The sequence below is a fragment of the Cupressus sempervirens genome, chromosome 7 (genome assembly GCF_028749045.1).
Source record: "Cupressus sempervirens isolate cs-2001-9-10 chromosome 7, ASM2874904v1, whole genome shotgun sequence".
Lineage (NCBI taxonomy): Eukaryota > Viridiplantae > Streptophyta > Pinopsida > Cupressales > Cupressaceae > Cupressus > Cupressus sempervirens.
The window spans coordinates 817,887,940-817,960,028 of record NC_143124.1 but is presented as its reverse complement, the minus strand read 5'-3'; positions in this window follow the sequence as shown (position 1 = coordinate 817,960,028).

Sequence of the window (72,089 nt, the reverse complement as noted above, 5' to 3'; positions counted from 1 at the left end):
TAAATAAAATTATTATATTAAAATTTGGGGACATGAGAAATCCTCACTGCCCAAAGATTTGTCACCCTTAAGATATTTTCCATTAGACAAACTGCCAATAGCTACAGGGTCCCAAATCAAATGTGCAGGCAAGACAAGTGAAATGAAATCAACCCTCTACAACACCATATTTTTGTTAAACTTTCACTGCACCACTCATATTTAAGTCCAATCATATATACATAGATATATGTATTTTCAAACAAAGATGGTGCACAAAATCTCCATATTCGAGCAAGTAATATAGAGATGGAGTAGAGTGAGGGTTGAATCCCATCAAAAGGTCATTGGTCAAGTAGGGAAGATCTTTCACTTCTGAAATGGCAAACAACTAAGAATCCCAATAGGAATTCACAATACAAATAATAATAAAGAAAATTTCATACCAACTACTACCTATGTATCATGCTTAATTACCTTTCTGAGAAACTTTCTGAGGGTTAACAAAGATAGTTGACAGTCACATCTACCTATGAAAATAATTAAATTAAAATTGGTCCAAGATATACTAAATAAATTTAAACCACAAACACAAATAATATTAACTTGAGCCCCATATTAATTAATTAAAGTAACTAATTAAAGGTCATTTTTTATATTATTTAAATTTTAGGACAAGTCAATTAATTAAGTAAATTAAATTATTACATTAAAATTTGGGGACATGATAGATCCTCGCTTCCCAAATATTGCTCACCCTCAAGAAATTCATCATCAAACGAAACACCAAGAGCTCTAGGGTCCAAAATCAAACACACATACGAGACAAGTGAAATGACATCAATGTTCCACAACACCACATTATGACCAAACTTTCATTATGACATTTTGATATAAATATTATCATGTCTTGAGTTACTGGGATCCCAAACCAAATACACAAGTGAAATGAGTGAATTTTCATCAAACCTCCCTTGCACCACATTGTTGCTAAGCATCCATTGCATCACTCTCATATAAATATTCTCTCTTCCCAAGTCACCAAGACCCCAAACTTGAAATTCATCTTTGTAATCCATCATGATTGGCATTGGGCAAAAGACTTCATAATCAATCAACTATAAATATTGCTCCTACAAATAATCCTCAATTGAATATGCATCACTAAGAGACTGAACAAATACCGATAGAGCTTTTTTATTTTTAGGGTCACTAGTAGAACCCAAATTTCCATCAAGTTGATCATAGAGCATTGCTTCAATGATATTTGTGCAAGTACCTTCTTCTAGAATCATTTCCTTCATTTGGGACTCAAGTACCAAGTAGATTTTGTCTTTTTGGTAAATGATTTCCAACCACCTTGTATCTATCATCCTATACTTGACCATCCAATAATTGGCATGTAAAATTATTCTTGGAGAATTTGAGTAATAGTTGTGCCCTCCAATCAGCTTGAAACTGGGCCATAGTGTAATCCAAGTCCAACCTCTGCATTGTTCCAATAGGCTAGAAGAATCACCAGCTCTGATAGCATTGTAATGTTTTGATCTTATTTTTTGGCAAAGGTTCTAGGTTTGACAATTTCCCATGGTTAAATGTCACTTTTTATAGTCTACATAGTGGACACTAGAAGTCTGTATGGTAGGCAAAAGGGCAATGACAATGGTGAAGAAAAAATTAGTAGTATTTGGATACAGTATGATAGTGTTGGCCTATAGGTCACACAAGTTGGATATTGTATGCTGATGTATCTTAGTTGTATAGTGGTTTATGGGAGTCATACGGTGATGTTGAAACTATAATGCTCTGATCCTATTTGTTGGAGAAGTTTCTAGATTTGACAATTTCCCTTAGTGAAATGCCACTTTTTATAGTCTATGCAGTGGACACTAGAAGTCTATATGGTCTGTAAAAGGGAAATAAAAATGGTGAAGAAAAAATTAGTGTTATCTAGATATTGCATGATAGTGTTGGCCTAGAGACCATGTGGTTTGGATGTCATACAGTGATGTGTCTTAGTCGTACAATGGTTTTTGGGAGCCATACGATGATGTTAAAACATTCCGTATGATGCAAGTAGAAGGATCCATATGATTACAAATCTAATATTTCATTGATTTCATATGGTGTATGGGTGAAGGGTGGTAGGATGTAATCACTTTGCCAAGGAATTTGATGCATCCACACAAGATAAATCCCTAGCAATAACAATGATATTGTAGGTGATTGCACATAGAGAAATAATAATAGCACTTCAAATTTACCAAATATAGATGATAGATAAAATGCTAGTATAGATAATCACACATAGAATGTATATTCACAGACAAAGATGGCACTCTAGATGTGCAAGACCCAAAGTAAAGTAGAACACAATGAAATAGGGTGAGAGTTTAATGCCACTAAAAGTAGAATAGCCAAGTAGGGAAGATCTCTCACATCAGAAATGGCCAATAATACAAAACTCCAACAAGAATTCATAGTACAAAGAAATAATTCAAATCGAATAACAAATAATACCTACACTTTGTGCTTGAATACCCTTCAGAGGAACTCCTAAAGGTTTACATATATAGTTGACAAAAACACCTACAGAAACAATTGAAATAAAAATAGGTCTAAGATATACTAAATCAATTGAATCCACAAATAAAAATATTATTAACTTGGCCCCCATATTAATTAATTAAAGTAACTAATTGAAGGTCATTTTGTTATATTATTTAAAAGTTTGGACAAATTAATTAATTAATTTAATTTAATTATTACATAAAAATTTGGGGACATAACAAACAAGCTTTGCATTCTTCCAACAAGCTTGTAGAATCGCTAGCTTTGATACTAGTATAATGTTCCTTTCCAAAAATCACTAAGGGTGTACTTCTTTGTGTAGAAGTTCACCTTTGAACTCAATTTCTATAAGTTCTAGTGTATGTATATTGACAGAAGAGTGGAGGTCATACGGTAGAAACAAGATAGGTCATATGGTGAGAACACGATAGGGTTGAATACAATTAAGGGTGTAGCCATACGGTGTGGTGGGGGAGCTGTATGATATGTGTAGGATGTTGTATAATCAAGACCAAAGGTTGTATAGCAAGATGCTAGAGTGTTTGTATGATAGAATATAGAAGCCATATGATGGTCAAGATGGGAAGTATCTCTATCCATACGGTATGGGGTTGGTGATGTATGGCTTGGGAAGGTTGTATAGTGTAGGAAATGATGTATGCATTGGGTAGGTTGTATAACCATATGATAGCGGTAATGGTCCTCACAGTAATGGACTAGAGTCAAATGGTGAAGTCTAGGTGTTGTGTGGATGAGTATATAAGTCACAAAGGGTCGTCAGGGTGATGGGTTGAGCTACACTTTGGAAGGTAAGAACACAGTGCAAATCTTTGCTAAAAATTCAAACTAATACCAATACAAATATTTAAGTCCAATCATATATATATATATATATATATATGTATGTATGTATGTATGTATGTATTTTCAAATAAAGATAGTGTGTGGAATTGCCAAATCCAAGCAAGTAATATAGAGATAGAGTAGGGTGAGGGCTGAATCCCACCAAAACCAGACTAGCCAAGTAGGGAAGATCTTTCACTTTTGAAATGGAGAACAATAGAGAATCCCAAATGGAATTTAAAGTACAAAGAATAATAAACCAAATCACATACCAACTACAACCATCATGTCATGCTTAAATACTCTTCAGAGAAACTTTTTGAGGGTTTACAAAGATAGCCAACGGTCACACCTACCTACAGAAATAATTAAATAAAAATGGGTCTGAGATATACTAAATCAATCAGAACCACAAATATAAATATTATTAACTTGGGCCCCATATTAATTAATTAAAGTAACTAATTAAAGGTCATTTTGTTATATTATTTAAATTCTGGGACTAGTTAATTAATTAATTTAGTTTAAATATTACATCAAAGTTTGGGGAGATAACAATACATCATGGATGCGTGACATGATAGTTGTAAGGGATAAAATATAAGCAACTAGACTGGTGCAGGAGCACCTAACCCTCCATTCTCTAGAGCATCTATCATTTCAACTCTACATGAGTTCTACTCAAAGGAATAGGTAGAAATAATTTTCTAATAAGTCAAGCCTACTTGTAAGGCCTAGTGACCATTGGCATTTTATAAACCATAGGTTTTTGATTATGGTCATTAGGCACATCTTATTCATAGGATAAGATAGGTGTGTTCTTAGGCTTCTAAAACTATGTACTCGGCTAAGATTGGGAATCCTTTGTTAACTAAACCAACTTGGCATGGTCTTGGAGCTTGACATGGTCTGGGAGTTTGGTAGTGCTTTAGAATTTTTGGCATAGAATTTATGTAGGCTTTACATTTCTAAATAACTCATCTTAATTGACATTGTCTCCAAGCTTGGTTAACACTGAAATGCTCAACATCTATGGGGAACTATCTTCAACGACCAAGTAGGCTCAGCTAATACTAGCTACTCAAAAAGGATTACAATTTTTTGTTATGATTAATAAATATTCACCTAGTCACTCTTAATGGTTACAACCTTTGAAAATTAGTTGGATTATTTGTGAAAGGTCTTCAAATCTCCCTTCTAGGTGGGTGGAAGAAACAGACACATAGAATATGTAATTTTGCATTTTGAATCAAGAAAAGATCCCATTTTTCTTGTAAACATTGCGTTTCCATTATATACATATGGCTCATATGAATAAATAATTGATTTTTAATCTTTAACAATATAGTAGAATAATGCAATTGGTTTTGAGGGTTTGAAGTACTTTGCAACTAAAGTTACCTGAACATATTTCTTGAGTGCAGTAAAACCCTCCTTTTAGCGACTAGAGTTTTATGAATGATGCCCTAACTTGCATTCCGAATGTGGGAGTCCCATGACACTTAGTAAAATGTAAGTTAGGAGGATGTATAATATGGTCCCTAAAGAATTGGAGATAGAAAGTAAGGCAATCACTTTTGCTAGTGAGCCCTAGGCCAAACGTCTCCATGTGTTTGGTGCAGGACAACGAATGTTGAAGTGTTGAAGGAACTTGGGGGATGAACAAAACTAATATGAGGGTGGAAAATGATATCTAGGAGATCCCTACATTTTTACTATTTGGTGGCTTGACCTATCTAATCATCAATTTTGTGTTTCATTCACAAAACCAAGCTATTAGGCCAAAAAGGCAATTCTTCTATCTATGATCCTTGAGAACAAGATAGGCAGACCAAAACCACTAGTTTGAGTTGGATTAGTATTTTGGGACCTTTACACTCCCCTATAAACTTATAGGTTAACATTTCAAGCATAAACTGAGTATTGAGGTTTAGTACTAAAGACCTAGTCATTCTCTTTTGGTTGCCTAGCTTGTGATTTTGAGTAACTTTATATCAAAGGTGTAGAGGCCTCTCTTGACTCCATTTTGGGGCACTTGAAATGATCGAAGGCCACACCACACCATTTTTTCCTATTTAAGGGGGATCTTTTCATCATGTTCCTAACCACTCTAAAATATCAAATGGTCCAATAAAGAAAGGTATCAACTTAGAGCCTTTCCCATAATGGATCAAACTCTTATGTGGCCGCACTCTCAAGAAGACTCTATTTCCAACCATATACTCTTTATCTACCCTCTTTGGTTGTGCATATTTCTTCTATCTATCCTAAGCTTCTATAAGGAATTTTCTAATTAGTACCATGTGCTTCTCCATATCAATGACTAGCTAAGGTCATGTAAGGTGTACCATACAAGGCCCAATAGGGTTGCATGCCTATGGATGAATGATGCTTGTTATTATAAGAAAACTTGACAAGATGTAGATACTCCTCCCACTTAACCTAATAATCCAAGATATACATCTATATCATATCCTCCAACACTTTATTAATGCTCTTTATTTGTCCATCCATTTGAGGGTGATATGTTGTGCTAAAATTGGGCCTAGTGCCCATTGCTGCCCACAACTCTCTCCAAAAGGTTGATTTAAACAAGGAGTTTCTATCTAAATTGATCTTATGAGGAATTCCATGAAGTTTGAAAATGTTATGTAAGAAAAATTGTGCAAGTATTGGTGTTGTGAAGTGTTGGAATTAAAGATAGAGTAACTGAGAGGGGGGTGAATTAGTTACTACCAAAATTAAATCCAAAAATCCCTTAGATGTCTTAAGGATCTAGTTACTACTTGTACTTGGTAAACAATTTTTTTAACTCAGTAAATTAAACTATTACTTTCTTTTCAAGCATTCACGCATGTAATTGAAAATAAAGTGAACACAAGAGACACCAGATTTAATGTGGAAACCCAATATGGGAAAAACCACCAAGTAACTAGTCACCACTTTTTCACTCTTCTGAAGTGAGCCCTATTAGGAGACAATCCTATTAATGGTTACAATACACACTATTATGTGTGACTCTATTAGAGGATTTAATCATCCTATTAGGAGTGGCCTTGCTAGAGGTCTTTAGAACAATTCAACTAAACTATCACCTTGTTAGAGGATTTACAAAATGGATGTTAAACCAACTCTGTTAAGAGATTCGAAATCACTGCTACAATGGTTAGAAAGTAATAATGAATTGACCGAAAGAAGATGCAACTGAATTTTCTAGATACAAGTCTCTATTCAACATCATTAGATCCTCCTTGATCAAATATGGCTCTACTACTTCTCAATGATCTCTGATCATCCTTCAAATCTACTTCCACAACATTCATTCTTCATATCATATTAATTTCACATTCTTCCACACCATCTATTTTTGAATTCACAACTTGACTTCTTACTTATATCATTCAAGTTGTCAAGTCAACTCATTTACATATTACATTTACCAATAAACCATTCAATAGCCGGCTACAAATATTATTCTTAAACAAATAAACGTCCTTTACTGACCGACCCTACTTAGTAAATACTTCTTCCAAGAATTTCTAGAGTTAACCTTCTTGACTTGGTTAACATTACAATATCTTTAAATCTTTTGGCTGCTGAGTTTACTCAGTAAGAACTTCTTTTATCAAATTACTTTTGATGACTGAGTGAACTCGGTAAGAACTATTTCTATCATATTTTCTTCGATTATCGAGTGAGCTTAGTAAGAACTATTTCTGTCATATTTTCTTTGATTACTAAGTGAACTTATTAAGAACAAAATTTCTTTGATTACCTTGAAGGCTCGATAGCGAACTTTCTACTTGGTAGACACTACAAGCTATCTTTACTAACCTTTGGGGCTTGGTAAACACTGTCTATTGCCTTGCTGACCTTCTGAGCTCAGTAGACACTATCCTTTGCTATGTTGGCTTTTTCAATTTGATAGGCACTATCTGATGACTGATATGACATTTGTGTGACATCAAAGACAACACACAATTGAACAATTGTATCCAATAGTGAAGGTGGTACAAATGGGTGAAAAGTGGGAAACTTTGGTCAATGTGTCAACTATTACAATAAAGGCATCATGGAAAAAAGAAGAAATCAGGAAGGCCAACAATGAAGTCCATGGAGATATTATCCCACTTCCACTCAAGTATCTCATCTAGATGTAGGAATCCACCTGGAAAAGCATATTTTACCTTAACCCTCTAACACTCCAAGCATTTGAAACTAATATTGGCAATCATTAATACATGCCTAGCCAATGATAGAGCCATTTCAAATTGGCATGAAACTTCTTATCTTTTAGATGTCCCACATAGGGTACTCTATTATCCTTTAGAACAATGTACTCACATAGTTCACTGGTAGAAGGTACATGGATGTGTCCGTTATGGTGTAATAGTCCATCAGACTCCAATGAATAATTAAAAAATCTTTACTCAAGGGGTCTTTGAGAATGGACTAATTGACAAACCCCAATATAAAATCCATCATCTCACAACAAACACAAAATGTGCTCTCTAGTATATACTTGTAGTCATAGATGAAAGCTCATGCTGCCTCCTACTCAAGGCATCTACAACAAAATTATCATTTTTCTTGATATAATGTGCATCAAAATCATACTCGCATAAGAACTCCATCCATCTACTTTTTCTACCATTAAGGTTCTGTTGTGTGAATATACACTACAAGCTATGATGATCTAAATGAAGCTCAAAGTAGTGATCTAGAAGAAAGTGTTGAAAACAAACTAATAAAATTATGAGAATTTGTTTCAATCGTTGTTTTGTCACTAATGTCAAACCTGCTACTTGTTGGTAAGACAATTGCTTAGATTATTTGAGTAACTATCATTTGTTTGATTGATGAAGAGGATTTGAACAAATGAGATAAAATAAGTACCTAGAGGAAAGGTTGAGTTATAGTATGAAAAAGAAGTACAAAGATTAGCTAAGACAGTGATGTTGCAATGCATTGATTATCTACTTAAGATTCCAAAGGATGGATACGCTAATTAAGTTCAAAGAACAAGTAAAATGAATTGAGTCTAACAAGCTTAACAATCTGCATAATAGGTGTTGAGCAAAGTTAGTGCAAGCCAAGGAAAAAATCAGTTGGAGCCAACAAAAGTCAAAATTTAGTGTCTTCCAAGTGATTTGAAAGTGGATTATGAGAAACATAGTATGTGTTGAGCATCAGAAGCTAGTTAATGTCTAGTTTCAAGATTATGAGAAAGATTATGAATTGGATGAATCTAAGCTAACATATTTGAATTCTTGAATAGTGTGACCCATGTGGAAGATAAGCTTGATGATCTTGTGGCACATAATTCAAGATAAATTGTTTTGAGGTGAATTCAAAGAGGATTTAAGGAGAATTTTCTAGAAGAGAATAAAATGAAAAGAAGGGTAGATTCATTGAATCCTACCTAACCCTAAAATGGATGGTAGAAGTTGAACAACAAAAGATCTTAATTTTCTATTTGTAGAGATGACTGGTCAGAAGCAAAGGTTGTCATATGCGAGAAACTAATTAAGACAAGAGGTCTAAGGTATCACTTCATTTAGTGACCAAACATAAGATACTACGATTGGCTAGCAAAGAAAGAAGGCATAAGGGTATGGATGCTTGAAGGGTCAAAAAGCTATCAGAGCTAAGTGTGTGAAAGCCAAGTAGAATAGAGGACTGAAACAAAGATATGTAATATGCGAAGTAAGTTGTAAGTTGTTATTAGATCAAACCTTATTTTTACTTTCTAATCATTGCACCAGTCTAGGGTAAATCTTTTGGATTAAGGTTGACCTAATAGTCATTTGTAAATTCTTTACCAAGTGACATTCCAAGTGAATGATCTAAAGTCCTCTAACAAGGCTCACTCCTACCAAGGTGATTGCAATCCTCTAACCAGTCACATTTAATAGTGTGCATTATAACTTTTAACAAGGTTGGCCTTTCATAGGGAATTACTTGAGAATAGTGAGAATGAGTAGCATGTTATTGGTGGCTTTTCACAAATTGGGTTTCCGCATAAAATCATTGTGTCAAATGTATTATTAAATCTATTCTATTTCATGCTTACATTTCTCCAAAGTTGATTTGACAATAACCTGCAAGTTTAAGTGATTGTATGACCTAATGCATGTGTGATGAATATGTTTTATGGATATGGGTTCATTAAGTTTTGAAAAGTTTTATTTGTACATTTGGATATTGATAACTAATTCATACCCCTCTTATTTATTCTAAAGAATTCTAACAATTGGTTTTAGATCCATCTTCTTAAGAGGACTAGTTTAAAGGTACTAGAAGGAAAAAGATCAAGATGTCAAAATGAAAGGTACACAAGATTAATAGAGATAACTTTCCTACATGGAAAAGTTCAATGAAGCTACAACTAGGAGGTCTTGGAGATCATGCACTATATACCATCATCATAGAGCATGTTGATGCTATTGGAGCCCTAATTGTTGAAGATTTAAAAAAGAAGAAAGAACACAACCAGACAATGTTGGGGATTACCTCTGCCCTAAGCTATGCTGAGTTTGATGATATCAAGGGTTGTGATAGTGCAAAGAAAATGTGGGATGCTCTTCACACCATTTATGGAGGAGACACAAATATTCTAAGAGCTAAATTTGAAACTCTTAGAGGTAAGTTCAATGATCTGAGAATGCAAGAAGGTGAGAATGTTGCTCAATATTTCTCTAAGATAAAAGATATTGTTAATGCCATAAGAGGAGCTATTGGTAAGATAGATGATGAGATTGTACTAAGAATTTTTTTGAGAACATTACTACCTATCTATGCTATTAGAGTTTCTACAATACAAGAATTGTGATGTATACCAGGTTCTAATTTGATCCTTTAAGCTCTGGTAGGTAGGCTCACTATTTTTAACCTATTTAATTTTGATAACTTTAAATCTAACAATGTTGAATCTACTTTCAAAGCTAAGTTGTCATTGAAGTAATCTTATGAGAAGAAGAAGAAAAAGATAAAATATGTTTCCAATGATAGTGATATAGATGAGGAGGATGTACAACAACTTGAAGCACTACTAGCAAGAAGATTTCATAAAGGTGAATTAAAATTCAAAGATAAGTTACATATCATGTGTTTTAATTGTAATGAGGTTGATCATATTATTTCTAGATGTCCAAAGAAGAAGAGCTATAGAGGTGGAGACAAGTGCAAAAGTACAAGAGATGAGGACAACAAAGATTACAAAGACAAAGGTGAGAAGTCTTGCTACATTGTTGAAGAGGAAAATAAAGATGGATATGATGATCATGATTATGAAGTGGTGTATGTTGCAATGAAGGATGAATTTTATGACAATGAGGCAACTATACTAGTGCCTTATGAAAACAAAAATGGAAGATGGATCATTGACACTGGGTCTTCAAATCACATGATTGGAGATAAAAGTAATTTCATTACCTTGAATTATTATGATGGAAATAGTGTAAGGTTTAGTAATGATGCACCCTATTTGATAAAAGGAAAAGGTTCTATCAAACTCATAGAAAAGATTTTATGTGACAATGCTTATTACGTTGAAGGACTTAACTATAATTTGTTGAGTGTGTCACAACTAACTAGTTCAAGTTGTAAGGTTGAGTTTGAGAACAAGATTGCTAAGATATATGGTACTGATTGAAAACTAATGGGAAAAGGTGATCAAACTAGAGGTAATCTATTCTATCTTGATATGGATGATGTTACTTGTCTAGTTGTAGAATTTGATGATGTGTGGCTATGGCACAAGAGGTTATGTCATGTTAATTTTGATATCTTGGTTAGTATCAATAACATGAGAAGAGTAAGAGGTTTTCCTAAGTTGAAGAAACCTAACAATATAATTTGCAAATAGTGTCAGTTAAGCAAGATGACTAAGTCAATTTTTAAGAGTAAGACTCATACCTCTAAAAGAATTTTGAAGATTGTTCATATTGACTTGTGTGGACCACTTGATAAGTACATTATGTTTTTTGTTGATGATTATTCTAGGATGATGAAAATTATGTTTCTGAAATAGAAATCTGATGCTTTTCAAATGTTTAAGTGGTACTTAGCAAGAGTTGAGAATGAAACATGTAAGAGTATGAAATTATTGAGATCTGACAGAGGAGGAGAAATTACATCAAATGAGTTTTAGATGTTTTGTAATGACAAAGGAATCAAAAGATAGACATCTACCCCTAGAACCCCTCCATAAAATGGAATTACTAAAAGGAGGAATAGATCTATAATGGACTACATTAGGATACTCATGATGGAGAAAAATGTTGTTTGAAATACTAGAGAGAGGCTATAAGTATAGTTGTCTATACCTTGAATTTTGTGCAAGTCAAGAAAGGTGCTCATTCAACACCTTTTGAACTATGATATGGATACTCACCCAATGTAAAATATTTTAAGGTATTTGGAAGAAAGTGTTATATTCTCAAAGATTTCAAGAATGGAAAACTAGATGCAAAAGGTGAAGAAGGTATATTCCTTGGCTATTCCATAAGAAGTAAAGATTATAAAAGTTTAAATACAAACACTAAAAAAGTTGTGGAAAGTGAAAATGTGAAATTTGATGAATATACATAACTACATAAGGCTAAAGCTATGAAGGAACTAGAGGAATACAAATCATTTGTATACTTTTATCAAGATATACCTACTGATGAAGATTTTGTAAATCAAGTTACAAATCAACAAAAAGTTTTGGTGACTATTGAGTCACATACTATGAATGTTGAGTTACATTTACGAACTGAGCTATAATCAAATGTCAAGTTATAGAATGAATTTGAGGGACATTCTAATTCTAATATTAGTGTACATGAATTAGATATTGAACTACCTAATAGAGAATTACATAACAATTAAAAATTTGAGAGACCAAATAAAGAAAATAGGCTAAAACATACATTATCAAATTATGTCAAGAGACATCACCCCATTCCACAAATTATTAGAGGTAAAAATGCAAAACCAATGACAAGGAACAAGTTGAGAAATGATATATTTTTTCTTAGTATGCATGAACCTAAAACAATGAAATATGCCTTATAATATGTGGACTAGAGTAAAGCCATGAAAGAAGAGATTGAACATATTGAGAAAAATAAGACATGGACTCTAGTTCCTAAACTAGGAGATAAAAATGTGATTGGAACCAAGTCGATGTATAGAATAAAGTTAGATTAAAATAGTGAAGTCATGAGGAATAAAGCAAGATTAGTTTACAAGGGGTATGGACAAGAAGAAGGGATAGATTATGGAGAAACATTTGCTCCTATTGAAAGATTGGAATGAGTAAGAACTCTGCTTACTTACTCTACATACAAAGGTTTCAAAGTTTATAAAATAGAGATAAATCTACATTTTTGAATGGTGTATTAGAAGAAGAGGTTTATATAGAATAGCCAGAACAATTTGTTGATGCTAACAAAAAGAACATGGTATACAAACTGTTCGTATGATTTTTGGCATGAAAAATTTTCCTTTTTCGATGTATAAAAATCAGATTATAATCCATTAATGGTGAATAGGGTTTCTAATTTAATCATCCATTTGTTGGCCTTTGAAATTTTTTGTTAAAACACTATGTCTCATTCCTTTTAAAAATTTTGGGTGCAAAATCTTTTGAAAATGGAACTTGGGAAAATATTCTATTTTCTTTTTTATTTTTCCATGCCCCTCGGGTAGCATTTTCTCTCATTTTCCTCACCGTCCGATCTGGAAAGATCTATATTTATCTCTATCTTTCTATTAAAAGATGTGCACATTTTATTCATAGTGAAGTAGTGAGTACCAAAATTTTTAAAAGAATGAGACCATAAAATGAAGGGATGACAGTCGAGGATTTGTGTTGCAGCCAAATTTTAGTCCTATGCACCATGTTAGTACTATCAAGTAGGGAAAGGGACCCAGTAAAAAGTAGCTAGAAAATGGCACCAGAATAAAAGTTTTTTTGATGCCTCACTACCTCGCTATCAGAAGAAATAAGCATTTCACCGTTAGCAAAGTAGCGAGTAGTTGGTAAATCAAAAAGCACGATGATCTTCAAGTTTCTCGATAACTATAATTTTTCCAAGTGGCATGATGAGTAATAATTGCTATTGTTAGAAGCAGTTAAAAGGTGATGGTGATTTGATTGGTTTTTATTCTTTCGGGTCAAGTTTTGTTGAAATCATCAGAGCTCACTACCTTTCTATCAAAAAATTTTAGCATCTCGTCGTTAGCAACGTAGCGAGGCACCATGAAATGAACACATGGTGGGACCTCAAGCAACATGGAAAGGTGACTAAGATTAAAGAAAGGTTTGGCTTGTTGCTAGCAGTATAGAATTTCCTACGTCACCAGTGCCCCAGACCCATGCCCCATTCATAAAGCATATAAGGGATTTTGATTATTAGATCAAACTTGAACCAATAGTCCTCACTATCTCACTATGGAAAGTTGCAAGTTGTTTACTCTATGTGACATAGCGAGTATGGGACCCACCGATCTTCAGGGTACTTTGTGTAGTTTCTTTACCTTTGATTTGATCTTAGATCAACGGTCATCACTATCTCGCCATGAAGAGTTGCTTAGAGAATATGTATAGCGAGGTAGCGAATAAGGGCCGACCAATTTTCTTCTAAGCAATGTAGTAATGTGTCATCCACAAGATCAAGATCAAATCAATGGCTGTCACTACTTTGCTATGGCAAGGTGCTCGTTCTTTATGTATAGTGAAGTAGCAACTTGTCGACATGTGTCCTCAATCGTCAGTGGGTCCAGATGGAAATTCCATCAAGGAAGGAGCTATGTACATGGTTAGTTCTCATTAGATTGACTAGCCAACTTATCAAGTGGAATGCCAAGTTGTCTTTTTTTGCATCCCTTGATTGTAGGATTTTTAAAGATCAACGACACAAATTTAAATGTAGAAGGTGGTGCCAATTTTTGTATTAATTAGACATGAAAGTTTTGTGTGTGAGGAAAAATAGAGTATAATAAAGAAGATTTTCTCATTTCCACCTTACACGAACACAAATTTTGAGCCTTTCTGAGTAGAAGTAATTACTAAGAAGACCGTGCTGAAATTGGTAAGATTGTGAAACAACTAGTTCATGTAGAAATTGCAAAAATACAGAGAGAAGAAGAGTAGAATTCAGGTAAGTAGTTACACTATCATCTCTGTAAGTTTTTTCAATTCTACAAAGCATAATCCAAGATGCCTCTGAAGAAGGGATTTTCAAGTTAGGAAAATTATTTGGATGGAAATGTACATGATGATTTGCTTGAGTTACTTCTTGAGTCTATTGTTGAAATAATAGAAGTTAAGAAAGTTGACCTCATTAAACCCTAGGTTGAGGATAGGAGATGGAATGTTTGATAAGGGTAATTGGGTCTGAGATGCTCATACCTCACAAACTGGTTTACATTTTTTAAAGAAATGGTTTGCAGAGAGGAAACTATTTGCTCCACATGCCAATATATGAAATTTCAACCTAGGAAATGTTAGAATCTGAAAAGATTAACAATGTAGAAAACTAGTGAATATCTAAACTATGAATGCAAATGATACAAAATCAAAATAGCATCATAGAGTTAGTCTCCAAGAGAGTAATGCAAATGTTGGAAGAAAAATAGCATTAAGAGGATGCAAAAACAAGAGATGCAAATACAAGCTAGGTAACATGCTTATATAGGCTAGGAAGAGGGAGGAGGTGGCAACACCAACCAATGAGGAGCAACCATCTATCGGACTAAAGATAGCAAAGTATCTTCCCAAGATAGCTAATGGATGCTCACATGTAGGAAGGTGACACCTCACAACCATTCACCTAATAAGACATTCTTTATTAACCTAAGCGAGATTATTAAAAAGTGTAGGAAAAACCTAGCAAAATAGGAAAAATAAAAAACTACACTAACACCCCCCCCCCCCATAAGCGAAGCTTAGGTGGATGTAGAAATGGGTCCCAACAAGTCAAGCTTGATGAGGTACCCATGTACATAAGATTTCTCAAAAGAGAGAGAAAAGAGACCCCCCATAAAAATTCAGGACTCCGACTGAGAGGAAGAGGCCCCCCCAAAAGATGAAGCATCCTGCACCCCCAGCAAGGCTCGCAAATGAAGGAACTTGCTCTCAGTGAAGGGTTTGGTGAAGATATCAGCAACTTGCTCAAAAGTTGGACAATAGCAAAGGTCAATGACATGACCATGGATGAGCTCTCAGATGTAGTGCATGTGGACCTCTATGTGTTTGGTCTGTTGATGATGAACTAGATTTCATGAGATCTGAATGGCACTTTGGTTGTCACAAAATATGACTGATGGCCATCTGATTTGGGTATCAAACTCAGTGAGAAGATGTTGAATCCAAATGGCCTCAGTGGTGGCATTTATAGCCCCCCGATACTCAGCCTCAGTAGAAGACAGAGCAATAACAGACTGCTTTTTGCTCAACCAACAAACAGGACCTAACCCAAGTGAGAAGCTATGCCCTGAAGTAGACTTGTGATCCTCAAAATCACCTGCCCAATCTGAATCTGTGTAGCCCACCAAATCAAGCTCAATACCTACTGCGTAGTGAATCCCACAACTATGAGAACCCTAAATGTAGTGAAGGATCCACTTGGCTACTTTCCAGTGTAACTCATGGGGCTCCTACATGAATCAAGAGACCATGCCTACAGCATACGAGATGTTAGGTCACGTATGAGTTAGATAAATGAGACTCCCAACAAGTTGGCAGTACAAAGTGCCATCAACAAGTGGAGAAGAAAATTGAGCCTCAAGTTTGACTCCAGAAAGGAAGGGAGTCAGAGTAGGCTTACAGTCAACCATATGAAACCTCGAGAGTAAATCTAGAGCATACTTGGATTTTGTGATGGTGATCCCAGAAGGAGACTGAAGGATCTCAATCCTAAGAAAGTAATGCAACAAGCCCAAGTCATTCATCAAAAAACTATCTTGAAGGGCCACTTTGACATCCTTAATGGTGGGTGAAGAACATCCTGTGATTAGCAAGTCATCAACATACAAAACCAAAAATAGAAGTGAATCACCCTGTTGCAAAATGTACACATTAGGATCAGAATGGCACCGAGTGAACCCAATTGATAGAAGGAAGGAGTCCATCTTGGCATACCAGGCCCAAGGAGCCTATTTAAGGCCATAGAGAGACTTTCGAAGATGACACACAAGTGAAGAATCCTAAAGGAAGCCCTATGGCTGCTCCATGTAGATCTCCTCATGAAGGTCACCATGAAGAAAAACACTCTTCACATCCATCTGATGTACTTCCCAACGATTAGCTGCAACAATGGCAAGAACAATTTGAATGGAATTCATTCGGGCAACTGGCACAAAAGTCTCAGAGTAGTCAATCCCAGGAACCTGGGAGAATCCTTTGGTGACCAAGCAAGCCTTGTGTTTGTCAACTAACCTATCTACTGCAAATTTTGTCTAATAGATCCACTTACATCAAACAAGTTTTCTTCCTTTAGGAAGAGGGACAAGATCCCAAGTGTGGTTCCTCATCAAGGAACTATACTCTTCCTACATAGTTGTATCCCACTCAGAAATACCAGAAGCCTCATGAAAGGATTGCGGATCTGAGGTAGTAGCAATGAAGACATGTGGAGCATCCTGGAATAATGAATGAGTTTGCCTGGTGTCTGATGGATCCCCAACCCAATCACCTATAGACTGCAAGGTCTGTCTAGCCCAAAGTGGGCAAGAAGATGGAGAATCTAGAGGGGAATCATTAACCTCTGGATGCTAACTAGGAGAGGAAGGAGGTGAGTTCTCTGAATCACTTTCTGCATTAGAAGTAGAGGTAGAAGACTGTTCAGGTGAATCTAACTCATCAGAAGATTTGTCATGTATTCCAAGTGACTCTAATGTCAAGGTAGAAGGAATTGGAGAAGTGATAGAAAGTGAGCTTTAAGATCCCTCCTCAAACTGAACACTCCTCTCAATGAATAACTCATATGTAGTAGGGTGGAGCAACCGATAACCCTTCACACCATCAAGATAACCTACAAATATGCAAGGTTTGCTTTGCGGATCCAAGGTCTTACGTTTCTCTGTAGGAATGTGGGCCCATGTAGGGGAGCCAAAAACTTGAAAGTGCTTAACTGATGGTTTTCAACCGCTCCAAGCTTCAAAAGGAGTAACTCCCTTCAAGGCTCAGTGAGGAACACGATTTTGGATATAACAAGCACAGTTAATGGCTTCTGCAAAATACTGTGGTGCAAGAGATCTAGAGTGAATCATACAGTTTTCCATTTCCTTCAAGGATCTATTCTTCTATTCTACAACACCATTTTGCTGAGGATTGTATGGAACTGAATGCTGTAAATCAATCCCCTCTAAAGTGCAAAATCTTTCAAACCGATGGTTGACATACTCACCACCATTGTCTGTGTACAAAACCTTGATGGCTTTCCCAGATTGCTTTTCTACAAAATTTTTGATGTCATGAAAATGATCAAATACCTCTTACTTCTATTTGAGAAAGTACACCCATGTATATCGAGAAAGGTCATCAATGAATGTGAGGACATATCGGGCCCTACTGAAAGAAGGATGTTGAAATGGACCAGCCAAATCACTATGAACTAACTCTAGTATCTGTGAAGCTCTCCATGCCTTACTTTTGTTAAAATTTTCCTTAAGATGCTTACCAAGAATGCAACCTTGGCAAACACCTCCTAAGAATTGAACCGAAGGCAACCCTGTGACCATGCTCTGCTGGTTGAGCTGATGCAAATAGCGGAAGTTAAGATGGCCAAACCACTCATGCCATAATTTACTCACATCATTAGATTGAGTGAGCAAAATAGATGAAGGAGGATCAGGAACAAAGTGAGAAAATAGATAGAGTCATGACTGATGATCTGCTCTCCCAACTACAACTACAAAATCACCATGCAACTCACGTATCTCCACTGAATTAGGAGTGAACTCAACTCGCTTGCCTAAACCTGTGTGAGTGATTTGGTATATTGATAGGAGATTAGTTGATAATGAGGGTACATAAAGAACATCATGGAATGTGCCATCCCCCACATCAATAGACCCTCTCCCACACACCTCAATAGGAGTGTCATCACCCATCAAAATAGAAGGCATAGTACATGGCTCCAAGGATGCAAGTTCTTCCTTAGATGAAGCCATGTGGTGTGAAGCACCCAAATCAAGAACCCAAGTGGATGGTGAGGAAGCAACTGCAACAAGAGCTTTGCCCTTTCCTTTCCCCTTGTTATTTTCTTTTGCCTTGTTAGACTCTTCATTAGAACTTTGTTTGATAGACTCAGGAACACTAATATTATTCTTCTCAAGAATGTATGTCAAGTGATCAATTTGTTTCTTCAAACATTTATGTTCATCATGACCGGGTCTTTTACAATAGGAACATTTAACCTTTTCTTTCTTAGGCTAATTGCCCTTAGAGGATGAGGTATCAATAGTTGCTTTTGAAGCAATTGGTATCTGGTCCTTCTTTTACTCACTATTATTCTGTTTCTCATCCTTACTATTGTTGTTACTACTTTGTCCTTTTTTTTCTTTTGTGCCTTGGTTGGTTGCTAAGGCATATGACTTAGAGGACTTAAGAGTGCCCATCTAGATTATCTTGTCTTGTTCTCGAGTGAGATTGATAGAAAAATCATCTAGAGATGGCATGGTGAATTGAGTACCAAGTGCACCCTTAGTAGCATAGAAGGTAGAGACAAACACAAAATATTCTAAACTTAGCTTAGAGAAAATACTGAGAAATATTTGTTCATCTTTCTTTTCAATTCCACATTGTTTTAACTGCAACCTTAGTGATTTCAATTTGGTGAAGAAATCTTGGATTGTGTTGAAATTGTCTGGACTCAAACTAATTAATTCATTTTCCAACATAGGACCCCTCATTGAATCTTGTGTGCCAAATAATGTTTCTAGCTTTGTCCATACTTCATTTGGTGTATCCAAAGACTCAATGTGAAATAGCAAGTCAGGAGAAACAGACAAACACAATGTTCCATATGCCTCATCACATTTATTAAACCACTTAGGCTTGTCTTCATCTTTAGAAAGTTTAGTTTCAAGTCCCATAGTTATTCTATTTAATCTAGCTTTCCTTAAGTGAATTATCATGCGTGATTTCCACTCAAAGTAATTGTATGGAGTTAGGAAGGGCATATTTGTTTGATCCATGATGAAGAAATGCAAAGAAATGCTAAAAAGAAGAGAACCCAGCCACGACAATGTCCCCCCCCCCTGTTTACTCAATCAAAGAACCCCCCCCAAAGAAATATGATTTGGCACTTTATTTTAGTGCATTTACAACTACCACTAGAAAGAGATACTTAGCGGTCTTTATTTCAATGCATTACAAACCCTCATGAAGAGCATATGCTAAAAGTAAAACTTGGGCACAATAATCAAGGAAAAAATAGCACCACTGTGATCTACTCAAAAAATCATGCACTTTCAAAAAAAGAATCAGCTCAATACAAGGTCGTATGAGAAAGTTATGATCCTTCAAAGTTTCCAAAACGAGAACTGTGCACAGTCACGGCTGAGAATCTACAATTTTTGAAGAAGTCATGCATGAAAATCAAAAAACAACTCCACTAGTGGATAGAGCACAAAACAATAGCCAAGTTCATAACAAGAATCATCAAAATCAGAGTCTGTATGAGCAAGAACGAGACATTTGAAAACTGCATTCAAATCTACGACTGCCAATGGAGAGGGGTATGGATGTAGCTTTGCATGCTCGATTCTTAAAAATATACAACTTGCATGCAAAATCTAAAAGATACCCAGATGGTTTTTTGGGGCTACAAACAAAACCCAAAAAGAATTTTTCTTGTTGATGTACAGAAGATGTTGTTGTAGTGTAAATCAGACGCCTTTAATAGTAAAAAATGGCTCCAAAAATCAAAAAATGACCCTAGCAACCAAAATTTAACATGCAAATGCTGGATCAGCTTCTTAAGTCCATCAATGGCACGTTGGAACCTGCAAAACTGATTGAAAACTCCAAATATGCAAGTTGGTTGTCAGATTTGAGATTGAAACCCCAGAGAAAAACTATTTTTGTCAAAACTTTTCTGGTTCTCAGGATCATGCAAAGATGCAAGAGAAGAGCATACTTCATTTTTCAAAAAACTACAATAAAGTTTATTTCCCCCCCCCCGAATCTCTCAAATAAGAAAACTAAAATCTACTCTTGCACATAGAAAAGCTCTGATACCATGTTAGAATCTGAAAAGATTAACAACCCAGAAAACTAGTGCAAAGAGTAAATATCTAAACTATGAATGCAAATGATACAAAATCAAAATAGCATCATAGAGTTAGTCTCCAAGAGAGTAATGCAAATGCTGGAAGAAAAATAGTATTAAGTGGATGCAAAAACAAGAGATGCGAATACAAGCCAGGTAGCATGCTTATATAGGCTAGGAAGAGGGAGGAGGTGGCAACACCAACCAATGAGGAGCAACCATCTATCAGACTAAAGATAGAAAAGTATCTTCCCAAGATAGCTAATGGATGCTCACATGTAGGAAGGTGACACCTCACAACCATTCACCTAATAAGACATGCTTTATTAACCTAAGCGAGATTATTAAAAAGTGTAGGAAAAACCTAGCAAAATAGGAAAAATAAAAAACTACACTAACAGGAAAGCTAGTGGTCCCTAGCATTTTTATGGATTATGATCTCCTTGAGGCCATGACAAAGAATTATGATCAAGCCACTAGGGTAGCGAGAAGAGTAGATGGTGAAATTCTAATCACCATTAGTCTAAAAGAGATTAGGGAAGTTTTTCATTTGGGACCTCTCACTAGGTATCATGTGCCCATTAATTTGACAAATTTAGAAAAAAAATATATGTCTAAGAAGGATATAGTTAGACAAGGTGCACTAAAGGCCCACATTGGTAGAATTGGAACCCTACCAGCAATGACATCATCCTCTAAAGAACCTTTCAACAAAACATGCTTCAATACTAGGGCAATAGAGATATACAGGACCCTATGTAGATTTTTTAGAGAGGTTGAAGAAGATTTTATCCCTATGAGTTTCATGTATATGATTACTCAAATCTCCTCTTTCAGTGTGGAAATAATTTTTTATTTTGCTTCTTACTTGGCCGATGAGATTCACAGTAGATTGGTTGGGATTGCTAAGGGCAAGGTGGAGAAGGTTTGGGGCCATTACTGTCTATTGATGCATATGTTTTTGTTTAAGGGGGTTACATACTTTGGTAAAGAAATGGTTTTAAATAGAGAACAAGAAGGGGAAGCATTGCCAGTTCAGTTATGGAGTGCAAATATGACTAGGGAAGTAGAAAATGCTAGTTTTGTTAGATTCGATAGGTACTTCACCTCCAAACTGAGGTGCCTCATATTGAGTGACAATCCCAGGACCCCTAAGGCACTAATGCACCTTGTTAGGCCTATGGATAAACCCTATAATTTGAAGGTTTCACATAATTGAAGAGATATCATCGCATATTCAATTTGAATTGTTATCAGAATTTATGGATTCAAAGAGACACCCCATGTACTATCTTACCAGGTGCCCCTAAAGGTAGGAGTAGCTGAATTCTTGTGGTAGTTAGGAGGAGTAGAAGAAGCATTTTTGCACAAAAGGGGGATAGGATCAATTTTTCCCACTTGCATAGTAGCCCACCAGTTTGTGATAAGCAAGGAAGGATGTGTTTCCCTTTACAAATTTTTGGATCAATATAAGATGGCTATATCTCACCCTCATTTTTGTGATGCAAAGGGTTTCTTTAATTTGGCTCTTAGGCATAGGATCAAGCTTCATCTAGTTGAGCATGAATTTTATTTCCCTAAAGATGTAATAAGGAATGAGTACTCTTTGCAGGAGCAAGAGACAAAGGAAAAAAAATGGAGAGTCTATTCAAAAGTTTTGAATTTTATTAATTGTTTTGATGAAGATTATAGTCCTCTAAGTAATGTTGTAACTATTGCAGATAAATTTAATAAGCTTATGAATACATTCCTTGAAATAATGGAGGTAATGAATGAGAACAAGCAATATTTCATTAATTCTTTTCTAGATAAAGCTAAGGAAATAATGAGGAGATTGGGTTTCACTCCCAATATAGGAATAAGTCCATTAATTGTTCAAAGGAAGCCAGGATATACTATCATTCATAATTAAAAGCCCATAGTTGATAAAGGAAATTAGATAGTTGAATATACTAGTGTTGTTTTTGAAGAAAGGCCTCTTGAACCTTCTCCTAAGAGGAGAAAGATAATAAAGGAAGAGGAACATCAAGATGAGGGTTACTCACCTTCCCAAATCCCTATGAGAATTGAGGAGAGCAGCTCACTGATGTGCAGATTGAACAAATTGGATCACAAGGGGGGGTTTTGTTACCCAAGTAGAAATTGATGAAGTAAACCCCCAGGAGCCTCCTATGCCAAGTTTTGTGTTGATTGTAGTAGATTTCATGTGATGGGGACACAACCCAAGAATAGAATGGACACAAAAGAAGAAGGGAAATTGTATTAACTAAAAAATAAGCTATTACATTTAGTACAGAGAAAATAAACTTCAAAACATGCCCTAAGGGCTTACAATAGCATAAATGTGGAGATAATTTCTCCTATCAGTACCTCCTCTCAAACTCCACTCCGAACTGCCTTCTACAATGCTAGGAATCTCCTTAAATAGACCCTGGAGGGTTAAGGACTAGGAATACATTCTAGAAAGTGCTAGTAGGCATCCACCGACCAAATAGAAGGTTCCAGAAGCTGCATTAGAAGTTGACGCAAATCTAGAAGAATCCAAAAATGGTAACCGAACTTTCGGGAGGCATAACTTTTGAACCATAGCTCCGATTGATGAACCATTTACATTTTTGAAAAGCTCTCGAAGCACTCTATAGCCCTATGGACCAGCTCTACTTGTCCCCCATTTTTTGGCCCTTTTCAAGGTCATTTAATGCCCCTAACCTGACTTTGAAGCATTCTTAGAAGGTCTCCAAAACTTGAAAAACTGTAATAACTTTCAAATTGTGGGGTGTTTTGACCTGATTCTTTTTCTAGAATGTTCTAAATCATGATTACATTCATCTAGCCAATTCACACCTTCTAGTTTACCAAAATGATGGCCCAATTACATGCTCCTATTTTTTCAAGATTTTCTAGCACACTGATAGTGGAACTATGAGAGTTGGAACCTTTATTTGACCCAAATGGGTGTCCAAAAATGAAAACACATGAAATAGAAACTAAGTCCAAGTACATTTTTTTGGGTGACACAGGATTTCCCTTATACCTCTGGATGCTCCTGCATTAGATACCCAAGCTAGATTGAAAAGTGACCCTATTACTTTATGAATGGTAGAGGAAATCCCAAATGGGAAACCTCAGCTGCTGAAATCCAAGTTAAGTCCTCGATTGGTCTTCCTTTCCATTTGACCAAATACTCTTCATACTGCCTGTTTCTGGTACTCCTACCCACACGATGATCTAGAAAGTCTTCTATCTCCTCCTTCTTAGAAGCAGGAATTGGACATGGCTCTAACACCAGCTCCTCATCTGCACATCATCATGATACTCTGTTAAATCTACAATGTTGAAAATGGGAGAAATGTGAATACCATCTAGCAACTCCACCTCATATGCATTTCCTCAGTCATGTTTCTTCAAAAAATTTTAGGGGCCAAATTTCTTCATTTTTAGCTTGTTGTAAGTACCGTCTAGAAATATTTCCTTACGTAAGTGCACCATGACTAGATCCCCTACTTGGAATTCCTTATGTCTTCTCCTTTGATCAGCCCTAGCTTTATACTCTTGATTCATCTTTGTAATGTGTGCTTGAACCTCCTCATGTAGATGCTTGATATGTTTAGTAAATTCTTGCACTTCAGCACTTGTCCTCACCCCTTGCTCTATCTTCCTCAATTTTGGTGCAGTCCTTGGGCTATTCCCATATACAATTTGGAATGGTGATTTTCCAGTACTCCTATTTATAGAGTTATTGTAAGAAAACTCAGCTTGTGGTAGAATGAAATCCCATCCCTTGGGCTTATTCCCAACTAAACATCTCAGCAAATTGCCCAGACTTTTGTTTACCACTTCTATTTGGCCATCAGTTTGTGGGTGATGCGTGGAACTAAATTTCTAGTTAGTTCTTAACTTTTTCCATAATGTCCTCTAGAAATACGCCAAAAATTTAGTATCTCTGTGAGAAACTATGCTCCTTGGAAGACCATGTAGTCTTACCACCTCTTTGAAAAACAAGTCTGCAATATGGACAACATCATGAGTTTTATGGCATGGAATGAAATGTGCCATTTTGGAGAACCTATCAACCACCACGAATACTGAGTCATTACCCCTTTGTGTCCTTGGCAATCCAAAAACAAAATCCATACTTATGTCCTCCCATGGCCTTGATGGAACAAGAAATGGCTGATATAGGCCAGTATTGTGACTAAACCCCTTGGCAACTTGACAAACCTGGCAATTCTGTACAAACTTCTTCACATCCTGTGAAATTTGAGGCCAACACTAATGTTCTCTAAGAATGGCAATGGTCTTATCTCAACCAAAATGTCCTGCCATCCCTCCACTATGTTTCTCCTTAATCAGATTTTCCCTCATGGAACTCCTTGGAATGCACAATTGATTACCTTTGATCAACATGCCATCCTGAATCAAATAGTCTAACCACTTGGTTCTATCTACAGAAATAGGTTCTTTACAAGCTTTCCATGCTTTAGTAAAATTAGGATCCTTGGGGTAAAAATTCTTGAGTTCATCAAACCCAACTACTTTAACCTGCATTACTGTAAGCAACAACTGTCTCCTACTTAGTGCATCTGCAACCCTATTAGATTTTCCACTTCTATGCTTCAACACAAATGTATAACTCTACAAGAACTCTACCCACTTCATATGCCTATGATTCAATTAACCTTGGCTATTTAGGTACTGTAATGCCTGATGATCAGTATACAAAACAAATTCTGTTGGCAATAAATAATGCCTCCATTTCTTTAAGGCCTGAACTATTGCATAGAACTCTTGATCATAAGCATAATACTTCTTCTTTGCATCATTCAATTTTTCATTAAAATATGCAATAGGCTTACCTTCTTGGCTTAATACAGCCCCAATAGCATTGCCACTGGCATCACAATCCACCTGAAAAACTTTTCTAAAATCTAGAAGTGCCAACACAGGTTGTTCTGTTACCTTCTTCTTCAGCAATTCAAAACTTCTCGCAATTGCTGCAGTCCATTTGAACTCTTTTCTATCCCCTCTTATTGTATCAGTTAGGGGTGCACATATGCCACTAAAATTCTTAATAAACTTCCTATAAAAACTAACTAGACCATAAAATGATCTTACCTCAATAGCAGACCTTGGAGTGGGCCATTCCAAGATGGATTTTACCTTCTCTGGATCCATTTTTAGACCTTCGGGTGATATAACAAACCCAAAATAGACTAACTCCCTTTTTACAAAGATACACTTCTTTAGATTAATTAATAGTTTCTCTTCCCTTAGCCTTTCAAGGACACTATGAATATGCAGTAAATGTTCTTCCAAAGTTTTTCTAAAAATTAAAATATCATCCAAATAGACAATAACAAATTTTCTCAAGAACTTCTTAAGTACCTCATTCATGAGCCGCATGAAGGTGCTTAGGGCATTTGTCAATCCAAAGGGCATGACTAACCACTCATAAAGACCCTCCTTGGTCTTGAAGGCTATTTTCCACTCATCTCCTTGTTGAATCTGTATCTGATGATAGCCACTCTTGAGATCTATCTTTGTGAAGTACTAAGCTCCACTCAAGCAGTCCATAAGATCATCCATCCTTGGCAAAGGAAATCGGTACTTGATGGTTATCCTATTTATAGCTCAAGAATTTGAACACATACTCCACTCTCCATCCTTCTTTGGTGCGAGTATTGTAGGTACTGCACATAGACTCAAGCTCTCTCGAATCAAGCACTTCCTCAACAGCTCCTAAACCTATCTATTTCACTCCTTTGTTTCAATAGGAGTCATCCTGTGAGCAGCCTTGTTAGGCAAACTAGCTCTTGGAATTAGATCTATTTGATGACTAACTTTTCTTACTGGTGGCAATCCATCTAGAACATTATCAGAGATAATATCTCCAAACTCCCCTAGTAAATCTGAAACTTCAAGCGGTATTTCACTACTACCTTCTTTATCTTTCCTAGGAATCAAAACATAGCACATATGGTAATGTTTCATGCCATCTAAAAACTTCCTTTCATCAACAAGACAAATCCTGGCACTGCTACATACCTTTTCACCTTCCTTTTTCATGGGCTTCACTTTGTGGCGAACTCCATCCTTTGTCAGAGAGTATGTGTTTGCATGTCCAGCATGTACTGCATGTCTATCAAACTGCCATGGTCTACCCAACAATAGATGGAAAACATCCATCGGAATAACATCACAGAGAACTTCATCATGGTAACTCCCAATTTTGAATTTCACTAAACATTGTTCACTTACCGAGACCTTATGATCATCTTTTACCCAAGCAATCCAATAGGGCTGGGGATGTTTCTCCTTCTTGAGCTTCAGCTTAGAGACCATCTCTTTTGATACCAAGTTATCAGTGCTACCACCATCAATGATCATGTCACAATATTTATCCTCACACTTACATCTAGTACCAAATAGACTCCTCCATTGTCCTGGTTCAATCTCACCACTTAGTAGGACTCTTTCATTTACCAAGGTCTCTCCTCTTTCTACATCCTCTGAATGTGATGATTATGCATCCTCATCCACATGAGCAACCCTAGCTTGGCCCTCAGCTCTCCTATCTGTCCTTCCTTGTCATTGAGGGCATTCAAAGGCACGATGACCTTCTTCATTACAATGGAAATAGGTACCATGGTGGCCTCCTCTTCCTTGTCCATGTCCTCTACCTCTTCCTCTTTGATTTCCAAAGTCTTGATCATGGGAGTGGTTGAAACTCTCATTCCTCTGGTTCCTGCTAGTACCCACATCTTCATTTTTCTTTTGGGTTTCATTGTGGCCTCTAGATGATCTACCGCTTCCCCTTCCTCCTTGACCGCGCGCTCTTCATCTTCCTTCAAACCTTTTATTCAGCTTCTCTTCAACTCGTAGGGAAAAGTGGTATGCCTCTTAACCACTGGTCATTCTTACCAGACTTAATTCCTCTTGGATGCTAGGTCGCAACCCACTGATATAATGAGCAACCTTCTCCTTATTTACTTCTACATGCCCCACTCTAATCAAGAGTCAGTAAAATTCCTCTATATATTCTTGGACTAATCTTCCTACTTTCTTTAACCCATGCATCTTCTTAAACAAATCAATCTCGTAGTCTACGTGAATGAACTGCTTCTTCAATTTTTCCACCATGCGATCCCATCTTGTGATCTTCTCCTTTCCTCTTCTGTTTCTTTCCAATTGAACGTCTTACCACCAAATTTTGGCATGGCCTTTTAGTTTGGCCTTTGAAAACTTAACCCTTTCTGGGTCCTTAATAACCTCATACTCAAAGTATTCTTCCAGTTCATTGATCCAATCGATCAACTCATCTGGTTTTAGATTTCCTGAAAATACACCCACTTCAATTGTGAGTCTTTTCCCAAACTTTGTAATGGCCCTAACAAGCCTTTCCTCTACATGATTTAGAACTTCCCCATCAAATTCCCCTTCTGGTCCCATTTCTTCTTCTTCATTATCATCTTCACTTTCATCACCTGCGACCACAGTTGCTCCTCTATGGAGCTCCTCCTGTAATGCTTGTACCTGCCTTTGGAGGTCTCTAACCTCCACAGGATTAATAGCTATAGCCCTTTTGCCATGCTCTTTTCATGGAGGCATCTTCTTAACTCAATCCCACAACCACACAGTCCTAGTGCAAACTGCCTCACAGTCGGCGCTTTATCTACACACTCAAGAAAACCAGCTCTGATACCACTTGATGGGGACACAACCCAAGAACAAAATGGACACAACAGAAGAAGGGAAATTGTATTAACTAAAAAATAAGCTAGTATATTTAGTACAGAGAAAATAAACTTCAAAACATGCCCTAAGGGCTTACAATAGCATAAATGTGGAGATAATTTCTCCTATCAGTACCTCCTCTCAAACTCCACTCCGAACTACCTTCTACAATGCCAGGAATCTCCTTAAATAGACCCCATAGGATTAAGGACTAGGAATAAATTCTAGAAAGTGCTAGTAGGCATCCACCAACCAAATAGAAGGTTCCAGAAGCTACGTTAGAAGTTGACGCAAATCTAAAAGAATTCAAAAATGGTAACCAAACATCCGGGAGGCATAACTTTTGAACCGTAGCTCCGATTGATGAACCATTTACATTTTCAGAAAGCTCTCGAAGTGCTCTATAGCCCTATGGACCAGCTCTACTCGTCCACCATTTTTTGGCCCTTTTTGAGGTCATTTAGTGCCCCTAACCTAACTTTGAAGCATTCTTAGAAGGTCTCCAAAACCCAAAAAACCGTAATAACTTTCAAACCATGGGGCCTTTTGACCTTATTCTTTTTCTAGAATGTTCTAAATCACAATTACATTCATCTGGCCAATTCAGACCTTCTAGTTTACCAAAATGATGGCCCAATTACATGCTCCTATTTTTTTGGGATTTTCTAGCACATTGATAGTGGAACTGTGAGAGTTGGAACCTTTATTTGACCCAAAATGGGTGTCCAAAAATGAAAACTCATGAAACAGAAACTAAGTTTAAGTACATTTTTTTGGGTGACATAGGATTGCCCTTATACCTCTGGATGCTCCTGCATCAGATACCCAAGGTAGATTGAAAAGTGACCCTGTAACTTTATGAATGGTAGAGGAAATCCCAAATGGGAAACCTCAGCTGCTGAAATCCAAGTTGAGTCCTCGATTAGTCATCCTTTCCATTTGACCAAATACTCTTCATACTGCCTATTTTTGGTACTCCTACCCACATTATGATCTAGAATGTCTTCTATCTCCTCCTTCTTAGAAGTAGGAATTGGACATGGCTCTAACACCAGCCCCTCATCTGCACCTTCATCATGATACTCTGTTAAATCTACAATGTTGAAAATGGGAGAAATGTGAATACCATCTGGCAGCTCCACCTCATATGCATTTTCTCAGTCATGTTTCTTCAAAATTTTGCAGGGGTCAAATTTCTTCATTTTCAGCTTGTTGTAAGTACCGGCTGGAAATCTTTCTTTTCGTAAGTGCACCATGACTAGACACCCTACTTGGAATTCCTTACGTCTTCTCCTTTGATCAGCCCTAGCTTTATACTCTTGATTCATCTTGGTAATGTGTGCTTGAACCTCCTCATGTAGACGCTTGATATGTTAAGCAAATTCTTCCGCTTCAGCACTTGTCCTCTCCCCTTGCTCTATCTTCCTCAATTCTGGTGCTGTCCTTGGGCTATTTCCATATACAATTTGGAATGGTAATTTTCTAGTACTCCTATTTATAGAGTTGTTGTAAGCAAACTCGGCTTGTGGTAGAATCAAATCCCATCCCTTGGGCTTATCCCCAACTAAACATCTCATTAAATTGCCCAGACTTTTGTTTACTATTTCTGTTTGGCCATCAGTTTGTGGGTGATGCGTGGAACTGAATTTCAATTCAGTTCTTAACTTTTTCCATAATGTCCTCCAAAAATACCCCAAAAATTTAGTATCTCTGTGAGAAACTATGCTCTTTGGAAGACCATGTAGTCTTACCACCTCTTTGAAAAACAACTTTGCGATATGGACAACATCATGAGTTTTGTGGCATGGAATGAAATGTGCCATTTTGGAGAACCTATCAACCACCATGAATACTGAGTCATTACCCCTTTGTGTCCTTGGCAATCCAAGAACAAAATCCATACTTATGTCCTCCCATGGCCTTGATGGAATAGGCAATGGCTGATATATGCCCCTAACCTAACTTTGAAGCATTCTTATGAGGTCTCCAAAACCTGAAAAACTGTAATAACTTTCAAACCATGGAGCCTTTTGACCTAATTCTTTTTCTAGAATGTTCTAAATCACAATTACATTCATCTGGCCAATTCACACCTTCTAGGTTACCAAAATGATGGCACAATTACATGCTCCTATTTTTTTAGGATTTTTTAGCACACTGATAGTGGAACTATGAGAGTTGGAACCTTTATTTGACCCAAATGGGTGTCCAAAAATGAAAACACATGAAACAGAAACTAAGTCTAAGTACATTTTTTTGGGTGACACAGGATGGCCCTTATACCTTTGGATGCTCCTGCATCATCAGGGGAAGGGAATTGGATCCTATTTTGGAACAAGCTAGTTAGCAATTTTAGTCTGATGACACTTTTGTAAAGTCTAGGGCTTTCCATTAGTTTTATTGGAGGCTCAAACATGCATAATTTTGAGGAAAGATGTAAGAATATGAAAAAAGAGCATCTAGAAATGGATGAAGCCTCCATTCAAAATCAAATATAGGAACAAATGATTTAAGAGTTCTAGAATATAAACCCTAAAGAAGGTTGATAGATGGTAAAGGCTGCAAATATTTTACTATTGCCCAATTGTGACATTGTCGATGCCTTGATTTTCAATTCTATGTCAAATAATTTAGGATTGTAGGATCCAAATAAAAAGATTTCTTGGGAACTATATTTAGTAATGACCAAGCTGCTCTTGTCATGTGGTCATTGAGAAGAGGATCTAGGGCTGCTCCATCACAACTTGATGATTCAGGACTAATAGGGAATATCATTGTAAGAATAGTTGTCAATACCTCACATGTACAGGCAACCCACATGAATTTAGATTACTCTCAATTTGCCTTGGCTACTGTAGAGAGGGAGGAAAAGGAAATGATTGAGTTGCAAAGCAAGTATGAGGTAGTTTTGGATGCCTACAATAAAGAGGTAAAGAGGAGAATTGAGCTTGAGAACAAGCTAATGGGGAGGTCCACAAGAACAAGAATAACATACCCTCGCCCCCCAGTTGAACCTTTTAAATACACTCCCTTCATAGAAGTACTAGATACACCTCAAAGGGTAGAGTATTATACTACTAAGGACTTTCAAGAATAAAAGAATAAACTGTGGGCTTTACATGTGGAGTTGAATGTGAAATATGAAGAAAAATTAAGAAAGGCTCTTAAATATTTGGGGGATAAAATTTAATGGCGACTAGTTTATGATCAATTGGCTAGGGTGATCAGTATCTAGGATGAAATGAAAACAAGTGATGAGGCTTTGAAGCCTATTGTAAATAAGTGGGTAAGAAGGAGGAAAGAGGTGAAATTTTGTTGTTGTTCTATTATAAAAGTTTCTTGTGATCAAATTGAGAAAACTTTTGATATTTTTTCTGATCTCACTAACTTCTACAATAAGAGAATTAATTTGCAAAGAATAATAGTTGACTACTTAGATAAGTACAAGAGCCAAAAGTTTAGTTTGTTTCCTTGTGCCCTAGATAAGAAGAATAATTTGAAAAGCAAAGATGAATGGGCTAAGGAGCTTGATGATTTATTTTGCTTAAGAATGAATCAAGTTATTAATGAAATAGGGCATGCATGATGGGCCACAATAACTGAGGAAATAGTGAAAGCCCAAATATTCTTTGATTCTTTGAAACAAAATTTTGTTACTATTGATAATGAGGCTGAGTATGTGCTCAAGAGGTAGAGTGATATTTTTTAATTCAATTGGCTAGATGACACACTGTTTGACAAGTGGATCATAGAAATAGCTCCCGATGAATAGTTTGAGGAAGTAGAAATTGACAATGATGAGGTGCAAGGTGATGAGATCCAAATCATTGACACCATCACTACACAAGGCCAACAGGGAGAAGAAGACAAGAATGATCAGTCACTTTTAGTTGCAGACTGAGCCCACAAGACACTGACACAACCAAAGAAGAGGCAAAAGTAGAAGTTATTCCCACCATACAAGATAACGATGGTGAAAACCCATAGGTGAAGAATAATTTGCAATCATCGGAGTGAGCTTCATCATTGGCTAGTTTGGCAATTGCATACAAAGAGGGATCATAATAGTAGACAAATCAATAACAATAGAGGATGTGACAGAAGCAAACCCATCAAAAGGAATGTTTGATCTAGACATCTTCTGTTACCCACATTTTTTTCATTTTGTGATAGGTGTATGTAATTATCTCTTGTAAAGGACACCTATTAATTTCTCTTAGCCTATAGTTGGTTGCATCTCACATTATATAAGTCAGATTCCAGGGCTAGAGGAGGGTCCAATTTCTAATGCTCTAGGTGATAGACTTAGTTTGTTTTTAGTCAAATATTTGAGCAATTTTATGATGTATTTTCTCTATTAGTTCTTGCGAATACATTAATATAGAATGATATCTGTGTTTCTTCCTAAGGTCATTCTAAGTTTACTACAAATGTATACAATTTTCAAAGAAAATAAATACAAATTATGAGCTATCCCCATATCAGTTCTTTCTAAATTTTGTCCCCTTTTGGTTACTTAGCTATCTTGATATTGTAGGAGTAAAGCTTGTGCAATTGAATACACAAATTGACTTTTATTTTCTGAAGATCTTCAAAGTTGGTTGATACTTGTTTGCATGGAATGTCTTAGCTTCATTTAGCCACTATTGCTGAAAACACGTGCAAATCTATAGAAGAATTTTGGCCAAATATATTATATGGGATGTGCTCATCAAAATGTTAGAATTATGCATGTATTTGAGGATTTGAGATGAGAATTAAAATGAAATTAAGGTAATTCTCATACAATATTTTTTAGTCTTAAATCATCCCTGGGTATACCCACCCTAGTTCTGCAGAGCCTAAAGAGTAGAAAACAAGTTGGGTCTAAATGAGTTGCACATATAATTGTTAATAGGAATTGGCTAATCCTTAGGTTGTGTGAGTAATATTATTTTGGTATTGATCATTTTTTTGTTCAATAGTTTTAAAACACCAACAAAATGGCGACTCCAGTGGGGAGTTGTCCAATACATCTGTGAAATGTACTGCAGTTTCTTTGGTCCTATTGTGTACATCTATGTTAGGTTATCTATGTTTTTACCATGGTTATAAGGGGATATTTTAGTGAAAAACCTTGAGAATTTAAAGAAAGAATAGCCAAAATACCACAGCAACACATTGACATATCTAGTTTCTCCAGGTGACTTATCTAACAAGCAAGAGTTGCAGACATACAATATCAGTGATTAGTCCATGTGTATCATATATTTCTATCTTTACTTGTGTTTTTCCTTAAAGTCAGAAGTAATTGTAATTGTGTATTTTCCCAAAGAAGGGTGGCGACTTAGTCAAGGTTTTGAAGCTAGTGCTTATTTAATAAAATGGCTGACAAAAGAAAAAACACAAGAGCTTACACAAGAGCTCATCTTGATGAACCAATGTATACTAATTTACTAAAAGGTGGTAGGAAGAACCTAAATAAGAAAAGGATAGATCCAAATCCTATCTAGAAACCTAGAGGTAGTGTATCCATCAATTCCCAGTATCAGCTAGTGATAGGGAGAGAGTCCTCTTCACTCAGCTCCGAATCAGAAACCACAAGACTCTTAGGAGGGATATTTACTACCCTAGTACTAGATGAAAGAGCATATCAACATAAATATATGTCACCAGTAGGGAATATATCCCCTAGACCAGATCTCATAACTTAAATGCATAGTAGGTTAGGACTTAGAAGTTCTTTTGGAGATCCCTATGATCCTAAAATAGTCCCATATAAAGAACCAAATCTTATAGATCTTGATGACCCTATTGATTCATAAGCTACTTCTATAGATCTTGTAGAGGTACACTCAGAGATAGGAATTCTTAAAAAATGGGTAGCTAAAGAAGAAGCTAAGCGCATTCATCTTGAAAAAGAGAAGGAGCAAGCCACCTTAGATGCCATAATAGAAAGAGATGCTTTACTAGGAAGGATGGCTACCTTGAAAGAATAGAACAAAAGGTTAGAAGAGAATACCACAACTCTCCACACTGATGTGTTTGGAGATGTGGACAGTCTGAGAGCTAAAGTTCAAGAACAAGAAAAATGCCTAAATCAAAAGCAAGAACTAGTTATTGCTCAAGTCCAAGATTATAAACTTGTCCAAGTAAACCTTGTAGAACCCATTATAAAAGTTTTAGACAAAGGAAAGGGTAAAGCTATAGGAGTCCAAATAAATGAATGTCAAGCTCAACCGAGAAAACTCACAAAACCTTCTATGTCAAAGTTGGATTTAGACCTGGAAAAGGCTAGAAAAGAGAAGGAAGACCTTGTGAAAGAGCTTGAGAAGGTGGAGAATGAAGCTCAAGCTACAGAAACTAGGAGAAAAGTTTAGTTTATTAAGACTAATTTTGCATTAGCCTCATGGCCAAATTTATGCCTCCCAGCTTCAGCTTCTATGCCTCCCTCTAGACCAATAGTTTCAATGCAAGGAATATCTCATTCTGCTCTTGACTCGTCACCCACCACTTACACTCAAGTCCCTATTGTCCAACCTCAACAATCCCAAGTTGCTCCTCTAAACCAAGCTAACATAGGGAGTACCTCAAATGTTCCTTGTTTCTAGAAGAAACCTATATACCTGGAAAAGTATAGACAAATATCATTTTCTAGTATTCTTGGTGCTCCACATTCCATATCATTTGATTTAAGAGACAAAGTGGTTAAATTTTTTGGGAATAATGTTGATACTGGTGAAGAACATTTGAGAATTTTCATAGCTATGTTAAATTATTATGAAGTTGAACATGAAAATGTGGTCATGAAGTTGTTTGTTCATTCACTAACTAAGGATGCAAGGGATTGGTTCAAAAGGCTACCTAATGATAGTATTAGCTCATGGAGTGATTTGGAGAATTATTCAAAGAACAATATGGAGATAGCACTAATGCTGGATTTGTATTAAATGAATTCAACAATACCAAGAAGAATCCTAATGAGTCCACATTTGACTTCAATGTGAGATTCCAAAAATATATGTACAAACTATTTCAAGTTATGAGGTTGAATGAGGATGGTTGTCTCACAACATATTTCAATTCTTTTTATAGAAAAATGGCTTATCAATTGAGGGATAAGGATCCAAAAAATTTAAGGGATGCCTATAAAATTGCAGTAAATATAGAAAACAATAGGAAGGCATCTAGCAAAATGGGAAGAAGAGATGACCCAAAGCTTTTCAATCCCAAGAATAGTAACAAAAGGGAGGGTGGTAAAACTCCTATAGGAAAAAAATAGGAAGAACCTACAATAGGTCAGGTGTTGGAATTACTAAAGAAGATGAACCCCACTAGTTTCAATAAGCCAAATGTTGGTGAGAAGACCCCTATGAATAATAACAATTTCAATAGAATACCTAGAATGTAGAATTACCCTTATACAACCCAGTGGAAAGATGGTAAGCCAGTTCCTAACTAGACACAAAATTTGAAGGATAAGAGTACCCCAAACCCTTTACAAAGGAACACTATAAATATGAATGATGATGTGCCATGGTGCATCATATGTCAATCACCCCATTCTGCTGATTATTGTGTAGTTTCTTAGTCATTTGCTTCTGATCACTAGTTACAAACTGAGGAGAAGGAATAAGAAAAGAGTCAAGATGATGTAAGCTATAACATGGTAAGCATGTGTAGTGACTATGTTGATTCTAATTTAGAAGAAACAAAAAGTGATCTGGAGAATAAGAAATTCACTTATCAATTACACCATCAACAAGTTTTCTCAGATAATGAAAGCTATCGTGAAGATCAGATATGTATTACATCTTCTAAAGTGGGTCATGCAAGTTTAATAATGACTTCCAAAGAAGAAATTGACAGAATCACTATAGAAATGATTTCCCAAGTGCATAGCAATTATAATTTGAGAAACAAAATAGTTAATAATAAAATTGGAAACCCTTTAGTATATTCATAAAAGATATCACACATAAGATGAAAGATGAAGATAAGAAGACTAATACAAAGACTGTCAAGGCTAAAGATGTTAAAACTAAGAAGTGGGAACCCAAGAAGAAAGTGCAATTCCAAGCTCATGAGACAACAAAAGAAATTGTGTGAGAGAAGGGATTAGGATCTAATAATTCCAAACAAGTAGTCCCAAATTGATATGATATCCATGTTGTCCCAAATTATTGTTAAGATACCTTTTTCTGAACTCTTTAGAATTGAAGAACATAAGAGTTCTGAACTCTTTAGAATTGAAGAACATAAGAGTAAAGCCTTATCATGTTTGGGAGGGATAAGAAATGGTAAAAGCAATGCAGAACAAAGTGTTATTCAGAAAACCCCTTTAGTAATAGATGATAGTGGTATCATGTCCAAAATTCCCCAAATGTTCTTGGATGACTCATCAGTAGCAAATGTAGAAGATATTGACCCATTCTTTCTCAGTCTAATTATAAAAGGAAAGACTCTAAAAAATTGCATGATAGACTCAAGAGCCTCTAACACCATAATGCCTTTCAAAGTAATGGAAGCTTTAGGGTTGAAAGTGGACACCAAGTAGGGATAATGTAGAGGTATGGATGCTAGGGAAGTCCCAGTCATAGGTAATATAAATGCTTTTTCATTTAAACTAGTTGCATATCTTGAGGTAGACTTGACCATGTTAGTTCTTGTAGTTGATACACCTCCACACTATGGAATGTTTCTTTCTAGAAAATGGAGTGCTACTATGGGAGGTAGACTACAATGTGACTTAACTTATGCAAATTTTCACATTGGTGATAAGGCTATAAAGGTAGACAGAGAGCCAAGGTTTAGTCACATTTTGGGTGAAGAAATTGACAGAGATGCTACCTACATTTTGGACACTAGTGTGAATGCATTCAGATCTGAATTGATTATCCAAGAATTTGAAAATTTTCCTATTGTAATTAAACATGAATTTGAGTGTTGTATGAATTCACCAAAGTTATGGACAATGTTCTTTGATGGGGTTAGTTCTAAGGAAGGTGTAGGGGTAGAGGTAGTTTTTGTATCTCTTGAGAAAAACACTTTTAGATACTCTTTTACCTTAATCTTCTCATGCACCAACAATATAGCTGAGTATGAAGCCTTCTTGTTAGGTTTGAAAGTGGCTACACATCATGGGATCAAGAAGTTACATGTGATAGGTGATTCAGAGTTGATTATCTCACAAGTAAGGGGAACATATGGTTCTAAGAACAAGAAACTAAAACAGTATACAAACACTATGTGGGATCAGATTGAATTATTTGAAGCATTTAGTATATCATGGAGGGATAGAACTCAAAATAAGATGGCTGATTTATTAGCAAATGTAGCAAGAGAAGGTGAGGTAGAAGTCTCTTTCTCATCCCCCTTATCTTCACCCTCTTCCCTCACCCAATGGGAGAACCTCAACATGTCCCCCTCCTGCCATGGTGATTATGAACAAACTTGTCTACACTTCTAAGATGCTTGACCTTCTATCAAACACCAGTAGCTATAGGGTTGTTCCTCAAAACCCTTGTACCAAAATCATAAAGAAGGTCAAAAAAGCTATCAGCAATTCCTCTTTTGATGATGCCACTAAAAGCTATCTTTTTCCCTCCAAGGAGCTTACCCCTTGAATTTATGGGGTACCTAAAATCCACAAAGCTAACATTCCATTGAGACCTATAGAAGATACTATAGGTTCCCCAACCTACAAGCTAGCTACCTATCTTGCCAAATTGCTTGCCACACACATTGGTAACTCTGACTCCTTTGTCAAAGACTCCAACCATTTTGTCCAATTCATTAAGGATGCTAGATGTGATAGTAATGACATCTTGGTTAGCTTTGACATCATTTCCCTCTTCACCAAGGTCTCCATCCCTGAATCCATAGAGATTGTCAAGCACAAAGGGAATGGTAAGGTGGCCTCTCTGGTTGAGTTGTGCTTAGGATCCACTTTCTTCTCCTTCCTTGGTGTCATTTATGAACAAGTGGATGGTGTGGCAATGGGTTCACAACTCTCCCTAGTTATCACGAACATCTACATGGAAACATTTGAGGAGAGTGCATTACACTCTTTTCCCCTCAAGACCAAGTGGTGGAAATGGTATGTAGATGATACCAACATATGTTGGCCACATGGTCTAGAAAATTTGGAAGAGTTTCATGCACACCTCAACAATTTAGTCCCCTCCATTTCTTTCACCAAGGAGATCAAATCAGACAACTGTTTACCTTTCTTAGATGTTTTAATCACAAAAAAACCTGATGGGTCACTTGGTCATCCAGTGTTTTGCAAAGCTACCCACATTGACCTTTATCTTAATGCTTCCTCACACCACCACCCTAGGGAAAAGGTTGGTATCCTTAAAACCTTGGCCCTAAGAGTGCATAGGATCTATGACTATGATAACCTTAACCTAGAACTTCAACATCTCCATCAAGTTTTCAAGTGGAATGGATATTCTAGCATACAAATCACTAAAGCCTTCCACTTGGCCAAAACTCTTCATCTTTCGCCGCCCAACAATTCTCCCTCTATCCCTGAGACCTCCCCATTTTTCTCCATCCCCTATGTTGCAAGGATCTCCCACAAGATCTCTAAACTTCTTAACAAAAAGGGCATCAGAGTGGCATTCAAGACCATATCCACTCTAAGACACTGCATCCCTCCCGCTAAGGACCATAGGGACGTCCTTATTGAGGCTGGGGTCTACAAGGTCTTGTGCTCTTGCAGAACCCCTTACATTAGAGAAATTGGCCACTCTTTCAACACTAGAATCAAAGAGCATTTTGCTGACATCAAACATGAACAAATTCTTAATTCAACACTTGCTGAGCATTCTTCCTCGACCAAGCATCACATATGCTTAGAGGACACCCAAATCATGTATAAAGAGGAAAATTTCTTCAAGCACAAGCTCAAAGAGGCCATTAAAATCAATAACCATCCCTCTAACCTCAATCGAGATGAGGGTTGGAACTTGAGCACATCATGGCGTCCATTATTATCTTTCCTTCGCAGTAGCAATCTTGTGTCCTGACCTTCTTTTTGTCCTTTCTCCTTCTCATTGGTTTCTTTTTTCCCCCTTTTCCATTTCTCCTTGGTTCTCCTTCCCCCTCCTAGCCCCCCCTCACCTCTTCCTCATGCCTTGGCCTTCTCGCCCCCCCCCCCCCCCACCCTCATCCATTCTTCCCCTCGTCTTCTTACCCGAGTTGAGGTCCTATGTTTTAAACTCTTGGTTCTTATCCCCCTCCCCCCTTTTTCTCTCTTTATGTTTGGTAGGTCACCTCTCTGCACCTTATTTTCTTGTTTTATTTGGTAGGGCTCATCTCGGTCTCCTATCTTCTCTCCCTTGTCTCTCCCTGTGTTATTTTTCTTTTTAATTATTCATTTTCTCTTGTAGATTTATTTCCTTTTTATTTTTGTATTTTGCCTATTGTCTTATTCATTATTTACTATTATTAGTGAGTTTATCCTTTTTATTTTTTCAATATTTTCTATTAGGTCTCGCATACACACACACACATACACACACACACACAAAACACACACACACACACACACACACATATACATATATATATTTTAGTTTTCTCCTTTTGTATTCATTCCCTTATTATTTATTATTTTAAATTATTTTTCACCATTATTATTGAGGTCATCTTTTGTCTTCTTATATTTATATATTTGTTTTATTTTCCAATGTTGTTTTTTATTATTAGGTCTACCGCTTACATATATATATATATATATATATATATATATATATATATATATATATATATATATATATATATATATATATATATATATATATATATATATATATATATATATATATATATATATATATATATATATATATATATATATATATATATATATATATATATATATATATATATATATATATATATAATTTATTATTATTTATTCTTTTCTTATACCCATCTACATTTTTGTAGATTGAGGTGTTTACTCTCTTTCTCTTTATTCCGCTATTATTTTTATAATTTTCTTATCTTTTTCATTTTTTGAGGTCACCTAATTTCTTTATATATATATATATGAATTTCTTACTCCCATCTGTATTTTTATTTCTCTTTTTTTTTTTTTGTTTTTTTTTAAATTTTAATTTTAATTTTTAATTTTTATTTGTTTCCTTCTAGGTGCTTATTCCCTTATTTGTGTACTTGTTTCCTATTCAATATTCTCTATTATTATTGGGGTTATCTTGCTATTTTTGTTATTTTCATTATCATTATTATTGCTATGAGGTCTCGCCCATATATATATATATATATATATATCATGATATTATAAAGATAATTATTTTTTTCATCATATTTGTTTTGACTTTTTAGTTTTTCTTTTTTGGAGGAGTAGCTTTCAATCAGCAGATTTGTGTCTTGTCACCCTTAGTACTCTATTTTCTCTCTCTTCAACCTAGCTACCCCCCCACCCCCCCTCTCTCTTGTTCCTTTTTAGGGGTCTACTAGATCTGCATCTTATCATTTTTTGTTCTTCATGTTATCTGGCATCCTGATGATGGATCATGCAGTATGATCTAAAACATTGATGATAAAAAAATACACACAATCGAATCTAGAAAATAAAACTCAAATGTAAAAGGAATTCAATCTTTCTTTGGCCAAGTTAATTTTCTTAGAAGGTGTGTTACTAACTTTTCTGAAATTAGTAGACCTATCTCAAAGATACTCAAGAAGGGAACTATTATAGATTGAAATGGTGAGCCTTCACAAGCATTCCTGGATATTAAAACTACAATAAAAAATGCTCCAGTACTGAGAACTCCAGACTACACAAAGCCCATGCACATATTTTCTTTTGCTTCCTTTCACATTGTAGCTATAGTCCTGTTGCAAAAAAATGAAGAAGGATATGAAAAACCCATTGCTTTTTTCAGTAAGTCACTGCAACCTGCTGAATTGAAATATGAGATAAATGAAAAATAGGCATATGCTTTAGTGTAAAAATTCACAATTCTGCCTAGGTGTTAAAATGCGTACAGTAGCCTAGTTTGTCCTTCAATATCTTTGACCTAGGAATGTTTCATAGCCTACCACTTAGGGGATGTTAATTATGCATATCAAATCACATGTGTTCCAATTTTAAGCCCATTTTGAATCAATTTGACTAGGTTTTGAACCCCTCAAAGTTGGTCATTTACTGTTTCGTGCATTTGTGTAGTTCACAACTCTAGGAAGCCTTGTTTGACAAATTATATCTTTGACCTACTTGACTAAAATAATGAAATTACTTTGCATTTCATTTTAGAGGTTAAAGAATTCTTATGTTTAAATTTTGAGCTTATGAAAAATCCATTTGATCAGTTTTCAATGGTGATTCCAAATACAATTTCTAAACTTTTACTGGTGTCAATAAAGGGAGATTAGTCAGTACCCATGTTCGTGATGTCATAACTCAAAATCTATGATAGGTGAGATCAAATGAATTGTACCATTATGTTTTTCTCTGAAAATAATTTGAGTGTGCCAATTTTCAAGCCTTGACAAATCCATTTGCACACTTTCTGAAGTCAATTCCATTTGCAAAAAATGCTTTTCTACCATTGTTTTAATTTCCAAATTTAGAGTAGCCTATTTTGACCACTTGTCAAATTTTCCTAGTTATTTTTCATTATTCCAAATCACATATCTATACTCTCCTTATGACACTAAGCCAATGCCCCAGCTTTCATTCTCCCAAGTGTCTATTTACCCAGTTTTCAAAGCCAAATCCAAATGTGATCTATTATTTTTTGACATGTTTGCTTGTAGGCAATTCTGAAAGGGTAACTTCGACAGTCAATATCTTTTGACTGAGAATTCATCATTAGATGAGATTTGACAGGGTAAGCTTATGTGGAATAGAGAATTTATGTGTTCAATTGTATAGCCCGATTGGGTGTTTTGGTCAGCTTTTAAGGCCAATCAAAGGACCTCCTGGCATGAAATTGACGAATTGCATAAAGAGGTGAAAATGAGTTTTGAAAGTTGAATCAATGATGCAAATTGATTTTAGTTAGTGCTGGATGTTCAATAGGCCAACTTGAGAGCTTAGTTGTTTGGAAGAATTTTTTTTTTTAGTTGGACCCACTTTAGGGCTCGACTAATTTTGTCAGAGTACTAAGATATGGATTGGAAATGGAGGACACTTGAGTAATAGTATGATAGTCCTGATTATTACATCATCTCAGTAAGAATGCAAAATTTTGTAGATCAAAGTGAACTATATGGTCTTCTATTCCACAATGATCATAAAAGAAAATTTTGAACATACTTAAAGGGATTCCAAAGTTTTAAATAAGTTGGAGTTGAACAAAAGTGTTGATCCTTGCTAAAGCTTGAGTATGTGTTCAGCAAGATAACACTCATTGAGTACAATTAGAAGAAATAGGATTTATTTAGGTAGATTAATTAAGGTTACCTAAATTTTAAAAGGGGAATTATAGTAGTTAAAAGGAGTTGTGAATCAAGAGGATCAAATAAGTCATGATTCTCTCCAAAGCACTTTGTCTAATAATTGTTCCTTTAAATCCTAGTTCCCTAGTGCTAAGCATCCACAACACACTACTAGTCTTGCGGTTCAATGTTCTCGATCTAATAGAAGTTGTTTATTTGGTGGAAGCACAATATCATCAAAAATCTCTCAAACATTCTCACCTAATATATAGAATTTTTAGTCAATAGATAGTGGATATAGTGACAAATGACAATACATTATGTTTGAATAATGCACTACACAAGCTTCAGACATTATTAATGGGTCTCAAAAAGGGGTGATAGGCCTAATGAAGTTGACTTGAAAGCTTATACTCCAAATGAGCTAGAATCTTTAAAAATTCCAACTGAGTCAAAGATAGGCTTTTGAAGTGCACTAAAAAAAGGCAAAATTGACTCTTCTTGAAGAGGGTAGTCTAATACAATCACCTAACTTAGAAACAAGAAGTGGATCCCACTTGCAACAAGCACAAGAAAATATTCATGCTAGCATGCCTAAGAGATGAAAGATAATAGATTCCTCTATGATATAGAAAGGGATAGAAGCAATAGCTTCTTCCCTTAACTTTATTAGTGGTGCTTCAAAGGAATGGATGCACCATTTTAAGATAGAGGGTGACTAGGAGAAAAATCTAAGGGAATGTCCATGTGCTAGCAATTCAAATGCAATAAAGGCACTATCAACGGAGACATGATGGTTAGAAGGAGTTGCAAGTGACATGGATAGGAGGTGCCATGTTAAGTGGTTAGAACCCACAGTATGGGAAAATAGAGTAGCATAGAAAAAAGCATGAAATACTCAAGCTCGTAGCATAGGGAAAGGAGAAGAGCATACACGTGTATGAAAACAAAGCCATAGCTAACAACCATATCCACACCATGAAAGAAGAATAAACCACACACAAAGGTAGGGGATAGAAAATGGAGAGAGAATCCCATAACCGGTAGGAGAATCCACACACAAGAAGGATGCAACTACAACATGGATTGATCTCCATGTAAAAGGCAAGCTAAATGCCCATGTAGAAAGAAAAATCAATAGTAATAGAGGAAGTTGTAGTCCATGCAAAAAGGAAAAAAGAAGAGGATTGAGTGCCCAATGTGGAAAGGTAAGAGTCTCAGGTAGTAGGGAGCCCTCCACATCCAAGTCAAATTATAATATTCCTCCATGTGTTTGCACATTATGCAAATCTACAAGTCGTTATACAAAACTAGTAGCAAGTTTTGAGTTTATGTTGGCAGTGAAGATGCCATGTATATTTTGAATAGAGCCTAATAAAGGAAAACAAGCTATGGATGACTTGATGAAAGCATGTGACAACATTCAATCATCATTTACAGGGTACAATCAGTAGCAACACTACAAGTAAGGTGGTAAAGGTTTAAGATTGCATTATAAGAAGCCCATGGGAGAGAACATCTACAAGGCCAAGAGTAGGGATGTGCTTTTCTTCTAGAACAATGGCCATGACACAATCATCTTAATAAATTAGCACAATGATGAACATATTGTCCCATGTGATTTTAACTTCCTCACAGTGGAAAGAATTCTCCTCTTTTAAAAAAAAACCTAGCTTGATGGAGTTGTGCCATGGAAAGGGAACAACACCATGAAAGCAATATGGTTGTCAATTTTTAGTCCTATATGCATGTCATGGGGGTTTTATTTTGCTTTTAAATAAAAATCCACTCTACAACATAGTGCCCAATAAGACATGACTTTTAAAGCCTAAGGTAGCTACATGGTGGGCCCAACTTGTGGACGACTAGCTGGGGACAACTAAAGAAAAATTAATGTGATAATATCATCAGGACACATGGCAACCAAACAAAAAATCTTAAACCAAATGCTAAAATTGTGAGACATGGATGATCCTGTGATGGTCGCTACATCACTAAGGGAAAGATGCATGATGGTCAACATGGTGACATAGTGACTACCTAGGTGGCACAGTGACATAGAACTAGGTGTAGTGATGTCTTGGGTTGATGAGGATGAACCAAGATGTGCCAAGTGGCACCACATGAGTGGTATGAGGTAATGCTACTGAATTTTTTTTCCAAAATCTGGTGGTCGCCATGTCACCACTAGAAAATATGAGGATTTCTAGCAAGTGACATGGCACCTTGTTGAAAAACCAAAAATCTAGCAAAGAGAGGCTGTGGGACCCAACGGTGTTCAGAGGACCAATAACATGATGACAAGTGGTGTTGTCCAAATGGTTAAGGGAGATATAAGGGAACATTTATAAAAAAAAATTATAATATTTTTCCTAAGCACTCAGTTTATGCAATTTTAATTTTAATTTTTTTCAATGGATTGTTTATAGTTTGAACTATAGAAACATTTAATTTTTTCAAATTCAAATATTTTAATCGCTCTACACATAATTGGTACCTAATTTTCAAATGGTTGCCACAGAGGAAATTTTTGTCCAAAATAGGCACTTCAATATACTATTGGAACTAGGAGGAAATGAAGTTTCCAAATATGAGGTAAAATTTTGCACAGCTATTCACTAGTTTAGTCTATAACCAAATTTGTAATTTCCAAGTCATTCTCAGCAGAATGGGCGAATTTCACCATTGAACATCAAAATTGGTGAAGAGGCAAGTATAAAGGCTTCTTAAAGTCTAAATGTGGAGAAAATTGATTCTAAAAGGTTTTCTTGGCTTCTTGAGGTTATTTAACTAATTTTTCACTTTTTCCTTGAGTTCAAATTTGGCATTATGATTTCCATCAAATATTTGAATCACTTTATACTTTTGGGAGGCAAAATGGTTAAGGATTTGATATCCAGTTACAAAGAGAGATTAGGGAGATGCTTTTCACTATTAGGAGATGTTTTCCATGTGGACACATGTTAGATGCACAATAGATCCAAGAATTCATTCCTCTATATCATTCTCTTTCTTTCTCATTGTATGGGTTCTAGTTTTTTCACTGTGAGACCATTGTTTGTTAGAAATTTTCAATTTGTCTATGAGACCACTTTGTTGGATCCAGAACTGGGATTCCACCATTATTCTTCAACATATCTCTTGTATGAACAATAGTAGTGAAGATAATATAGCTAGTTTTGATATCTTAGGCATTTTTATGTTTTGATTTCATGCATTTGAATGTATTATTTCAAAGAAATTAATACAAATGAGTAAGAATTTATGTAGTTTAATTCCGATTCTCACCTCCTATCTTAGTAATTTGCAATCTTATGTGGTCTTGGAACAAAGAACTGAGATCCATTTGCATCCGCTTAAGGTTGTATGTCTGATGTATTTTGTTGTTGGAACAAAGGGCCAAGTAAATGCTTGACGTGTTTTGCATTACTATTGATTATTTTGAGAAGGATACTTCATAAGAATAAGGTCTTTATGAACATCGATATCTAATTCACAAATTAATAGGATAGATCTATTGTTTGGATCTATGAAATATGTCCTAGATATCATAGATGTATGTATTGAGTTAATGAAATTGCCCAATAGATAAGGCACTGATCAGCTATAGCATCATTTGTCCTTATTGTTGCATATTTGGGGTTTTTGTGAATTCAACATCATTTATCAGATACTTTTCCCTTTTGTGTTGAAGTTATTCAAAGTCTAACCCTCACTTAGCTTACCAGTTTCATGAGTCATGTTATTAGGTATTTCATGGTTAAGAAAAGAAGATTTAGGGGTTTCATTTTTTATTCTAGATCCTGATTATGCTCATTGCATTGGTCACATAATCAGATCTCAAGAGGTTCACCTACCTAGGTTTTGTAGAGCTTGAAGTGAAGAAGGAGCGTAGCCTTATAGTTGGCCCAGGTTCTTAGTGAATTGTGCCCATTATTGAAGGTGGCTGCCAATAGATGCATTCTTGCCTTGCATACTTGGTTATTTGAACTCAGTTAAATCAAGAGACAACACATAGAAGACCTAATATTGCATTATCTATTGGGATAGTGGTAAGATTCTTTACTAATCCCAGGGAAAATCATTTGATGGTTGTTAAGAGAATAATGGGATATATGAAAGGAACAGAAGACTATCGTCTATACTACAAGAAAAATAAAAAATTTGAGTTAAGAGCTTAGACTAATGTTGATTGGGCAAGAAATGTTGATGACAAAAATAGCACAAGTGGAAGAGCATTTTTCTTGGGAAAAATGCTAGTTATATGGACTAGCAAGAAACAAAAATGCACATCTCAATCTACTAATGAAGCTAAATATGTTGTTGCTATAGTAAATTGTACAAACATCATATGAATCAAATAGCTACTCAAAGGTATGAAGGAGGAAATCACTGAACTTATGATACTTTATTGTGATAACACAAGTGCTATAAAAATATCAATAAATCTTGTGATGCATACATAGACTAAGCTCATTGCAATCAAGTATCATTACTTGATAGAGTTAGTTCAAGATAAAGAGGTGAAGATAGAATATGTTAATACAAAAGAGCAGATAGTTGATATCTTCACAAAAGCATTACCTAAGGATGCTCATGAGTATCTAAGAGGTAAACTAGGGGTGATACACCTATCCAAGGCTATTTAAGAAGCATGAGAAGTCCCCTACATTAAACAAGATGATTGAAATATGTTACACATTTATACAATGTATCTTACTTTAGGAGCTACCTAACGTAATCAAAGAGCTAGAGCTACAAATTAGTCACAACCTAGGTGATAGAGGGAGAAACTAAAATTATTCATATCTAAATATTAAGATGACAAGACTTTGGAATTGCTGTCAAAAAGGGAGATATATGCGGAATATTTTTTAGAGATAGAAGGAATATGGAATATCTACTCAAAGGGAGATAGTGCTAAGGGAGGTATTAGAAGTGATCAAGAGGGAGTCATAAGGATGCATTGAGTGTCTATTGATCAGAACAAAATTTTGTAACCTATACAGAAGATAAAAGTTGTTGATAAAGGGAGAGATTTCAGTACAAGGAATTATTTTCTTTTTAGTATTATTGTTGGTTTTACTGGTTGAACTAGTTTTCCATTAATTCCAAAGAGGGAGATTGTTGAAAATAGATTGATACAAGTATGAGAATGTGTTTCAATCATTGTTTTGTCATTGATGTCAAACCTATTACTTGCTAGTAAGACAATTTCTTAGATGATTTGTATGAAGAGGATTTCATCATATGGGATAGCAAAATCACTTGGAGGAAAGGTTGAGCTATGGTATGAAAAAAGAGTACAATTAACAATTAAGACAATGATGTTACAACTCATTAATTATCTACTTAAGCTTGCAAAGGATGAATACATTGATTAACTTGAGAAGAACACGTAAAATAGATTGAGTCTACCAAGCCTAAAAATTTGCATAGTAGTTGCCAAGAAAAGTTTCTACAAGTTAAGCAAAAAAATAGTTGGAGATGAGAAAAGTCAAAATTCAATGCATGTTGAGTGATTTGATAGTGGATGCCAAGAAATATAGTATTTGCTAAGCATCAAAAGCTAGTTAATGTTGAGTGTCAACACTATGAGAAAGACTATGAATTAGATGAATCTAAGCTCACATGCTTGATTTCTTGAATTGTGTAAACCATGTGGAAGATAAGCTTGATGAGCTAGTGGCACAAAATTCAAAATTAACCATTTTGAGTTGAATTTAAAGAGGATTGAAGGAGAAGTTTTTAGAAGGGAATAAAATGGAAAGAAGGGTTGATTCATTGAATCCTAACTAACCCCAAAATGGATGATAGAAGTTGAATGACAAAAGATCTCAATTTTATATTTATAGAGATGACTGATTAGAAGAATATGTTATCATATGCAAGAACCTAAGGAAGATAAGAGGTCTAAGATATTGCTTCATTCAGTGACTAAATAGAAGAGACTACTATTGGCTAGAAAAGAAAGAATGCTCAAGGGTACGGATGCTTGAAGGATCAACAAGCCATCAGAGCTAAAGGGTGTGACAGTCAAGAAGAATGGTAGACTGAAACAAAGATTTGTAATATGCAAAGTGAGTTGTAAGTTGTTATAATATCAAGCTTTATTGTTACTTTCTAATCATTGTACAAGTCTAGGGTAAATCCTATGGATTAAGATTGACCTAATAGATATTTGTAAATCTTTTAACTAGGTGACATTCCAAGTGAATAATCTAAAGTCCTCTAACAATGCTCACTCCTAATAGGGTGATTGAAATCATCTAACTAGGTGACATTTAATAGTGTATATTGTAACCTTTAATAGGGTTGGTCTTTCATAGGACATCAATTTAGAAGAGTGAGAATGAGTAGCATGTTACTGATGGTCTTTCCCAAATTGGGTTTCCACGTAAAATCGTTGTGTCAAATGTGTTATTGAATCTATTATGTTTCATACTTACATATCTTCAAAGTTTATTTGATAGTAACCTACAAGTTTAAGTGATTATATGACCTAATGCATGCATGATGAATATATTTTATGGATATGGGTTCACTATGTTGTGAAAAAAATTATTTGTACATCTGTACCTTGGATAACTAATTCACCCCCCTCTTAGTTATTCTAAAGAATTCCAACAAAAAGTGGTACCATCTCACTAAAGCATGAACTACTGATGTGAGCTATAGGTAATGAGTAGGGTAGTTAAGCTCATGATTTTTTACCTGTATAGACTGGTAAGCTATGAGTCAACCATTTTACATAAGGACTACCCTTATCACATCCAAAAAAGCATCCTTTATCCCATCCAACAAAGTATCTATGCATACCATGAAATCTATTGAAGGATCTAGTACTGCTTAAATTTGTCCACTAGTGAGTGCTCTCTTGAGCTCCTAAAAATATTCCTCACACTTCTTTGTCTACTCAATATTATTTCCCTCTCTTTGAAAGGATATGATGAAATGTGCTGCTCTAGGGAATCCTACCACAAATTGGCTATATTAACCTACTAACACCATTAATCTCTTGACCTCCATGACACTGGTGGGTGTTGGCCAATCCATGATGGCTCAATTGTTTGATAGGTCCACTAAAATCCCATCACCTAATATGATGTGACCCAAGTAATGTACCTCACATATGAAGAAAGTAGACTTTCACAAGCTTCTATATAAGTGATTCTCCCTCAACTATTGGAAAATATGTCTTAGGTGCTTCTTATGCTCCCCCTCATCATGTGAATATAGCAATATGTCATTAAGAAACATCACAAACTTATCAAAGAATTACTGAATACTCCATTCATAAGGCTTCTGAATACAACTGGAGCATACGTTTGGCCAAATAGTACCCTTTTGAACTAGTAGTGGCTATACCTCAAACAAAATGTAGTCATATGAGGGTGAAGGAGCCAAGTTGTGGTGCTAGAAAGATGACACACAACTAAAATTTCTAAATTTTTAAAAGCATGCACACACTATAGCTCACGTGTACACTTTTCAAAAATTCTACAAATGGGCTACAAACCCGTGCCCCATTCCATTTTCCTAAAAAATAATTGTTGGTGCTTTCTTTCCCCGCAATAGCATGCACAAGGTCTATGGAAGTTGAATAATTTTCCCACTCTCTTCCTAAAAATGGCTCCTTGTTGCTAGAGATCAACATCGAGATCATCAAGTATGTTTTCTACTCTTATTTTTGTATTTTTTTTTTTATGTTGTTACATTATTTTGTATATTTTTTAGTTTTTCTTCAAATTTGTTTATTTATTTAAAATGAAATTGGTTTCTTATTAGGAAATGTAAATAGTCAACCACTAAATCCCTATCCTGATTAACAAAATCAAAATGAAAACTGTAAGAATTTGGTATAGCTCTAATACCATGTAAGAATTTGCCTTAGGGAAAGATTCACCCAAGATCATAGAACTCAAAAAAAAGAACAACTATAGATAAAAAAGGAGTATGATCAATAGATTAGAGTATGTGCTCATACATTGCTCTATATTGTATGTGATGAATGTACACACTAGGAGTGCCTATATATAAACACCTCTCAGGAAGCACCTAGAATATCTCTAGAAAGAACTAGGAGATAAGATAAGAATGAAAACTAAGCACACATCTTATCCATCATTCTAGATGATAGGATAAGAATGATGAGGTGTATATCAAGTGGAGATTTTGTAGACATCATGTGCTTAATTAGCGTGTGAACTCATGTGTTTTCAACATGACAACTCACAAGAGTACGCATGCTCCTAGGAGACTAATAAAAAAATATTAAAATAATGGATTAACCTAAGTAAACTTAAGTAAGTGTAAATAGTGAATAATTATTTACACCAACACCCACCCTTAAGTGCAACTAAGGGGAATGCACTTAAGTTCACAAGAACTAGAATGAAATACATGATAGGTCCTAACTACTAGGACATGTTAGGTACCCATGTATATAATGAAAATGTAGTATATTGTAAAGTGGAGGAAGAGGGAAAACCTTCCCCCAAAAGGAGAGATAAAAAGAGCATGCATGGATGAATGGAGTAATCAAAACCCCCCCATAATGGCATACATCTAGTATATAAAAAAGAGAAATGGGAGAAGGACAAAACCCCCTAAGAGGAAGAAGTCTCCCCCAAAAAGGAGAAGAAGAAGGAGACAAGGTAGTGCCCCCCTAAAAGTAAGGTGTCAATCAGTGAGTACTCCAATGCAAAATCTGATCCATCACCGTAGAATGATGTTCCTCCCCTTTTGAAGAAACAAATGCAACGGTACAAAGGAGATGCATCCATTGTATGGAGAAAGGATCTCAATGATGTAAGGTATCTCTAAAACTTGTTCAAATGTCCCCATGTCAATGCAAATGGTGACTCCCTCCAAAACTACTGAGAAAAAGTGAAGATCTAGCAAGGATTGATGTAGAACCTATTTCAAGGAACCAAAAGTCTTCTCAAATGACAAAGAGACCTTTGACAATTGATATACATAAGTATTCACAATCACATCAACCTGTAAAGACTAATCCTGTAGAGAATGGACATGAGGGTCAGAGTGGGTCTCGCAACAACTATAGAAGGATCATCCTCAATAAAGAGAAGTAGTATATCATCAAAGAAGTCCTCCAAATCTGCTATGTGTGACTCCATGAATAAACCTAAAATTTCAGTCAAGAAGTCATCACATGAGGCTAGGAATGCAAGACAAAGTGTACCCTATTGTGCTAAAGTACATGAATTTATCACTATGGCAAAAAATGAAGAATTTGCCTCAAAAATATGACAAATATCATCAAGGATGTCTCCCACATCTTCAATGTGAGACTCTAGGAACAACACTATAATGTCTAGAAGGAAGTCATTGCATGAAGGTAAAGTAGGAAGACATGATTCCTACTGCACTGAATCTAAAGCAACTATGGCTGGCATAGGATCAGTGGGAAAAATAGGAGAATCTAGAGGTTTGATCTTATATGGAGTTGAAGAAACAATAGCTAGAGTGTCTAGCTATAGAGTGTCCTCTAGAGATGGAGGAACACATGGATCTCTATATGTTTCCCAAATAGACATCCAAATATCATAAGGAAAACTTGCCATTCTAAGAGGAGCAAAGGATTTCTTACTCATATTGTTATATATAAAATGTCAAAGTTTCACAAGATGTGTCCAATTAAAATGTGGTGGCAATAAATAGAGATAAGGAAGCAATTCTTGATGGTCTTTTAGATGATCAAATATCAAAGCACTCCATTTGTGATAGTTTCTTGTTATCAAATATGGTTTAATACCAGACTTACATATCTGACAAGACTCCATGAGATCCATCAATGAACCCCAAAAGAATCAAAGAACCTCCCTAATGAATAATTTAGGCACTTGGTAGCCACTTACCAATTTAGGGCCTATTTCTGAAAGTAGTATTTATGTCCATAGAACTTATAATTTTATTACAGTTCTAGAAAGTAGACAAAAAAAAACAAAACTTGATTTGGAGTCCAAATGAGCCCATACTAAGCATTTTAAGTGGCAAAAATTGGGATTTGTGAGTTGCAAAAAAATTTAGGAATAGCGATCTCAAACCACCTACACCAATGTGTAGATTATGAAATTCTACTCCAAAACAAAAAAAAAAATTGCATGGAAAAAGGAGTTCGTATGTGGGAGATATCACTATTTGAAAATTGTTGTTGTTGTTATCTTTTCTAAATCAGCCCCATCAATCCTCCAAAAATGAAATTGCTCTAGATTTTGCCTCAAATGTCCAATTTGGATGAAACAAAATCCAATTTGGAGGATTTTTGACCTTCTAAATGTGATGCAAATATCCGATTTGCACTAGCAAGCACCAATATCCATCTATAAAAAATCTCTCCTATGGCCCAATGGCCAAAAACTTTTTGGAAAATAATGTAGATCCAAAAAAATAGTAGAGATGCGAATGAAAAAAAATATAGATCAAAAAATTAAATGTACAAAGTTGAAATGATCATACCAATTCTATATGATCATACCAATTCTACAAATTAGTCCTTCAGGTGTTGGTTTGCCAAAAACAATTGTCTCAAAATTGACTTTGGCCTAGGGTAGGAAACTTTATAGCCAATTTTCACCTAATCAATGTTCCAAATGCAATGGCAAGGTTAAATATAGTTTTAGACTCTCCCAATTTCTGCGATACTCTAGATTTGGGCTGAGGTGATGAAGCAAACATGGTCATGAATGGCTATGTGAAGATAGATTCTCTAAAAGCTTTGATACCATGTAAGAATTTGATATAGCTCTAATACCATGTAAGAATTTTCCTTAGGGCAAGGTTCACCCAAGATCATAGAACTTGAACACAAGCACAACTATAGACCAAAACGGAGTATGATCAATATATCAGAGTATCTCCTCATACATTGCTCTTATTGTATGTGATGAATGTAAACACTAGGAGTGCCTGTCTATACAGGCTTCTTAGGAAGCACCTGGAATGTCTCTAGAAAGAACCAGGAGATAAGATAAGCATGACAACTAGGCACACATCTTATCCATCATTCTAGATGATATGATAAGAATGATGAGGTGTATCTAAAGTGGAGATGTTGTAGACACCATGTGCTTAATTAGTGTGCTAACTCCTATGTTGTAGACACCATGTGCATAAAATAGGTGTGAACTCCTATGTTGTCAACATGACAACTCACAAGAGTATGCATACTCCTAAGAGAGTAATAAATAAATATTAAAATAATGCATTAACTTAAGTAAACTTAAGTAACTGCAAATAATGAATAATTATTTACACCAACAAAAACCCTCCACAAGATCAAAATCAAAACCCTACACAAGAAGAGAAAGAAATTCTACAACCTCCACTAAATAAAAGACCTCCTCCTAGAACTCATGAGAATATAATGAATGAAATAGAAAGATGGAAAAATGAATTAGAAGCAATCATTGGTAGGGTAAAATGTTGCGATAAAACTAAGCCTATGATAGCACAATTAGCATCCTCCCTTGAGTCCATTATGAGCCATGTAGCTTCTATTAGTGGTCAACTAAATATTTGGTATTTTAAGAGAGAAGAAAAAAGAAGATATTTTGCCAAAAAATATCCTATAAAGATGTAAGAAAAAAGGACATGGTGAAATGTAGCATATGTGCATTGTTTAAAAAGCCTAGAGAACAAGACACTATTAAATATACAACTAAAAGGTTCTCCATCCATTAGTACATACATGATGATATTGAAAATAACTTTTGGGATAGATGGTGGATGGTCTATGATGCCCCTCCTTAAAATAATCATGAGGTTTCAATTTATTTCTTAAAGAAATTGTATTGTGACTTTGTCTTTGGCGAGATACCCAATTATTTTGATATGTTAGATTCTCAAGGTAGAGGTGGCAGGTCACCATTTGAGAGGTTAGGGGCACGTTGTGACCCTAATGTAGTTAGGGCACCTATTGTTAAGCTAGCAGGTGAGCATCTCATTATTCCTTTAGTTGTGAAGGAAAATGTAGAGACCAATACTCTAGGGACTATCAATTCTTTGACACAAGCCCTCATTCATTGCACCGGTCCATTAGTTTAGGAGGAGCCTTCTTTGCATTGTGGTCACAATTGCAAATCATGTGGATCCTTATGCACATTTCAAAGTTATGGTGGAGACACTATGGATGATGGGCTAGTCATTGATGAGTTTTTGAGTGACACATTTGGCATTGACACATAAGTAAATTACAGTTATAATAAACTAATATGATCTCATTTCATGTGTACAATGAATGACTAATCAATTAGTATGTCTTGACATTGTTCAAAATTTAGTGTAAAAGTGTTGATGACCCTAGTTTAGATTTCTCGACTAGATTTTGCATCTCGTTGGTGAGTCAAGTGCAATCATTTAAATTAATATTTTTTATTTAAGAAATCATATGAAGGATTGACATTTTTTTTAAAATCCATGTGCATTAGTTCTCTACTGGACCATTGACATTCACAAGGTACTTTGAGACTAGTCATGATACAAGCTTCATAGAGGTACATTTGTTTCATGTTAATTTAATTCATTTGATTATATTTGTTTCATTTTTGATGTTACTTATAAATTGTATTATATGTTTTTTAGTTGTTGACATTTGAGACTCATCATCTTTGATAGTACATATATCATGGAGTTGTTTCCGTGAGGCTAGTTTAGAGCCATTGACCGAGGTATGAAAGAGTTTTCATAGTTTTAGTTGATATTTATAATAGTTAGTATTGAAATTTCAAATGGTATTTATAAGTAAGATTAAGTGGTTATATTGATTGAAATGTTGTAGGGCCTTGTTACTCCTGATTGTTTGCAAGCCTTTGAGGTGGATATATAGATTGACAATTTGATGGCACCAAGAAAATAATTAAAATTTATGTGTACATATATTTAATGTAAATGTATAATAATTATTATTTCATAAATAATTTGTTTGTATCAGCTCTAGTTAGAGAGGAGCCTAAACAAGAGGATGAGAGAGTGTGTGAGGAAGACCCCATCATCCCCATTACCTCCCTCCATGCAATGACTGAATATCTTTAGGGATTTGTTCCTTCCCCTCATGGGAAGGAGAAGATATAGGGATGGAAAAACATGCATAGGCATTAGTGGACATATATCTTAAATTTTATGTTAGTAGACATATTTGATATACATTTGATGTATATATGACATTTTTTATTTGATGTATGACATATATTTGATGCATGACATTATTAGACTTACAAAATTATTGGTTATCATAATATATTTCTTATTTTTCTTATTTACATTTTAATTATTTCATGTATTTGATTTTAATGTAATTTACATCCAAGATAAGGGTAGAAAACATTATAATAATATTTGATAGTATCTTTCAACATGTGAATAAGGATATGATATTAATTTTTATTTAAATTGTACAAGTTATGAGTACTTTTGATTTTGCGTAACTTCTTTAGAGTTTTTTTTGGGATGAGAACAATGAAACTTGAATTCTTATTATTGTTATACAATTAACATTGAAGTTTGAATCTTATTATCATCATAAACATTTGAAGATTTTATATATTCTTTATCTTCAAAACATGAAAACACTTAATTTTTTAAAAAATTTATTCATGGAAATTGATATCAATATTGCTTGCTTATCCATTTCTTTGAGAGTTTCAATCATGGAAACACATTACATATGCCCTTTGCATGATTCCTATAGCTATATTTGTCTGTCATTATCCTAGTGTAGAGCACCTAACAACTCTTTGTTTGGCTTTATTTGTGTTGTTGTTTCTTTAAGGCTTGTTGTGACTCTAGCCAAGTCAGGGTGGTGTGTTGGTGTGCTTAAATCAAGTTGGTTTGACTAAGCCTTGTTTAGGTATGTCTAAGATAATAAACACTAGGTGATAAAAGTGGGTCAAAGTCCATACAATGATGCTATGTAGGAGGACCTTTCAAACCTTGCTACTCAAGAGGAGAGTAAACTGAAAAATTGGGTAGGGACAAATGTTTCCAAGTGGTCTTTTGGTAATAGTCTATTTGTTTTCATTTCAAGTCCTCAATAAACTAATACTGCACACAAAATGTATGTTGAACCAATAACTTCGTACATGGACAAATAATCATGAGGTTGGGCTTCTTAGCTACAATAATATAAAAATGAAATGGAAATGCAACACTATCTATAAAACACTTGAACAAAAGAAGTATCAATCAAACAAAGGGGCCAAAGAGGAAAGTGCATTAAATATTGAAGTTTTGGCTTGAATTAAGTTAGTTCATGTTGGCAATATTGTACTGGGCAACACTACAAGTTACAACATCACTCGAGATGGGGGTGCAAAATGAAAACAAAATTTAATCTCCAAAGAGAGAGAGAGAGAGAGGTTATTGTAGGTGATTGCAATAGAATCCTATAGCACTTGGAATTACATCCATAACTTGCATGAGCTCTAAGATATGACCTATAATAGATCACTGTCATATGGCATTTAGTGACTCTTAGGGTCAATTTGGTTTGGCATTCCCAAGAATGTTTGAGCGGCCAATGGAAAGGGTCAAGCTTGGGACTAGGGTTTACCTAACCACCTTGAGCTAATAGAACAAATAGTTTTGTCCAACGATGAATGGTTAGAGAGATTCACCAATTGGCAACTTTATACTAGCCAACACTATAAGTTTCAGCATCACCTTAGATAGGGCCACAAAATCAAAATGGAATCCAATCTCCAAAAGAGAGAGAGGATATTTTAGGTGTCAAAAATATGATCCTGTAGCACCTTGAATTGCATCCATACCTCACATGAGCTCTTAGATATTCCACATTAAAGACTACTTCTCTATGGCACTTAATGACTCTTAGGGTCAATTCGGTTTAGCATGCCTAAGAAAATTTGAGTGGTCAATGGGATGGGACAAGCTTGGGACTAAGGTTTACCTAGCCACTCAAAGCTAATAGAATAGATAGTTTGATCCCACGATGAATGGCTAAAGAGATTCACTAGTTGGCAACTTTGTATTGGCCAACACTATAATTTTTAGCATCACTCAAGATGGAGCCACAAAATTAAAACAAAATCCAATCTCCAAAAATGGAGAGAGTTTATTGCAGGTGTCAGAAACCCAATCTTGTAGCACCTGAAATTACATCCATACCTCACACAAGCTTTGAGATATGCCCTGTGAAAGACCATTTCCCTATTGCATTTAGTGACTATTAATGTCAATTTAGTTCAGTATGCCCAAGAACATTTAAGTGTTTAATAAGAATAGTGAAGCTTGGGACTAGGGTTTGTCAGAAACAATAGTCCACCAAGATAACTAAGAGGGGGCAGGGTTGAATTAGTTATTGAGCAATTAAAACATTTATCTTCTTTAAAAAAAATTAACCATTCAACCAAAGTAAACAACAACCATACAAAGATGCACATAGACAACTAAAACAAATATGTTGATTAGGAAAACCCTTGATCAGAGGGAAAACCTAGGTGGGAATGATGTCTAAAAAATGATGTACTAATATAAATATTCCTTGTTAGAGGATAGACCTTGTTAGGTGTCTATTACAAAAATTAGGATAATGAGTCCCTATTAGGAGACTTTGAATCCTTGTTAGGAGTTGTGCCAACCTTGTTAGGAGTTGTAGTATAATGTATGCAAGGAGAGTTTAGTATCCAAACATATAATTTCAATTACAAGAAGAGCTCACTACTAAAACAAGTAATTTATTGATATCTTCTTCTTCCTCTATCATTTCCTCTATCCTATCAACTAGACCAATCACTGTTAGACCTTGTAGACTAGGTCACAAACCTCAAATCCAAATACCAAACCTCAGATCACTTAGCAATGTTATTGTAAACAATTATTATTTACACTTTACTTAAGTTAACTTAGGATAAATAAAATATTTTATTATTTATTAGGTTAGAAGCCTGGGAGTATGTGTACTCATATGAGTTTTCTTATAGACAACACAAGATTTGGGAACTCTATTTTAGCACATGGTGTCTAAAACATTGGAGTTTGCATAATCAACTGAGTTTTCATGCAGAAAACATAGTTGTTTGCACTTTAATTAAGCATATGGTGTCTACAAAAAAAATTTCCATGACACACCTATGTAAGCTTATCCTCTCATTATCACACTAACTCTAGTGCTCAATGGAGGATAATCCACTCTTGGTGGACATGTGCTTAGTTGTGAGGCTTATTATTTTGCTAACTCCTAATCAATCTAGAGGCCTTTATATATAGGCACTTCTAGTATATATGTACATTAATTATTGAATTATATCATATCCAAATATTTAGACATCAATTTGATTTGATATTATTATTTTGATAATACTTTATTGGTCTATTTTGTACTATTGCTTAAGCTTCTTGATTTTGGGTGATTTTTTGCTAAGGAAAATTATTACAAGCAAGACCTTGGCAATGAAGTTTCCTTCACTTTCACACTACTTTGCTCAACTTTGTATTCGACGCTCTCAGCTACTTTCTAAACATTCACAATTTTCATCTTTGATATCAACATTCATCATGATAAAGGAAAATGTCCTTCATTTATATTGAGTCCATAAAAAAATTCCCTGAGTCGAATATTAGTCCTTCTTAATTAATTATTATAGGACTTCACTAGGAACATGTTACTCTTAGTGATAACCTTAATCTTTAGCCTTGCAACATGAATAAATTTTTGTACAAAAAATATTATGATGAGTGAGCTTATCCACATCATCCTCAACATGTCTTCTTCATGTCCTCAACCTTGATCTTCAAGATATCCACTCTACTAAGAGATATAACAATTTTACTAGAACATGCCTCTATAAACTCTATCTCAAAACAGACATCACCAAAACTTACATGACTTATTTTAGACTTATCCTTTCAGCTTTCAATGTTAACTACATATACTAGATACTCCAAAGCATCTCCCATAACCTCAAGTTCTTATCATGCTCAACTAGCCATCCATACCAACTTAATCTTTTCGTTGTTCTTCTATCAAATACCACAGAAGTCATCAAACATGCTATGTTGGCATTAATGAAAAACTTAGTCATGAATGTAACATATCATCATCATAAAAATTGCTCAACAATCTTGCCAATCTTCCAACAAGGTTTACTTGGCCACTCAAAGCTAATGGAATAGATAGTTCGATCCCATGATGAATGATGAGAGAGATTCACCAGTTGGAAACTTTGCAATGACCAACACTACAAGTTTCAACATCACTCGAGATGAAGCCACAAAATAAAAATGGAATCAAATATCCAAAAAGAGAGATAGATTATTTTAGGTATCGATAACATGATCCTATAGCACCCAAAATAGTATCCATACCTTGTACAAGCTCTGAGGTATGCCCCATTAAAGATCATTGCCCTATGGCATTTAGTGACTTTTAGGGTCAATTTGGTTTAGCATGCCCAAGAATTTTTAAGAAATCAACAAGATGGGATGAGAATGATACTAGAGTTTATCTAGCCACTTAGAGCTAATTTAGTAGATAGTTTGATCCCATGACAAATGGTGAGAGAGATATGAGCAAGATATGTATACGTGTGCCACTTTGTGCAAGATATCAACAAAAGTTGCTAATTAGGAAAAATTGGGTCTTTTTGAGTTTTTGGTAAAGATAGCCTAAGATTATGAGCTTTTTTTTTTTTTTCATAATTTGGAACCTTTTCCAAGTCGTAGAAGTGAAATTTGGTGAACTTTGCAAAACTTGCACTTTTTGTGCAAAATTACAAAACTTGTAAAAGTTGCTCAAAATTGCAACTTGGGCGGAAAGGAGAGTGAAATTTGATTGGAAACCTTCTAACCTTCCAAAATATGTTACCCATGCTCATATACCCAATAATGGGTAGTTACAACTTCCCAAATGTCCATTTGCAACTTTTTGCAAAAATTGCAAAAGTTGCTCAAGCAACTTTGCAACTTTTGAGCAATTTTTGCCATTTACATTTTCTAGTCAACTAGATTCATCTAGGACTATTATAGGACCCTATTTAAGATCCCTTGGACCTATTAGGTAACTAAAATACCTTATTTTCCCATCCTTAACAAATTTTAACCTATTGAGCAACTTTTGGCTCATTGAGATTCTTTTGACCAACCTAGGAATTTGAGTGCTTCTCCATGTTGAAAACCTTCAAACCTTCCAAAATATTCTTCCCCCTACTCAAATACTCAATAATGGATTGTTATAACTTCCCAAACTATCATTTGCAACTTTTTGCAAAAATTGCAAAAGTTGCTCAAACAACTTTTTTTTAGCAACTTTGCAACTTTTTATCAAATGGGTCCATCTAGGACCATTCTAGGATCCTATTTAGGATTCCTAGGACCTATTAGATAGCCAAATAAATTAGTTTCCAAACCCTAACAATATTCTACCATATGATTCCATGTTTTTGTAATTATATTTAATCTAATAAACCAACTAGATTTGCTCTACATTTTAATGTCTCAAGTATTGCCTCATGGTCTGACTCATGAACCTTCCAAAGAGTCTTATTATGTGGTTTTCCACCATATTTTATCAAGTGTACATTTGACATGACAACAAGGTTTGAATAATGAAGAATATTCCTCTTTGTTTTCTAATCCTCGAATAACCACAACTTAGGGTTCTTCATATAATATCATCTAAGTCATGTGCCTTTTACAACCACCACACCTGTACTCTAAACCTCCACCATCTATAACTAAGTGATCCATTTTTTTTTTGGCCTAGAAACAATGAAAAAAATAATAATTTGTCCCTTCTTCATTGTCTTTAGGTTCAATAACAATAAAAATATGGCCTGCAGTGATAAATGTACAAAATGTGGACATTAGTTAAGAAAATACTTAGGTAAAAGTAATAAAGTTACATATTGAATTTACAAAGATATATATATATATATATATATATATATATATATATATATATATATATATATATATATATATATATATATATATAACAAAGTTGCATTAGATCAGACAAGCAATCAAAGTCAATGGATGAATCCATCTCTACCATTTCTAGTGCTTGTAGGGGATGATAGGTGTCAATTGGGTCCAAAACCTGCATATCCCATTTGTCCACCCATTTAGTCAGCTCACACTCATCCAAATTTTCGTTTGCACATGATAGACAATAGCATGTCATTTTTTGTGTGTGGATACTTCATGAACCTACATTAGAGCTTCTAAAAGAGTCAAACTCACTTGATCCTTTTAGTCTGTAATAATCCTCATATGGTACAATGTTAGTATTATCTATCAAGAAAAAAAATCTATGAACCATAGAATCACCTTTTTTACATGGACCCATTGTAGCATTGCACCACTAGAGAATGGATTTTGCATATATCAATGTTGCTCCATTTTTGTACTTTAATTCTAAATGAGCTAAGGCTCTTTTGATGCATGTGCATGCACCATTGCACTCTCCCTTTCCATGACCAGCCTCTATGAAATTTCACACATATTGAATTCTAGACAACCTATGCATCTTGCTCAACCAATAGAACATCCATGCATTCTTGAATTGAGATGCACAACTATTTGACTAAATAATGTACTGGCAATATGGTGTGCCCCTATTATTGAAATCTCCATTAAAAAGTTGAAAATAACCATGTAAAAACTCTGTATAATGTGATCAATCATTACTGATGTAAAAATTGTACTCCCTTAATATCTTCCTGTCATCCTCTATACTTGTAAGTGAATGCATGAATGTTATGTGAACAAATATGGAAGCATGTTGAGAAGTATTAAACTTTTCTTGCACTTCACTTTGTGGTTGTACTGTGTAGTTCTTTGTGAAGTCTACAGCTAAAACAATGGTATCTAGTGGAGATGTATCCTTGCACAACTTCAATTGGAAATCTAGCCATTGAGCTTTGTGTGTATGCCTTGCATACTTGTAAATAATCTTTTCATAAATAATCTTCATGAACTCATACAATGGAATCTTTTCAAAGAATAAATCACATCTTTTAGCATGTTTCCCATTGTATATGTGAAATTGGGGGCCTATGATCCTCACATACACTTCAACATAGTCCTTACCCCATAATAAATATTGGATTATTTATCTGAAAGGTCTGATAGAGCGACCTGTTGCCTTCTAAATAGAAGGATTTTGACTATTTTCTCTTAGACCAAGAAGCAGGCAAACAAACCTTTTAGCATGAAGGATTTATGTAGCTAAATGAAGGTGCAATTAATCTAAATGTGAGATGCAATTAATCTAGGAATAAGAAAAAACATTTAATCTATATGTATGCATTATAATCTAGATGATATTTAAAATTTTAAGCAATATGGAAGGTAGAAATCAAGTGAATACTCAATTTGACAGTAATTCAATACAATTCAAATTCTAACCTCTGTAACGAGGAATTAGAAGCCTCTTATATAGAATTTCTGAAATCCATCAATGCTCAAGATTAATTAGGATGAATGGTTAAGATCAAAGAGAAGATTCGGTTGAAATAGAAACTTCCTTATGCAGGTGAAGTTAATTGTTTTAGATCTGAGTGTGATGAGTAGTTAATTGAACTTCCCCTAAGTGTGAAAACAAGTTAAATAAATTAATTCCAATTCAAGAGATAGTTCACTCAGAGTTTTCATTTTAGAACTAAACAGAAGATTTGAAGAGATTATTTATTTAATAAGATGGGATATGACCTCATTAAATGCATATTTCAATTAATTAAATAATCATAAGAGCATTATTAAATCAAATAAATTTAATTCCTTAGTACATTAGCCTTAGGAGAAATTTAATTTAATTAAAGCATAAGAATTTTATTTTGAAATTAAATCTAATCAATATGTTTAATGTAGCTAATCTTAGTCAATACTTAGAAATTAAATAAGTAATATGATTAATGCAAATTAGGGTTTCCTGCATTTGACAATTAAGTCAAGTAGCGAAAATCCGAATAAGAATCACTTATTAAAATGGGATGGTAGGGTTGATAAAAAATAGACCAAAATTGATTTACATGGCAATGTGCCAAGTTTGGGGTATTACATTTTTCCCCTCTTTGAATGAATGTGCAAGAAACACATTCAATTCAAAGAAAATTAGAAAGTACGATGCACAAATCAAGAAATGAGATTGGTTCTACAATTTGATGATGTAGAAACCCATCAATAAGCTTTTAAAGATTATCTCCATAATGGAACTTAACCTTAAGGGATCTAGATAGAAGATCTAGATACCTAGAGTTGATAAGATTGGTTCCAAAATTGATAACATAGAAACCAATTGATAAGCTTTTAAAGATGATCTCTAGAATGAAGCTTAACCTTAAGAGATCCAGATAGAACACCTAGATAGCTGGAGTTGATAAGATTGGTTTTGAAATTGATGATGTAAAAGCATTTTGATAAGCTTTTAAAGATTATCTCTAGAATGAAGCTTAACCTTAAGGGATCTAGATAGAACATCTAGATACCTTGATGCAGGAGCATCCAGAGGTATAAGGGAAATCCTGTGTCACCCAAAAAAATGTACTTAGACTTAGTTTTTGTTTCATGTCTTTACATTTTTGGATACCCATTTGGCTCAAATAAAGGTTCCAACTCTCATAGTTCAATTATCAGTGCGTTTGAAAATCTTGAAAAAATAGGAGCATATATTTGGGCCATCATTTCGGTAAACTAGAAGGTGTGAATTGGCCAGATGAATGTAATCATAATTTAGAGCATTCCAGAAAAAGAATCAAGTCAATAGGCCTCACGGTTTGAAATTTATTGCAGTTTTTTGGGTTTTGGAGACCTCCTAAGAATGCTTCAAAGTTAGGTTTGGGGCATTAAATGACCTCAAAAAGGGTTGAAAAATGGGGGACAAGTGATGCTTGTCCATAGGGCTATAGAGCGCTTTGAGAGCTTTCTAAAAATGTAAACAGTTCGTCAATTAGAGCTACGGTTCAAAAGTTATGCCTCTCGAAAGTTTGGTTACCATTTCTGGATTCTTGTAGATTTGCACCGACTTCTAACGTAGCTTCCAGAACCTTCTATTTCGTCGGTGGATGCCTACTAGCACTTTCTAAAATGTACTCCTAGTCCTTAATCCTCCAGGGTCTATTTAAGGAGATTTCTGGCATTGTAAAAGGCAGTTCGGAGTGGAGTTTGAGAGGAGGTGCTAAAAGGAGAAATATTCTCCAGATTTATGCTATTGTAAGCCCTTAGGGCATGTTTTGAAGTTTATTTTCTCTGTACTATTTGTACTAGCTTATTTTCTTAGTTAATATAATTTCACTTTTCTATTGTGTCCATTCTGTTCTTGGGTTGTGTCACCATCATACCTAGATTGACAATATTTTAAAGATTATCTCTAGAATGGAGCTTAATCTTAAGGGATCTAGATAGAACACCTAGATACCTAGATTGAAAAGCTTTTAAAGATTATCTCTAGAATAGACCTTAATCTTAAGGGATCTAGATAGAAGACCTAGATACCTAGATTGACAAGCTTTTAAAGATTATCTCTATAACAGAGCTTAATATTAAGGGATCTAGATAAAACACCTAGATACCAAACTATAAAAGATAACAAGATCTAATCATGAGTCATAGAATCATCCTTAGAATGAGGCGTGATCCTCAAGAGTCAGGATTTAGACTGTCTCAATACCTATCCATCAAACTCTAATAAGGATTGTTATAAGATGTGATCAGCTAATGAAAAGATGAAATAGATGGCATAGATGTCAGATAGAGGGGAAAAAGATGCCCTAAGCGGTGAGATGCCCCTAGTGATGAGGAGATAAGATGGGAACAAGATGCCTCAAGCAATGAAGATTTAGATTGATTTGAGATCCAAGTTCAATGATGTAATCATCCTACCCCCTCGGGAGTGAAATCAAAAGATGACACACCAAAAATATGATGTAAAGTATTGTATTAAGAGATACAAGAGAAATATGTGATTAAAAAGATAATAGAAGAGATTAGAATGATCAAAAGAAAATTTAGAGTCAATTTGAAGTGATTTCAAGGTCCAGAACAACAAGTTTGACCAAATGTTGATCAGATTTGATCATAGTTGACTTGAGTTAACTTTTTCTAAGCAAATTTGAAAATTTTGAGGAAAACATGATGTGAAAAGTTTCCAAAATTCAAAAAGTATTAGAAAAATTGGAATGCACAAGTGTTCGATCACATTGTTTGGAGTCAATTTGAAGTGATTTCGAGGTCCAAAATACCAAGTTTGACCAAATGTTGACCATATTTGACCATAGTTCACTTGAGTTGAGTTTTTGCAAGAAAATTTGAAAATTTTGAGGAAAATATGATGTGAAAAGATTCCAAAATTTAGAAAGTGTCAGAAAAATTGGACTGCACAAGCATTCGATCGTGTCGGTCCCAAAATTTAAAAATGCGATTTTGAGCTATTTAAGCATGTCAAATTTCAAATTTGATCCCAAAAATGGATTCATAATAGTCAATTTAGCTTGGGGTGATTTTTGTGCAAATCAAAGAACTTTGAAAAATTAGGTCAAAACCTATATAAGGGCCCAAAGGGTCAAATTTCAAATCATTTGCACTTTTGTCTTTAGTGAATAAGAGAGCTTTGAGGTTAAAATGATGGTCCCTGTGTCTTTTCATCATTTTGAGCACACCCGTTGACATAGCCAGCTGACGAATTATGGACCTCCAATGAGTAGTCAATAACCTTGCCTTGCATTCAATTTTTCATGCTTTATGATGCATTTTTAGCATGTTTTTAGAGTTTTTGAATTTTGTTTTGTTAGTCCTCGCATGTGGATCTCATTCCTTGCACGAAGCCAGTCTTTCCTGATGTGAAGATTCACCAGTCCTATGTTTCTTCACATGTGGTGGGGAGGTTTCTCACAAGGGAGATACCCACCTTTCACATAGAGAGCCCTAATTTGTGGTCACATTTAATCGTTCCTTGCACAAAGATTTTCTTTCTCATACAAAGATGTGAAACTTCATGTGAGAAAGGAAGTTTCTATGCAAAAATCTGGTGTTCAGTGCAAAAATAAAAGCTTTAAAATTGATAATTCATTGTAATTTTGCATTTCGGTTTTCGTCGTATTTACTTGTTGAGTGAATATTGACCATTTGCATGTTGTTTTTGCACATGTGTGCATGTTATCCTCAATGATATTAGATTTTAGTCCCAATTACCTATGATATGGAGCTTTGTCGTGGAGCCTTGATGACACTGATATGACACATGAGGTTATCATATCTATATAGGATTTCACCTATGCATGTGAATCATGGCTTGTTGATAGCATTAGTAAAGAATTTCTATTCGAAAACAAACACCTTCCACTTACCACAAGGAGAGATGACCATTAAACTCAAGGATATATATAGGATTTTTTGGATCCATTTTCACAGGTAGAGGATAGTCTATGATACAGTTTCAAGAACAAGCACAGAGGCAGTTCAAGCCATATTCCAGCAGGACATGATCATAGGCAGAGCGATTAGATGGGATGAGCTCGTGTATACCTATGATCCCACTCATAGGTTAGCCTCAGTTTTGGCAATTTTCATCAGCTATTTCCTAATGGATGATAGAGGCCAACATAGATTAGAGTGCGACTGGGGCTAGATACTCCAGAAGATGCTAGATGCACTAGAGAGATTTGGATGGGCTTAGTGCATGCTGGCACATATGTTTCACGAGATGCATGAGATAGTATACCGTGAACAGAAGTGCATGGCCATTGAGGTGTATGTGCTTCAGATCTAGGCATGGGAGGATCTACCAGTGATGTGGCCCATTTTTGAGGATGAGAGGCAGCCAATGGAGCCTTATATCTACAAGTACAGAGGTCACTTTACCTAGATATCTCTAGGGAATACTGAGTAGTGGATTGCATGTCTTGATGACCTAGTGTTCATTATATGGCATCCTTGGAAGGAGACCAAGGACTAGAATAATGTGCCCTAAGAGCTAAGCCATATGTTTGTATCATGACCATTGATAGGCCCATTTACACAAATAGTGGAGAGATTTCCACTTACTCGTGTATGGTGTCAGTATTAGCATCCTCTGGACATATCATAGGAGTATTGCTCCTATGCATGTCTGGTGAGAGATGTGGGTCATGGGTGGTCATAGAGGTTCGATCCAAGGAGATACATGATAGATATACACACCTTGGTTGCAACATAGTGGGATTACTTGCCAATAGTGGCAGACACAAGTATGATGCTAGCCTATCAGGCATATTTTGCGAGCCATCCCTTCCCTCGTTTCATAGGTCTAGTGGGGATGGTAGCTCCTAGGCCATAGGGACCACCATAGGGTCCAGCTCTAGGCACCTCAAAAAGTACCTCAATAGGTGAGGCACAAGATATAGTAGGTATTGATACTAGCTTGGTAGATGGGGTTGATCCAAGTGTAGGAGGTAGTGGGACTAGTGAGAAGCAACAAAGATAATGAATAGTAGAGCAATAGCGTATTGCGCAGGGCAACAAGGATATGCTAGACCAGCCTACTGTGGGGGCTGACATCCTAGCACAAACATAGGAGGTGCTTAGGAGAGCAAGAGAGAGGATCTGTGTGGCATAGTGATAGCTCAGAGAGCTACAGATCTAGGTAGCTATCAAAGATATACAGTTAGCAGGGTGAGATCGAGAGATCCATGACTTGCGAAGACAACTAGAGCTAGTATCCCAGAGGGAAGAGAAAAGAGTAGAGTAGTAGTACGATGAGATCTAGGTACAAGGGGCAAGAGCTACATATTAATTTGTAGTTTATTCAGTAGTTGTCCTAGACAAGGTAGAGCAGGAGTCTCAATTTTCATAGTATGCATGAGAGTTGGGAGGTGCATGGCCAGTTGTGAGACTAGATATGCCTCTATCGCCTCCTCCTCCTCCTCCACCTCTAGGAGGTGAGGGAGTAGGAGAGAGCTAGATTTATATTTCTTTGAGTTTTGACCTAGCTATGTATCCATTGGTGTGCCAACACCTTTTTGTATCATTTTTGACCGACAACACTCTAGTAGCATCCATTTTGTGTACCGATGTATTCTTTTGATACTTGTATGTTTCTATATACACACAAGATTTTGAGTCGAGTATCATGTCCATATATCATTGTCTATCTTTATTACTTGTTGTACATGAGATGTTTTATGCTATGGTTATGAGATTAGATATGATGCATGAATGTAAATTAGATTTTATGTAATAATGTAATGTAAATAAGATGGATAATGAAAATATGTATAAAATGCAAGTGGTGAATGGACTAAAATCTCATAAAGTGTTTTGTGTTTTTGTTAATAGTGATAGGTATCCCTTGAGGAACAAGACAATAAACCAAAGGACTGAATGCTTGTATAGCCGTGAAGTATCATGATACTTTTAAGAGGCTAACAATCCCTCATCAAAAGGATGTAAGTGAAGTAATCATCTAACCATGCACTCATGCAATGCAACCCTATGCTAGATGCAACTCTGGGTTGTGTTACCAAGCTTCGATAATTATCATCATTTAGCATATAGAAAAACCACATATGTCATACAATTTGCACTGAATTTGCAATCATAAGAATATGAATAGGACATATGTTCTAGTTTTGTCAACATTATTGTAAGCATTTGAGAAATAAGAAGCTAGAATGACCAGAACATTTGTCCCTTTTAATGTAGCAAGTTAACATAAGCATCAGAGCACAAACACTATGATGACCAAAATGTTGCTTGCATGTAGACACACTAGACACATGAAAGATCCTTCTTATGCTAAGTAATTAGTAAGTATTTTGTCCACAACAATCATTGCATTTGTAACCTGAGATAGAAATGTGATTGGTATACTCACAGTGACCTATACATTCACTTAGTAGATTGAGTATTAGTATTTATTGCAGCATAAAGAGTTCACTCTAACAAGCACGGAGAAGAACTAGCCTCACTAATTTATCCATATAAAAGGAGTCAAAGTACACACGACCATCCAATATGAGATGGAGCCTCTTATAGTGGACATCGCTCTTATATGGATGCTTTAAATTATTTGGAACTAAACCATAAACATAAAGCAAAGAAAAGACCATGCCCCCAATCCTTGCTTCTCTAGTCAAAAAGAATATTATTGAGTTGCTCAAAGAGATATGATAAAGCAAAAGAAAAAAAAACAAAGAAAAGCTTAGCATATCCCAAGACAATTAATCATTTTTGAGTTCAATGTTTTTGTGTTATAGGATTGATGTCAAGTGTCAATGTCTAGAACATGGATGAAAGAAATCTCTTCAGTAGGGTGATGATAGTAGATAGACATAGTTAGTACAACTAGTGACTAAAGTTAAAGAGGAATCTTCAATGAGAAGAACCTTAATAGGAAATTGAGTGATAGTATATAGACATAGCTAGAACAATTGGTGACTAACACGAGAAAGATTGTCCAATAGAGGAATATCAAAAAGTGAAACTAGTAAAAATAGGAAAAAATAGTTAGAACAATTGGTGACCATCACAAAAGAGATTATCCATGAGAGGAACCTTGAAAAGTGACACTAGTAATAGTAGGCAGATGTAGTTAGAACAACTAGTGACTATCATGAAAGAGATTATCCATGAGAGGAATATCGAAAAGTGACATTAACAGTAGTAGGTAGACATAGTTAGAAAAATTGGTGACTATCACAAAAGAGATTATCCATGAGAGGAATCTTGAAAAGTGACACTTAGCAATAGTAGGCATACCTAGTTAGAACAACTAGTGACTATTGTGAAAGAGATTCCTATGTCACTGTAGGGTGTCGCCCCCAAGCCATGACAAGACTCAATCCATGGATACATGAGAAAAAGTAGGATACTAAAGCAAGAAAGAAACTATACATGATCCAAAAAAAGCATTGGAAAATCTAGCATTGGGAACAATGAGTGCCTATTTACTAGGTTTTCAACTTCTTGGTAGAGATTCTTTTTTTGCTACCATGATGCCTGTTTGCCAAGTTTTCATCAATGGCACTTTTTCCTTTTTAAGTATTTTTCTCTTTTTGATTTTTTTTGGATTTTTGAATTTTTCAAATGTTTTTGGTATTAACAAGGTGCCTATTGCTAGGTTTTCACCAAGATGATGTTTTTTTCAAGACTTTTTTATGAGTTTTAGGATTTATTTCAAGACATATAGATATGTACAAAGAGCTTCTAAAATCAGATCAGTTATAGAACCTCTTCAAGTGGAGAGTGTTGATAGGCTCCTTGGGCACCTCTCCCTTAGTTGTAGAAAGTTGATAAGCAATTGATCCATACACTATAGTGACTATGTAAGGACCAAGCTAGTTTGGTTTGAACTTCCCTTTTTGGACCCTTTGTTGCTAATTCTTAGGGCTTTCTCTTAGAATGAGATCAGCCAGTTGGAAGTCACATGGCTTAACTTTCTTATTGTAGCTTTTGGACATACATTACTAATAAGCTTGAAGATGATCACACGCCACTTACCAATGTTCATCCAATAATACTAGCTCTTGAAGCTAAGATATTCTATAATCTTCATCAATAATGAGGCCCTTCATGGAGATTCTTAGAGTGATGATCTCAACCTCAATTGGAAGCACAACATCTGCTCCATAGACTAAAGCAAAGGGCATTGTACCCATGAGGGTTTTGATAATTGTTCTATATGCCCATAAAGCTAGACTAATCGAAAGGTGCCAGTCCCTTCCAAATTTACTAAACATAAGATGCAAGATCTTAAGGATCACCTTATTAGATGCATCTGCTTGGCCATTACGCTAGGGGTAATAGATAGAAGACCAATGTAGCATGATTTTGAACCTTTTGAAGAACTTCTTAAGGTCCGTATTTTTAAACTATCCTCCATTGTCAATAATAATGGAGGAAGGTACACCATACCTACATATGATGTAATTAATGATGAATAGAGCTACCATTTTTTCATTTTCTATTGAGAGAGGGACTGCCTCGACCCACTTTGTGAAGTAGTCTATAGCTATAATAATGAACTTATGTCCATTAGAAGAAGATGGGTAAATCTATCCTATAAGATCAAAGGCCTATTGTTGGAATGGCCATAGTGTAGTAGATGCAATGAGCTTCCTAGCTAGAGCATAAATCATGTTCGAGTTTTAAAAAACTACGGAGCAATAGAGTGCTTCAATACCAAAATAATGATACTTATGCAATTGAAGGATTAGCTTTTCCCTATTTTTAATTACACATGCAAACCATTTGGATAAAACATTAACAAAACCAAGAATGGTTTCCTTCTCTTTAGGCTCTGCAAGACCAAGGTGGGTATACCTAAGGAATGACTCAATCTGA